Source organism: Coptis chinensis, chromosome 3 (genome assembly GCF_015680905.1).
Source record: "Coptis chinensis isolate HL-2020 chromosome 3, ASM1568090v1, whole genome shotgun sequence".
Classification (NCBI taxonomy): Eukaryota; Viridiplantae; Streptophyta; class Magnoliopsida; order Ranunculales; family Ranunculaceae; genus Coptis; species Coptis chinensis.
In genome coordinates, this window is record NC_141458.1 from 18343067 (window position 1) to 18415155 (window position 72089).

Here is a 72089-nt window from a genome sequence, read left to right on the forward strand (position 1 = left end):
ACACAATAATCCGGAAAGAAAGTTATGGAGCAACCAAGGGATTTGGTTAAACTGCTCACAGATAACAAATTTAAGGCAAGTTTAGGAACGTGCAAAACAGAAGATAAAGATAAAGACGGAGATAAAGGAACACATCCAGAGTTCTAAATAGGAGTACAATAACCATCAGCAAGACGAACAAATGGAGCAATAGATAAACTAGAAGATTTTTTCGGAAAAAAATGTGACTCACCAGTCATGTGTTCTGAGGTACCTGAGTCAATGACCCAAGTGGATGGAGAGGCATGATATGAAGATGGAGTACCTGAATGAGTAGTAGATGTTGAGGCAGTATAAGATCCAAAAGAAGGTGTAGTCCGATTACCCAACATAGCCTCAAGTTGGCCCTGAAGATGTTGCATTTGTCCCGATATATGACTATACGTAGCAGGAGATGGGATAGTTGAAGGAGCCACACTTAGAGAACTCAATGAACTAGAAGGAAGGTCGACAATTGCAGCTATTGGACTCTTCCCATGGCCTCTACCAGAGGATGATAATTGAGATATTTCAAAGAAACCAACTGGATAACCAATGAGCTGATAGCACCTAGACTTCTCATGTCCCGATTGCCCATAAAGTGAGAACAAGTAACAAAGCCGATAACACATCCGGACTTCTCATGTCCAGATTGCCTGTGATGAGAACAAGTAATCGAGAGCTGCGTCCTCGACCTCCCTCGACCCCGACCTCTTCCACGCCTGCCCCCCGACCTCTAAGATAAGAGGAGTCCACAACAAGCTGATTGGTCAATGATACCCCTGAACGTGGCAGGACGGTAACGAAGCCTGACGAATACTTCTTAAAATCGTCATTATCGTCGTCGATAGTCGCAAAGGCATTCATCGAGAGGGAAATGGTCGCGGTGTTAACGATTTGTCCACCAAGGGTCTCAAACTCGGGGACGCAAACCCATTAGAAAAGCAAACACTTTTCGTTTTTGTCAAGACGCCGCAACAAGCATCGCGCGGCTTCTCCAATCAACTCAATAATGACCTCATGATGGTCAATCTCCTCCCAACGAAGTTTGCAATCGTGCAAAATATTCAGCTGCCGATCGATCACCTTGTGAGGTGGAATGGACCTCACGATAGAATTTGAAAACACATGAGAGCCATTACTCTATCGAGTATGTCTCTTTCAAAGAGGACCATAGGTCATAAACAAAATCATGATATAGAAACATCGAACAATTGGTGTATCCATGGAGTTAAACAACCAGCCAATAACCATACTATTATGCTTCTTCCATTGAGTGTATTTCTTTCTCAGAATGTTAGTAGCGGCGGTGGCGTAAGTCCCATCGACTAATCCTTCCACACCCTTACTAGTTAGATAATGGACAACAGATCTAGACCATGTCTTAAAGTTGATCCCATTCAGCCTCTCTGAGGTTATAGACTGAGGTGTGGTAGTAGCTTGAGGACCTTGTACTGAAACATGACTCTCCTCCAATGTATCCATTTCAAATAAATTATCAGAGTCAAAGTGTAAAGGTGGTACCTTTAAAGAAATTAGCTACTTGATCTCATAAAGGCATAACCTTTATGTAGTTCCAAACATTGATCCTTGTAGAAAGAAAGAACCCCCAAAGGGGGAAGATGTTGATGGTTTGATTATTTGGCGGTGGTAAGAGATGGTGGTAGAAGCAAGTTGGTTTTTTTTTTTTTTTTTTTTTTTTTCCTGCTCCGATACCAAGTAGAATAGTGAGAATCTTGGGGAAATCTCTAATGAGATAATTCCCTTTTATATAAATCTAAATACCTAAATTACAAAATTGCCCTTAGAGGTTATTACAATATTACTAAATACATAAACTCCCTATATGAACGAAATCCAATACCTGCTTGATTGGCCCAACATCACTGGTCTCGTTCCCTCCATTGACTTACAACAACGCAGGCTGCCAAAGCTTGTTCACAATCCATATACTATTAACCAATATAGAAACAAATATTCCAATCATTGAGCTACATCAACCATCGCCAGCTTCAACTTTTGAAACATAAATATACATGGAAATAGAAACAAACAATCACACACATCGTTAAGCATAAAGAAATACTGAGATTCAATTTGAACTTAAAACCAGTAGGCTAGTAACTTCAAATTCGTGTGCTATGATTGACTTCATACAAAAAAGGGCATATACGATCGACTTCATACATATATCAACATCGGTATACACAAAATATAATAGGTTTTTCTAACCATTCACATCCTGCCTAAGCACTGATATACAAAAAAACATGAGACTTATACGAGCATCTTCGATTACCTCCATTAATAGTTTAATACCGATGTACAAAAAGAGATATCATGCAAAACATCCACATCCTGCAAAATGAGTATCTTCTGTTAGTTTAACTCTTTTGAGTAGTAGATGCTTCACAAAAAGATTTTACATGTTTAGATAATCATACCCCTAACGATCAAATACAGTTAGAGCTTTGGGCCAATCGATAACTGATCCTATATCCTCCTCCCCAAGAGTTGTGCGGTTTGTACTTTGAGCATGAGGCACAAGCACGCTATCCAGGATAACATCATAACTTTCAATAAGATCTCCACCAGCTTCTTCTCCTATAATAGCCCTTCCATTAGCCACATGTCCACGGCGCATTGAGTATAACTTACAACTCGGTGAGCGTAACTCAGATGGAAATCCCTGGGGTGTTGGTCCTATTCGATTCAACTACAAACAACAAACAAATATAACTTAAATCCTAGGCTGCTATAGGCCATCCCCCATGCTAGTGCAGGCCATCCCCTAGGCCACTGCAAGCCATTAACAGTCCTCTGACATATCGCTAGCAGTAATCAATAAGACTTCTTTGCATATGGAACATTAAAAATCTTCTATCCACATCCAACTACTAAAATCAGGACTACCATCTCCAAATATATCATTTAGTCGTACCTACATAATAATCAATCACTTAAAACCCCCACATACAATAGTCCAAGCATTTATAGATGGTAGAGAAGCCTATATGGCCGAACCATATAACAGCCACAATATTGGCATACAAATACAATTAGAAAGTACCCATTCACTAAAACAAATGGAGGGTATAATGTTTCTAACTAATAAGTTGGAACACTTGTATGCAAGGTGCGCTCGATCATACCTGAGAAGAACTAGAACCAGGGGAGAACGCTGCATTCGAACCTTGACCAGATTTCATCATTGCAACGTCCTTTTGCAGTTCTCCAACTACCAACTTCAAATCATGGACCTCCCCCGTAAGAGCTGATGTTATCTCCTTCTGTATTTTAAGTTGATTTTTTGCTGGAGCTGAAGCCTCAAGTCCTTTTCTACTAACTCCACTACCCAAGCCACGATAACGACCCTTGGTATCACGCCCCATTACTTGTGCAACAGGATCATGATCCATATCCAACATAGTGCTTGAGGGAGTATTAGCTGTAATTTCCTTTATATGTACCTATATAACGAATAAGAATGTGTACATTCAACAACAACATCAAAACGATTATCAAATAAATCGTATCTAGTAAAAGTCTCACCATTTTATCACTATGCTCTTGTGTAGGGCAAGTGCCATTGCTGGTGGTATGTAAAGCCACATATACATGCGTTTTCGTGACAAGGGTGTTAGGGTTCTTTTCTTTCTGAAAAATCATACAAAGATATTCAAAGGGATAAAAATCCTTATGTAATGCCATTAATTTATATTGGTATGCAGTTAAGGTCCTTATGTAGTGATGACATTATAAAACTTCTTGCAGGTCAAGTGATTCACTTAAATGCATGTTTAATCACATCTTTGGATGTTCATAGCTTAATCTAAAATAAAACAAAATAGAAGTAGACATAAATGGCAGGGAACCTAGAGAACAATGCACAGCTAGACATGTTCATGCATAGAATCAACCACCAAAACATGCCAAATGTGCAACCTGAAAATGACACCAAAGAAAAGTGACAACAGTTGCATGATATTACCAATTCATGAGCAATTCTAGCTGAACCTTTTCTTCCAGATCTCTGTTGTGCTACCGCTGCCTCTCTAGAACATTTTCCATTTACTCGTCGAGCTTTTGCTTCTTCAGTGGATTCATTGTCTACAAACTTTTCCCAATCTTCTTTTCTAACAGAATTTGGGCAATGTCTTTTCCTTTCTTCATCTGTTCTATACTTGTCATAAACCTTCCTATGAGTGCTGCTCTTGTACTTCCTCCAATATTCATTTGCTTTAGCCAGGACTTTTTCTTTCGTTGTTCCAGACAGATCATATTCATCCTACAATTACGAAAAGGTGATAAAATATTAGTTAGCATAGTTAAACAATAAAATAGAACCATAATATAATTGTAAAGAAGCTTACTGAGATTCACTTCCATATGAGTTTTTTGTCATCGTTTGACACATCCTTCCATCTGTGATGGGTTATTGAAGCATGTGCCCGACTATATTCACCAAGATGACTAGAATATTCAGCAGCTTTGTCCCCAACTGGTGTCTGCCATCATCATCAAATAGTACAAAGATCTTCTGCCGAGGGGCTAAAATGACCCAAACATTAGTTAGGAATACTTCAGTACATCTCACATAGAAAAATAACTTACTTCAAAAACTAATAATATAACAGTATTCACAGCTTCAGTTTCAGATTGTCCGGATCCATTACCACCCTCAGATTGTCCAGATCCATTGCCACCTTCAGATTGTCGAGATACATTCCCACCCTCAAATTGTCGAGATCCAATCCCACCCTCAAATTGTCTAGATGTCATTGTGCTGAAAACTAATAGTAACATGCAAAACAAGCAAAACAACTTATTTCCATAATAAAACAAGTCATTTTCATATATTTCATCATCCATTACAATTCAATAGCTACCAATTACAAAATGCACACAACCAAAGAAAGCAAATCAATTGCAAAAAAAATTCCCATGTTGAACCAATACATACAAACATTAACAGTTACTAAAAATGAAATATGAAGATATGTTTCCCCAATCGAACTCATATCCCATTTCAAAAGAAAAGAATGTAAATCACAAAAAACCAAAAGAAACATGAAATGTAATAAGAAAATAATGGCATACCCTCTCTACCAACACAAGGAATCTTTTTTTTTTCGATGATATAAACAACACAAGGAATCTTACCCACAACTCTATATGAATAATCCTCAACTGTATAGTTAAGTGTAAGGACTTTAGGATCTAAGACAGAAAGTTCTCTAAATAAATTAAAAAGGGAACTAATAATTTAAATCACTTGTATTTCTAACTCTAGATGTAAACCTAGTACATATTACCATTAAGCAAACCAACATACTAAATAGGCTTCAACAAAGATTCAAACTTGATAGTTATCAACAGAGAAAAACTATCAGCTCACACGCTTGTATCGTCGGTTTCGATATCTAAAGAAAAAAGATATCTTTAACATTCAATTATTATTCTTACAAAACCCATGACGATTTAATTAGGTCCGATAAAATTATTATGTGAACAATCACATCAAAATACTACAACAAAGACACAAGTGTTGGAGTTATCCCTCACATGAGGAGAGAAACTGGAGCTGGACAGAAACGGGCAAATTCAGTCCGCAGAGAGTCGAAGGCCGCCAGCAAGGCGGATGATAGCGCCAGAGCTCCAAGAAGCTCGAAGAATAGAGGCGACCAGCTTCAAAGTGCCAGCGCCAGGCTTCGGCCTCAGTCTTGGTGACTCGGCTCAAAGGGGAGCGCCAGCACTCGAGCATAATTTTTTTGGGGGCCTTGCTACAAGATTACCCGCGAAATTTGGTTTTGGAGATAAAACAAAAATCAAGGTTTTGGAAAACCTAACCTAACAAGTCGGAAGGATTGGAATCCGGACTAAAACAAAAGAGAGAACCTTTACGAGATAACCCAGAAAGAGATAAGAGTGATCTAGTAAGGTGAGAGACTGTAAAGGAGAGATTGTAATCTTCCTTCCCATTTTATTAAGAACTGGCTCTTGTGGAAGTAGGCATCATTGGCCGAACCACGGTAAATCTTTGTGTTGTGGTTTGCTTTTACTGCTTTACATTATTATCTGTTGTTAATAGTTGTTTAGCGAGTTGGGCATGTTAGTATAGGTAGTTTGTGATATTTGAGATTTATCTGGAGTTGAAGTGTGTTCATACAAGTTATCTGTGTAGTGGGGGAACCGATTGGTATTGGTGTAATCCCCAACAAGTGGTATCAGAGCCTTGGTTAGAATAGCCTAGGGTGTTATCCGAATCTTGGTCAGAAGGTGTTTGACGAAATTCCTGAGAGAAGATTTGAGGTTAAATAACTTGTAGAGATGGACCATTCCGTGAACACTCGTATGATGAGTCCGAATAGGAAGAACTACACCATCCGGAAAGCCAAGATGGAAGACTTGCTATCTTGCAAGGACTTGGCACTTCCCATTGAGAATGAGGGAGTAAAACCAAAAAAACCGATGAAATTTGAATGGAAAAAGCTTGACGAGAAAAGCTATTGGGTACATTCGACAATGGATAGCGACGGTGTCTTTCACCATGTGGCCCAAGAGACTACTGACCTTGGTCTCATGGAAGAAACTTCGAAGATCTTTATGAGAGGAAGTCGGGTGGAAACAAAGTGCTAGTCGTTAAGAAGTTTGCAGACACGAAGTACCAAGAAGGTTCTTCAATGTCTGAGCATCTTAATGAAGTACAGAATATCATCAATCAGATGCATTTGATGAAGATCAATTTGGGAGACGGTTGAGGCTTTGTTTCTATTAGGCTCTCTAACCGAAAGTTGGGAGACATTAGCGTTTTTCTACATGGAGCGACCCAAGGATGGAATTGTTACCATGGAGATGGCTACCACGTCTTTGTTGAATGAGGAGACTAGAAGGAGTGCAAGAAGCAGCTCTTCTCACCTCGAGATCCTTTTCACGAGAAGCGGGGAGAGGTCGGCGAGAAAACCATCTCGCTCTAGAGGTGATGACGAAATAAAATCTAGGGGTGAAGCTAGAACTCCTAAAGGCAGAGAGGCAATGTTACTATTGTGCCACCAAAGGCCACTTCGGATATGAGTGCGAACAACTGAAGAGGGATGAGAAGAATAATTGTGTACATGAAGACATGGTGCGGAGGAACGGAAACACGAAGCAGAGATACTACCGCACTAGTCGGCGACCCAGTGGGGAATTGTGTCGATTGTGGTGTGTCCGCCTTAGTACCTCATGTCGATATAGAGTGGGTGATAGATACTGGGGGAGCATCCTATCACGTCCAACCGCACGGGGATTCTTCACTACCTACGGTTGTGGTGAATATGGTGAAGTAAGGATGGGTAATGGTGGAGTCTCAAGATTATAGGCATTGGAGATGTTCATGTACAAACCAATGTCGGCTACACCTTGACACTCAAGGATGTAAGACATGTCCCCGACATACGGTTAAGCCTAATTTAATATTTGGGAAATTAGATGATGATGGCTTTGTAAACTCGTTTGGTAACGGGTATGGAAACCGACCGAGAGGTTCCATTGTAGCAGCCGAGGAAAGAAAAACTTGCTCTCTTTACAAAACAGGCTAGTTTGTGTAAAGCGAATTTAACGCGCGAAGAAGAAGCTTCATTTGAGCGTGGCACAAGAAGCGTGGTCACATGGGCATAAAAGGGATGGAAGTTCTTGCTAAGCAAAGCAAAAGCGTGCGAGACATTAGAGGTACACATTTAGATACATGTACTCATTGTTTGGTAGGAAAGCAACACAGGGTGTCTTTCCAAAGATTCCCGTCTCACAGAAAGGACACTGTCCTTGAACTAGTGCACACAGACTTATGTGGTCCTATGAGAGTGAAGTCCCACCAGGGAGCTTCGTACTTCTTGACATTCATTGATGATCGCCAAGAAAGATATGGGCCTATAGTCGAAGACCAAGGATGAAGTACTTGGCGTGTTTGAGAAATTCCACAAAGATGGTGGAAAGAGAGACTGGGAAGTTGTTGAAGTGTATTTCGCCGGATAATGGGGGTGAGTACATTGGGCCATTTGAAGAGTATTGCCAGAGTCATGGGATTCGTCATGAGCAGACCGTTCCCAAGACACCGCAACAGAATGGAATAGCAGAGAGAATGAACCGTACCATTGTAGAGAGGATAAGATGCATGCTATCTCACTCTAAGCTACCTAGAAGCTCTTTGGGTAGAAGCAATCGTCGGCCGTGCATGTGATCAACTGTCACTGAAAAGAAAGCCCTCCGAATAGTGATTATCGAGAGAGAGTATGGTCGCGAGAGATGTTGATTATGGATACTTGAGGGTATTTGGGTGCGGGGCATTTGTACATATTCGAAGGATGAGAGATCCAAGCTTGATGACAAAGCCAAGCAATTGCATTTTTCCGGGTTATGGAGATGAAAAGTTTGGTTACAAACTCTATGATCCGATTAACAAGAAGGTAATCCGAAGTCGAGATGTTGTGTTCTTAGAAGACCAAACCATAGCAGACTTTGAGGAGGTGAGAAGCTTCTGATCTTTCACAAATGATCTTGTTGATTCGTAACCGAAGTTCCCCTACCGTGGAACGTCGTAAGAAGGCATTGAGAATGTAGAGAACCATGAGTTTGAAACTCATGATGAGAATCCTATTGCTCATGATGGGATAGAACCTATTGGTATAGAAGATGCAGATGAGATGCATGAACCACCACGAGCAAAGCGAAGTGCATCCTCCCGAGGCACCCCGCCAGATGGGGCAAGGAGGTCCGACAGAGGAGAATAGCTTCAACCAGGTATCCACCACATACGTACGTGCTACTATCGGATGGTGGAGAACCTATGTACTATCAAGAGGCACTTGAAGGTACAGACAAAGAAAAGTGGTTGAAGGCCATGCATGACGAGATGGATTCTTTGCATAAGAATCACACTTATGAGTTAGTTGAGAAACCCACAGGGAGAAAAGTTCTCAAGAATAAGTGGATATACAAAGTCAAGCATGAGGAGAACAATCCTCACCCAAGGCACAAAGCTCGCCTTGTTGTGAAGGGATTCGGTCAAAGGAAAGGGATTGACTTTGATGAGATCTTCTCTCCTGTAGTGAAAATGACTTCTATCCGGGTGGTATTGGGTATGGCCGCAAGTATGAACCTAGAGGTTGAGCAGCTAGATGTTAAGACAGCTTTTCTTCATGGAGACCTTGAAGAAGATGTCTACATGGACCACCCGTAGAGGGTTTGAGGTCAAAGGCAAGGAGCACCTAGTATGCAAGCCGATAAAGAGCTTGTATGGGTTGAAGCAAGCACCGACAATTGGTACATAAAGTTTGATTCCTTTATGGCGAAGCAAGGATACAAGAAGTCCGCTTCCGATCATTGTGTGTTTGTTCGAGATTTCGGATGGGGATTTCATTGTCTTTATTCTTTGTATGTGGATGATATGTTGATAGTTGGCCCAAACATCAACAAGATATCCAAGCTGAAGAAAGACTTGAGTAAGTCCTTTGAGATGAAGGATTTGGGTCAAGCAAAGCAGATACTTGGGATGCGGATCACTCGTGACAAAAAGAGTGGGAAGTTGTGGCTTTCTCAAGAAAGCTACATTGAGAAGGTGTTGAAGAGATTCAACATGGATCAAGCGAAGCCAGTCAGTTGTCCGCTTGGTGGCGGTTCCGATGATGACCAAAGAGATGTGTCCTAAGGGTGAGCATGAGCAGAAGTCGGATGGAAAAGATTCCTTATGCATCCGATGGGCGCTTTGATGTATGCCATGGTGTGTACTAGACCGGATATTGCTTTCGCCGTTGGGGTTGTAAGCAGATTTCTGTCAAATCCGGGTAAAGAACATTGGGAAGGTGTTAAGTGGATATTGAGATATCTCAAAGGCACTTCCAAATCATGTTTGTGCTTTGGTGGAAGTAAGCCCCTACTTGAAGGCTACAATCGATGCGAGACATGGCGGTGATGTTGACTTCGATGAAATCCACCTCCGGTTATCCGGTTACTTTTGCAGGGGAGCGGTTTCTTGGCAATCTAAGTTGCAAAAGTGTGTTGCCCTCTCCACTACTGGAAGCCGAAGTATATTGCAGCCACCGAAGTGTTGCAAAGAGTTGCTATGGATGAAGAGGTTCTTCGACTAACTAGGGCTAAAGCGAAAACAGGTTTGTAGTTCTATGTGACGGTCAGGCGCCATCCACTTGAGCAAGAATCCGAAGTTTTCATTCTAGATCCAAGCACATACAAATGCGTTATCATTGGATTAGAGAAGTACTTTCGAAGACAAGCATTTGTGTATCGAGAAGATCCATACCGACAAGAACGGGTCGGATATGATGACCAAAGTCTTACCGAAAGGTAAGTTTGATGTTTGTTGTGCTATTGCGGAATGGCGACACTCCTCTGTTGATTTGGCAATTGTATGGAGGTAGCCCCCACCGCTGTTCGGGGGGAGATTGTGGAGTTATCCCTCACATGAGGAGAGAAACCGGATCGGATAGCAAACGGGCAAATTCAAGTCGCCGCAGGTCGGAGTCGAGGCGGCCGGATGAGATGCCGGTAACATAGAGCTCCAAGAAACATAGGGCGACCAGCGCTCGGCCTCCAGTCTTCAAGTAGCGACTTCGCTCAAAGGGAGCGCCAGCCAGCATAATTTTTTGTGGGCCTTGCTACAAGAAGCGAAATTTGGTTTTGGAGATAAAACCAAAAATCAAGGTTTTGGAAAACCTAACCTAACAAGTCGGAAGGATTGGAATCCGGACTAAAACAAAAGAGAGAACCTTTACTGAGAGATAACCCTCAGAAAGAGATAAGAGTGATCTAGTAAGGTGAGAGACCTGTAAGGAGAGATTGTAATCTTCCTTCCCATTTTATTAAGAACTGGCTCTTGTGGAAGTAGGCATCATTGGCCGAACCACGGTAAATCTTTGTGTTGTGGTTTGCTTTTACTGCTTTACATTATTATCTGTTGTTAATAGTTGTTTAGCGAGTTGGGCATGTTAGTATAGGTAGTTTGTGATATTTGAGATTTATCTGGAGTTGAAGTGTGTTCATACAAGTTATCTGTGTAGTGGGGGAACCGATTGGTATTGGTGTAATCCCCAACAACAAGCTGTATACAAATTGCTTTAAAATTCTCAAACAAAAAAACACAAATAGTAGAACATACCAATTTAATTGACACCTCCTCTCCACTTTGTATGCTTACAATAATGCACAACCCTAGAAATTGGGGTTCATAAATGATTATCGAAACAAAAAAATAAATGAGGTTTAGAAATTGAGGTACTAAACAAAACTGAAAATTGATGAAAGAGAGAGAGAGGGATACAAAAAGATGAGAGAGAGATGAGGGGGTTACCAAACTTGAGAGAGAGATACAGCTCTTGCCGATTTTGAGAGAGATGCAGCTCTCAACGTCAAATCATTCCCACCAAAGCCTCACTTTATTTTTTTTTTTTTTTTTTTGATAGGAAAAGCTTCACTTTCCTTTTACAAGAGGGTTACTGAAAGAAAGAAATATTGGGCGCGTGAGCAATACCTTCTTTATGAAAAATCATTTACGACGGTCACCAAACCCACGAAATACAACTTGTCTCGTCTCATATTTGGGACAAAAACTAATGTCCTAGAGTCAACCTTAGTCAACCTAAAAAACAACTACGACGGGGTCAAGACAATTTAAGACGGCAATTATCGTTCTTAAATTAAGACGGGGTATATAGTCCTAAGAATGTGTCCTATTTCTTGAATTCTGGTGTAGTGAGTATATGAAGAACTTACTAGTTAACCATAAAGTCAAAATTGAGCACATTACCTTTTGGCAGGTGCTTGAGAAGCATCTCCATTTCTTTACAATTTATTCCACCTTCCACCTTCCACAAACAAGTCCGCCAGAAGAGAAGTAGTTTTTGCATGTGGTGAGAAACCCTTGTCAAGCATGGTATTGAGAAGTTGCACTGCCTTGTGGGTATCATTTTTTTGGTCTAGGAATCCTTGGACCAGGATATTGAATGTTAAATCATCTGCAGCAATACCCTTCTCTTGCATCTCACAATACAAATCCTAGGCTTCTTTCAATTTTCCTTCTTTAAAAAAATCCATTAATCATTATGTTGTGTGTTCTAGTGTCAGGTTGCAACTCCTTAGTTGAGAGACTATAAAAGATTTCCTTTGCCTCAACTAATTTTCCTTCTTTGCACATGCCATCGATAATGTTGTTGTAAATCGGTACCTTAACTTTCGTTCCATTATGTTCCATCACACGGAACAATTCCATTGCTTCAGCAGAACAACCATTTTTGAAGAGGCCATCCATTAATGAACTATATGTGATCTGGTTTGGTTTTTCCCCACAAGCTATCATGTCTTTCAGAAGCTCTTTTGCAACCGAAACTTCTCCACTCTTGCAAAATCCACCTATCAGGGTATTATAGGTTATAGTGTTGGGTTTGAATCCCTTAAGTTGCATCTCCTTGAAAACTTGAACTGCCTCGTCCATCCTCTTAGCCTTGCAATAGCCATTGATCAAAATGCTATAGCTAACTACATCAGGACCATGGCCTATAGCAACCATCAAATCGAAAACAGATTTTGCCTCCTTCATCCGCCCTTGCAAACAGTTTCCATCCATCAAACTACTGGATGTGACTGCGTGAGCCTCCTCGCCTCTTTCAATCATTGTTTGGAACAGTTCAAATGCTTCTTCGACCATCCCATCTTTGCAGCCAGCGTCAATTATAATACCATATGTGTGTCTATTTGGTAAGATTCCCCTACTTGTCATTTGATTCAACAATCCTATTGCATCTTTCCCCTTCCCTGAAGTGAATAAACCATCAATCAAAGCATTGTATGTGACAACATTAGGAATTATTCCTCTTTGAGACATCACTTGTAACAAATCAAAAGCATCCTCTGTCCTACCTTGTTTACAAAGAGCATCCACCAAAATGCTAAAAGTTACGACATTCGGTGTGATATTCTGTGCCAACATTTTGTCCAATAAATGTATGGATTCTTTCCAACGACCAGATCCGCATAGCCCGTGAATCAAAGAGGTGTAGGTGATAACATCAGGTGTAAGGTTTCTGGAGGTCATTTCCTGAAATAGATTCAATGTCTCGTTCACCAAATTTTCCTTACAACGGGTGTCGATAAGCATAGTGTATATATGAACATCAGGAGTAAACTCTTTGTTTTCCATTGCCCTCTTGAATTGAAGAGCAGCAGTAGAATTCACAGACTTGCAAATCCCATTCATTACTGTCCCATAACTGACTTCATCACATGGATACCCATTTTCCAGCATTCGGGTAAAAAGATCCAAGGAGTGGGCAACTTTACCGCCTACGCACAGCCCCTTAAGTAGGGTGTTCAAAGTAACAGCATCAGGTTCAAATCCGCGTTTCAGAATACTAGCGAGAATAGCAAAACCGAAACCCACTCGACCCATATTGGAGTAACAATTGATTAGTGTAGAAAGTGTAACGATATCAGGTTGGAGATAGATAAAGCGACAGAAAAGTATTCCATCTTGACAAATGCTCCTAGTAATTGGGTAAAAGGGAAAATACAAGGCAAGGGTCTTATCTGAATTAAACTATTAAACAGACCCAAAGCCTCGTCAAGCCCAAGTGCTCCTGATTTACACCTATCTCGTACAAAATACAAGAAAGAGTTGGCATTCATCCACACAGGTCGGTGAATAAAAATTCGCACATCCAAGTACGTAATTCCTAGAACAAAATAAGTTTTGAGTCACCGTGGAAATTCTAAGTTTCCAAAATGTTTTGCAGTTGTGTGGAAACTACAGTAAAATCTAATGAAACTTTTGCATAACAGGCTCTACAGAGGACCACTACTCTATTCAAACCTATGCATAATATGAATCGCTGCCTAGTGCCTTGTCTAGCATGTACAACATTCACATCCCTTAGTAGTCAGTATTCTAGAGAGAAGTGACACGAACAATCCACTATTTCCTATAATAAATGTGTTCCATTATATATATTTAATAAGGCGAATCACTGTTACAATCGAGGGGGGAAACATGGTACAGTAGATAGGTGTCTTTGTTGCATACAAATTCTAAGATGATCCCTTGGAAAATAACAGAAGTTATGAAAGTATTGAAAGAAAAGGGTATGTGATACATGTGAGTATGTCGTCCTCACTGACTCCTAAAATTCACAGTTCACATCCTGCATCAGCTCTCCAGAGAAAGCTCTTCTTTGTCCTCAAGGGATTTTAATGACGTTGATGTGATCCTTCTCTCAAAATTCAGCTTTGACTTGCCTAACAAAAATCAAAGATGATTGAAAGATCATAGTAAAAAATAGATGAACAAAAAATCTAGATTTTAAAATGAAGTGCCGAGCCCATGACTAAATCAATACATCTCAACATCTGTATGCCAAAGTCTGCTAATATATTATAGCCAACCACACGCAGCAACCCATAAAAATATGCCTGAATGCAATTGAAGATGCAGCACTACCTAACAAGCCAATATAACAGTAATGAAAGAAAATCTATCTCAAATTTCTTCTGTAGTGTTAACTAAATGATGAGTTCCCATAAAATATGTACATCACTAGCCCAATACACTCACACTGCTATCCAGTAACTTAAACATCCATTTATGTACCAGATCGAATATGCAGCACACTAAATAAAATGTTATGAAATAAGTCAAATAATCAAAATTTCCAACTTCACGTTTTAGTTTCATTTTGTGTGTGGGCCTCTGTATGTGTGTGTGTTAAGGGAGGAAATAGCAGCTACTACAATAATTTATAGTTTTACGTTGATATACTAACAAAGTAACAGACCAAAGAAACAGAAATACAAAGAAGAATATGCGCGGCAGACTTATTACTGGATGAACACCCAAAAAAAAAAAAGGAACTGTTGAAAACCAACTCGTAACCACAGTATTTCAAGATATAACTAGTTAACCACAGAGTCAAATTGAGCACATTACCTTTAACATAGCCTTTTAGCAGGTGCTTGAGAAGCATTACCATTTCTTTACAATTTGGTCCACCTTCCGCAAACAAGTCCACTAGAATAGAAGTAGTTTTTGCATCTGGTGAGAAACCCTTGTCAAGCATGGTATTGAGAAGTTGCATTGCCTTGTGGGTATCCTTTTTTTGTTCTAGCAATCCTTGGACCATGATATGGAACGTGAAATCATTTGCAGCAAAACCCTTCTCTTGCATCTCATAAAACAAATCCTGGGCTTCTTCCAATTTCCCTTCTTTAAAAAATCCATTAATCATCACGTTGTATGTGCTAGTGTCAGGCTTCAGCTCCCTAGTTGAGAGACTATAAAAGATTTCCTTTGCCTCAACTAATTTTCCTTCTTTGCACATGCCATCAATAATGCTGTTGTAAATCGGTACATTAGCTTTCGCTCCATTATGTTCCATCACACGGAACAGTTCCATTGCTTCAGCAGAACAACAATTTTTGAAGAGGCCATCCATTAATGAACTATATGTGATCTGGTTTGGTTTTTTCCCACAAGTTATCATGTCTTTCAGAAGCTCTTTTGCAACCGAAACTTCTCCACTCTTGCAAAATTCACCTATCAGGTTATTATAGGTTATAGTGTTGGGTTTGAATCCCTTAAGTTGCATCTCCTTGAAAACTTGAACTGCCTCGTCCATCCTCTTAGCCTTGCAATAGCCATTGATCAAAATGCTATAGCTAACTACATTAGGTTTAAACCCTTTTTGAGACATCACTTGTAACAAATCAACAGCATCCTCTGTCCTACCTTGTTTAAAAAGAGCATCCACCAAAATGTTAAAAGTTATTACATCCGGTGTGACATTCTGTGCCAACATTTTGTCGAAAAAATGCATGGATTCTATCCATCGACCAGATCCGCATAGCCCGCAAATCAAAGAGCTGTAGGTGATAACATTAGGTGTAAGGTTTGTGGAGGTCATTTCCTGAAATAGATTCAATGCCTCGTTCACCAAATTCTCCTTACAAAGGGTGTCGATAAGCATAGAATATATATAAACAGTCGGAGGAAACTGTTTCTTTTCCATTGCCCTCATGAATTGAAGAGCAGCAGTAGAATTCACATACTTGCAAATCCCGTTCATTACAATCCCATAACTGACTTCATTGCATGGATATCCGTTTTCCAGCATTCGGGTAAAAAGATCCATTGCGTCGGCCACTTTACCCCCTAAACAGACTCCCTTAAGCAGAGTGTTGAGAGTAACAACATTAGGTGTAAGGTTTGTGGAGGTCATCTCCTGAAATAGATTCAATGCCTCGTTCACCAAATTCTCCTTACAAAGGGTGTCGATAAGCATAGTGTATATATGAGCATTCGGAGGAAACTGTTTCTTTTCCATTGCCCTCATGAATTGAAGAGCAGCAGTAGAATTCAGAGACTTGCAAATCCCGTTCATTACAGTCCCATAACTGATTTCATTGCATGGATATCCGTTTTCCAGCATTCGGGTAAAAAGATCCATTGCGTCAGCCACTTTACCCCCTAAACAGACCCCCTTAAGCAGAGTGTTGAGAGTAATAACATTAGGTGTAAGGTTTGTGGAGGTCATCTCCTGAAATAGATTCAATGCCTCGTTCACCAAATTCTCCTTACAAAGGGTGTCGATAAGCATAGCGTATATATGAGCATTCGGAGGAAGCTGTTTCTTTTCCATTGCCCTCATGAATTGAAGAGCAGCAGTAGTATTAAGAGACTTGCAAATCCCATTCATTACAGTCCCATAACTGAGTTCATTGCATGGATATCCATTTTCCAGCATTCGGGTAAAAAGATCCATAGCATCGGCAACTTTACCCCCTTTACACAGCCCCTTAAGTAGGGTGGTGAGAGTAACAACATCAGGCTCAAATCCGCGTTTCAGAATACTCCCTAAAACAGCAAAACCGAAATCCACTGGACCCGTATTGGAGTAACAATTGATTAGTGTATTAAGTGTAAAAACATCAGGTTGAATAGCAGCGGCATCCATCCTTTTGGAGATAGATAAAGCGACAGAAAAGTGGCTCATCTTGACCAGTGCTCCTAGTAAATGGTTAAAAGGGGAAATGGAAGGCGAGTGTTTCATCTGAATCAAGTTATCGAACAGACCCAAAGCCTCATCGAGTCCAAGTGTCCCTGATTTACATCTGTCCCGCACAAAACACGAGAAAGAGGAAGTAGTAGAACTAGTGTTGGAATGGAAAAGAGAGAGAAGAATTGTTACCCTCGATAATCGAACAGCAGATGCTTGTCTTCTCCACAATGCCATTTCTAGCAGAAGCAAATCAGTAATGGTGTGAGTTTGAGTGTGAACTGGCGATGTTCGAAGAGGACAAGTTTGGTAACATTTTTCTTTTTTGCTGGAATAATCCGATCCAATTATTTTTCGGAATTTTCGGAATCGGCAAAATTCGAAGTAAATCAGAAATTTAACAGTGTGGGCGTGAGTGAGCGTAGCATTTCGTTAAGCATGTTCACAATGCAAATATATTAGAAGCTCCAAATCTTACTTTCATTGGTATAATGTTATCGGGGTTTTAAACAATGGAAAAGTTTTATCGGAATGTAAGATGCAAAGTGCAGAGAAAAAGGAGTTTTTTTCTCTCTTTGGCGAACAGGTTGTTAAGCGCACGCGCAAAAAAAGTGCAGTGGAGAGTGAGCGGAACTGCGGGGGAGAGAGATGGGTGAAAGAGAAAGGCATTTGGGCGGAAAAAAAATGGTCCTGTTACTGCCAGACTCCAATTTATGTTGGGCAGACTCCTGTTAGGCACAATTTGGACTCGTACACCCCCCCAACCAAATATCCAAGAAACCGGAAAACCGGATCCTTCAAACCCACGATCTCGATCAAGCTCGATCTCACCAAAATCAAACCCACGATCTCGATCTCGATCTTTTTTTGGTATTATCAATACTCATTTCATTTGCTTTTTCAATTACTAATTTCATTTGCTTCTAACATTAGTTTTTTCATAAAACTAGGTTCAAAACCCTGATTTCGGTCTTTATTAGCCTAAAACCCATTGACTTTTTGAATTATGTCTAAAGCCCACCCGGTTTGTAAAAGTGCAAAATAAAAGTTTCTTTTTCAGTGAGTTTGCGAGAAAAAACCAACTGAACCTTTATTGTTTTTTCAAAATACCTTACATACCCTTTTATATGAAAGTTGTTACTTAATTTCTTTTTTCCTCAATTGGCAATGGTGATTTCTCATATCGTGATTTTGGACTGAAATTGAGACCGTCTTTTCTCTTTTCTTCTTTGTTCTCCTTTTGCTGGACTTTCTAGAACCGTCACCACTAAGGTACATTTATTTACACCTACACTTCTATTATTATGTTATTTAAGGCAAGCAAAAGATAGAAATTGATTGCTGATAATTTAACTTATCGTCATCTATGTATTTGATCATTTTTTTCATCGAATAATATAACCTGCACTCTTTTGAGATAATGGAATTGTTGTAATTTTTAGTTTCATTTCAATTTTGTGTTGTAGGATGGATTTTATTGTTCTTGGAGTTATATCCTACAAAAATTTGACTCTCACGAGTCGTATTGGTCCGTCTTCTTTAATTATCGATGTCAAAAATGAGATTTCGACGAATTGGCCCGAGTTAAATCAATCATGCTTTGATATTTCTTTCACTCGCGATGTTATTCATTCAATTGATTTGATGAATAGAACATGTACTTGTAACTATTGGCGTATCGATAATTTCCTTTGCATACATGCTATCGCCTGTATTGGTAGTAAAGGGTGATTCCTTTTATGGCTACATTGATGAAGGATATACGGGTGATCGCGTTAGGCAATGCTACTCACATTCTATCAAGCCGGTTCGAATGGTTCTATGCTAAGACGATGCCTTATTCTCTGCGGTTTATCCGTGTAGTCCAAAGATTGGTCTGGTAGACCCGAAGAAGAAAGAATTGAAAGCATTGATGTGATTCGTTAGTCTATGATTAGTTTTGATGTTCTCGGCAAACCATATGTTTTTAGTTGCCTTAATTGGGATTTTTAAGTTTGGTCTTTTGACATTTATTAATGAGAAATTGATATTCATTGTATACTTTTATGGAATGTTGATACTCATTTGAGATTATTCGCTAGTCGGTTTGTTTTATTTTTCATTTGTTATAATGAAATTTATAGTCTGTAAAATTATTCATGTTGCAGGCGTAATTGACAAGGCAACATTCATGTTGCGATGCATTGCGTCAGATTGAGAGTGCAACATTCATGTTTGCGAACATAATTGGCGGTCACGGCATTCATGTTGCGATCACATTGCGATCGTAGATTGAGAATGCAACATTCATGTTGCAGTTGTAATTGATAGTGCAACATTCATGTTGCAGTCTGTTGCAGTCGTAATTGAGAGTGAAACATTCATGTTGCAGTTGTAATTGAGAGTGCAACATTTATGTTGCAGTCTGTTGTAATCGTAATTAAGAGTGCAACATTCATATTGCAGTTGTAATTGAGAGTGAAACATTCATATTGCATGCAGTCGTAATGCGTGAGACTTACTGAACCTATCTCTTTTAAAGGAGACTTCTCCATTTTACAGGTGTCATGCTATATGTACTACAACTACATAGTTTGATGTTTCCTTTTAAACTTGGTGTTTTTGTCTTTGGAATCATGTACTCATAATATAGACAAAGCTAAACCCATTTATTAGAAACTTGGAATTTAGGAAGCAATTGGCTAATGAGGTATTCAACGTCTACTGATACAAATTGCAGGGATTGTAGGTCATCCTATATAGGGTCCGAACTTTACTACATATTCATAATAACAATCACAATTCACAAGAATGAACCTAAGCACAAAATGGGATTTATGAAGTACCAAATTCTCAAGAAATGACGAAACAGAAGCCTCAGTACCACAACCTTTCATCTCTAAGAATTGAATGAACCCTAAACATTGGCCCAAACTGAATTCCAGAAAATTTAGGCATAAAAAAGTAACCAAACTTTACAATTATGCTAACATTTTCTTAACTGCCATCATTCCAATTCAAGATCCACAACCATCATCATTTATAATTATCTCATATTTGAACTAGGTAAAACGAACGAAGAAATCAACCAAAATAGAGAACACCAGAAACCCTAATTTCATCCACAAAAGATCTAACTCTGATTCATAGGTTCCAAATCAACTATATATTACATCGACACCACTAACATTGAAACATTTTAATACTAAATACTAAAGACAGAAACATTGAAACATTGAAACAAACCCTAAACAAATATCTTCAAGAACTAGTAAATTTGGTAACCGCCTTGGTGCCTTTAGAAACGACATGCTTAGCCAATTCACCAAGAAGAACAAGACGAGCGGCCGAAACGAATCTCGAGAATTTTTCATAAAATGTGTAGACAGAGGACACGCCATTTTAACGACCGAATAACTACGATGCTAGCTAGCTAACAACAAGACCAAAATAACTACGAGTTAACAGTGCAACATTCATGTTGTATTAAGGTTTCAGCACCCAACAATATATTTTCTTTGCCTTTCGTTTTTGGGTTTTTGCTCGTTGAGGCGGTAGTTGCATCTTTAGTTTGTTTCGGAAGGTTCAGTTTAGATTTAGCGGCCTTCCCTTGTTGCGTAACCTGAAAGAAAACTAATGAATTAGTAGCTTGTTTCAACCAATTACGACTGCAACATTGCAACATGGATGTTTTAGTGAAAAACATGCCTCAAAATTCAAACAAACATCACCAATTTAAACCTCAAACAACACTCATGTTGCATTCGACCCAAAATACTCATGTTAAAGTGGGATTCGACAATGCAACATCCATGTTGCATTGGGATTTGATAGTGCAACATCCATATTGCAGTGGTCAGTGACAGTGCAAATGAAAATCCAAGTATATTCGATGCAACACTCATGTTGTAGTAAATACATTCAGCACACTTTAACCAATTTTTCATAAAATGAAAATCCTAATATATCAAAATTGTGAAACTATCAATGAAATTTGGTATCTAACCTTTTTGCCCTCTTGTTCTATTTTTTTTTTTTTGTAGTAGATCTTGTGTTTGCTTGCACATTATCGTTTGAATATTTTCTTTTTTCTTCATTAGGGTTATTCATTTCGAAATTTGGGTTTAATTTGGGGAACTAGGGTTTTGAAATTTGGGTTTAATTTGGAGAACTAGGGTTTCAAAATTTGGGTTTAATTTGGGGAACTAGGGTTAGGGTTTCGAAATTTGGGTTTAATTTGGAGAACTAGGGTTTCAAAATTTGCATATGTTGTTAACTGCAACATGAATGTTGCATAATTGTCTAGTTTTGATTTCTGTTTAAGGGACAATTGTGTAATATTGCCAACAAATGGACGGATGGGCTTTTGATATAATTAGAAAAAAGTTGTGTCTTTTTACGTAATTAAATTGGAACACCTGGGCTTCAAGCCCATTCTCTCAGTAGTTTTTTTATTTTTATTTCTTCTAATAAGGTTTTTCGGATTACGGCGGGTCGCGAATCGATAAAGCCACTCAATTACCACTTTCATGAGAGAAATTAAAATGTTGTTTGCATAGCCATGTTCATTATTTGATTATTTAAGAGACCATAAGAATGGTGTGCGTATGTTGACATTATAATGTTACGTATTTGTATTTGACATGGATGCTTTCTAGTTTATACATGTAACAAGTAGTATATTTACCTAGGCGTACAGTTTTGGTGACATTATTATCATAGTATATATATGAGAATATCAGGTGCAATATGAAGAATCATTTTCATGCATTCACTACTTTTTGGCTTCTATATTTTTTCTTCTTTTACGTTCACTATCACTTTATCTCTTCTGTATTTCATTATATTTAGTTAATTAAGAAAATATTTCATTATCTTTCAATTACTATTGGTAAGCTCGATCTTTTTTTCAACTAGCTCGATCTTCAACTAGCTCGATCTTTTTATTGGTATCCTTCAAACCCACCAATTAGGTCGATCTTTTTATTGGTAAGCTGATCAAACCCCACGAATTAGGTATCTTTCAATTACTACTCGATTTCGATCACTGCTCGATCTCGATCAATTGGTGGTTTTAATTACTGCTCGATCTCGATCAATTAGTGGTTTCAAATCAATTGGTGGTTTCAATTACTGCTCGATCTCGATCTCGATCCCAAGCTCTTCTATCAATACCAATTTCAAAGTGAGTTTTTTGCTTTCAAAGTGAGTTTTTTCATACATTGTAGTTTGTTCATACATTGTAGTTTGAGTGTTCAAGGTGTTTGTTTATACATTGTACATTGTATTTGGTTGGTTCATACAAGTCAAAAAACAATGCCGTAGTTCATACCTATTAGATATATTTTTGCAAGAACCGTTACTGGAAGACTATAGTTGGTGAGACTATTGATGAGTCTGGAGGGTCGTCTGTTAGTTCTGATAATCCGAGCTAGATTGAACCTTGTTCGGAATCTACTAGGTTTATAGATGATGATGATGATGATAAGAGAGTTGAGTTGAGAAGGAAGGTTTCTACTGAGTTTTGGTCTGATTCCAGTAGCGATGAGTCAACTGTTATCATGTCTTTTAATAATCTGTAACTTGGCAGCTACTTGTTTGAAAACTGCTCTTAAGTTTCACATGTTTGGATATGTTCAATTTGTTCGGTAATTTTTGGTTATATCGTGCTTTCGTTTGTTTGTGTTTTCCCTCTTGGTAGGACTTATAAGATATTAAGATAGTAGACTATGCTAAGAAGAGCTATGCTTCTTGGAGGAACTTTAGTTGTAGGTTATAACTTAATATCAGTGAGGTTCTTAGAGTGTTTTACTACCTTGCTTGATTGAACCACCGATGCGGATGATTGTTGAGTACAGTTATATGCTGTTACGTGGACCATTTGGCTCGAAACTGGAAAAAAAAAAAAAGTAGCGATTTAGATTTTTAGAGCATATTATCTCGTAGTTGAAAATGTAGACTATGGGGTTCGTCTCTCACCTTCCTACTATTAGAAAACTGAGATTTTATTCTATTGTAACTTAATGGGAAGTTCTTTGTACAATAACTTCCTCGGTTTGTGGTAGGTTTGTTATACTATCTTTGACTTCCTAAGCGGAGAAGATAGTTGAGGCTTTGTTGTTGACTTTAAATTTGATTATGTTCACTCATTTATATGATTGTTATTATTGTTTCTCATGATTTTGTCAAACACAAAACTTTATAGAGCTTGTTCTTCTAGTCCATAAGTTAGAATGTATATATGTCCAATTTTGATTTTGACTCCTGTAAGTTTTACCTTTCACAAAATATTTTTGTTTAATAGTGGCGTTGTAAACTTGATATTAGCTTTCGTTCATACCTCCTTTTTCTAACCATTCCATTCGACATCTCCTATCTTCTCTTGTTCCTTGTTAACTAAGCAATTTACTGATAAACACTTACAAGTCTATCACTTCCTTGGCCACTATGGGTTCCTCTACTTTCTTGATCACTGCCATGGGTTCCTTCACTTCCTTGGCTACTATGGGATCCTTCACTTCCTTGGCTACCATAGCTTCCTTTACTTCCTCGGCTACCATAGCTTCCTTTACTTCCTCGGCTACCTTGACATTGTCAATTATCTTGGGTGGTAACTTACTTTCGAGTTGTATCTTGACTTGGGGTTGTCGAATGCTGAAAATGGATAAGTCCGGTAAAGACCGGCCAATCCCTTGAAATCAATCCTTCCATCGACAGGATTGTCGATAGACATTTCATTCAAACTAACCCAGATTAACATCTCCTTTATTTTGACACCAGTCAATTTCCTGATCTTATACTTATCAACATAGGCAGTGATCTCTGTACCATATATGGCCTGTCTTCCAATCTTCTCAAACTTGTGTTCTATTTTATTCTTTTGCTTTAGCCATACAAAGCCAGTATCTTCCATGTAACCATATTCTAGTATGTCTCTCAATGGAAGGAGGCCAGTGGGCAGTCCTACTTCCTTGAGCAAGAACTTGCTTCTCTCTTTTCCTTCCTCATCTCCAAAGCAAAGGTCAGCCTTGGCTCTCATTTCTTCTGTGATCACAACCATTTTCTCTCTCTTTTCTCTGCTGAGTGTGTTTAGAATGAAAAGGAGATGTTGTTTGTGGGGCACCAAGGGGGTGTTAATATAGTGGAGAAGTTGCAAGTTTGGACTACTTTCTCAAAAGAACTACCAGTCTACCACAACAAACTTTCTTTGTTAATTGTTGGTGATGAAGCAAACAAGTAAAATTAAAAGAGAAGGCTTCAGTATTTGTAGACTATGTTTGGCCATAGAATTAGAGGAAGCTATGGATATGCATGTTTTAGACTTTAGTTAGTGAACTCCAAAGTTAATAAACACTTACAAGTTGAATGTCTTAGTATTAGAAGTTGTGCATTTGCTTGTTAGTATTAGAAGTTGTGAATTTGCTTGTTAATAAACAATTTGAATTAGTTGAATGTCTTATTTTTAACTCCTATTTATTTTGTAGCAATGCCTCGAACAAAGAATGTGAATGTGAAGAATGTAGCAAAAAAGTGTTTTCACGGGTGCTAAGAAGTTGTTAGGTGGGGGAGTAGTAGTTCGGGTCATGAGGGAGCCCGAGAAAAAAGAGAGAGGGCAACAACTACCTCGGCATCAGTCCGTAGAGGGATCGGAAAAGCGGATGACCCCATGATAATGTAGTAAGTGGTGTAGAGTTAGGAAATCAAAAAGAAGAAGAAAGGCGATTCGAAAGTGATGTAGATGTAGATTTAGATTTAGATAAAGATGAAGATGTAGATGTAGATGTAGATGATGTAAATATGGATCGTGGGAAGAGTGTAGCTGTAGGTGATAGTGAAGAAGATGATAGTGAAGAAGATGACGAAGAGGGTGTTGATGATGCAGAAGAGGAGGACGCGGAGGATGAGGAGGAGGAGGATGATGATGACGAGGAAGTCCCTGAAGTCCCTGTACCTGTACCTCCAGTGAATATTGTGAGAAAGTCCAAAAATGATTTGGAGTTCCAGAGAGGTGTTTATGGAGGTGGCCCTCGTGTGTCACATCTGTTATATGACTACGCGGACACGTGGCTCGCGATATTTGGGAGGGGCAGGTAATATTATTATATATTGTCTATTAGTATTTAAATTTTGTATTACGAAACCTTGTGCATACATTAATACTAAGTTTTTGTTGTTTTAGGCAGAGCGAGGGGTGTTGAAGTGTCATGGGCACCTGAACAAGTTGGTACAATGGGATATCGTCGGAGAGTGTTCAGACTGTTCTAATTTTCATGTGGAGCTTCAAAGGACCGGCTTATGTGCTCTGGTCTTAGGTGTATATAGGCATTAGGATCCTGTGTTGGTCTCTGCGTTTGTGGAGAGGTGGCATCCAGAGACCAACACGTTTCATATGCCGTGGGGTGAGATGACAATCACGTTGGACGATGTTTCCCAACTCTTAGGAGTTCCGATCAGAGGCAAAGCGTGGATCGGGGACACCGATTTGACCACTCGAAATGAACAAAAGACTCCTCCACCAAGGTCTTAGCATACCCATGGACAAGATAGATGCGAAGATGAAATCCAATAAGTTCACTTCCAAAGTTAGGATGGATTTCTTGATGAAGCGATTTCTTTGGGAAGGTGACGGATGAAGATTTACGGGATGAAAATGGGGTTGTTGTGAAGAAGGCGTCAACCCAAAAAGAGTTGCGGTTTGCTGTGAGAGCTTATTTGTTGTTTTTCTTTGGATGTACCGCCTTTACCGACACGTCTGGAACTGCAGTTCCGTTTGTTATCTGAGACTGCTTATGAAATTTGCCGAGATCAGAGACTACGCGTGTTGTATAGGGGTCTTGGGACGACTGCCACAAGTGCCAAGGTGAAGGGTGTTTCAGGCTATTTCACTCTCCTACAGGTATTAGTTTTTTTGTTTTTTTCTTTTCAATGTCAATTTTATCTATCTATTACAATATTAACTGGGTGTCTATATTAATCTAGGCATGGATTTATGAGTATTTCCTGGTGTTCAGGCCATTCCCAAACGATGACTATCAGTTGAGCATGTCGCGTACTCATAAATACTCAGTTACTCAGTCTTTTTATGCTAGCACAACAGCTGCATTGAAGCATACCCGAGCGATGATTGATAATATGACTTGTACTTGATGTAAGCATTTTTTGTATATAAATAGTTTTATTTATTAATTGATATTATTAGTATGTGGTTAATGATTAATTTCCTCGATCATATGCTATTTGATAGGTTGAATGGTATCCCTATGCTGAAGTCCGAGCTATACGGCCGGTGGATGAAATAGCATTTTTCGAGGGATTTATATGTTTTCTTGATAATGTCGAAGAAATTACAATGTTTCGAGGGTTGTCGTCGGTTGGGTCATATGCAGTTTGTACCTTGGATCCCCAAGACCAAAGAGACCTCGATAAAAACTACTGACGGGCCGGGTACAATGTGAAATTTAATGTTGTGTCTTCCTATTGGAGTAAATGGCAGAATCACTTGATACAACTTGAACATCGAGGACCCATTCCGTCTTATCCATGGGAGTGTGTTAATAGATACATGAGTTGGTACGAAAACAATAGTCATATTCGAATGATAAACCCTGATCATCTTAATCTCTACTCCCTACAGAGTCTTCCATATCATAATCTGGTGAGTTAATACTTTACAATGTTAGTTTTTTTGTTTTTTATTTTGTTTTGTTTTGTTTTGGTATTTTATAAATATAAATGTATATACTAATGTAGTTTTTCGTTTTAATTTTGACAGCACCCCGTCGTTGATGAAATTTCTCGTTTGCTCAATCAAGGCCTGCAATTGGGTGGGACTGCGATTCCAGACGATACACGGAACGAGTTCATGGAGGCATACAATTTGACCCGGTGCAAGTTCATTGGCGGACGATATCGTTAAGGAGCATTGGATTTAGCAATGTTGAATTTAGTTAGTTTAGGGTTTACTGTGTTGAGCATTGGCAGTTTTGTTGGAAGTCTTGTTGGAAATGTGTTATAGAGCATTGGCAGTCTTGTGTTGGAAGATAACTTACTCCAGAGGAAGAGGAGTAAGGTTCTAATTTTTGAGTCTGGGGTTGGTTAAGAGATTGAGTGTCTTTCTTGACACCATTTTCTGAAGTTTTAATTCTGTTATTGTTATGTTTACTTATGCTTTTGTAACAAAGATGGTTATAGAAAAATCAAGTGATAACATTTTATTGTTCTTTGAAACTTCGAGAGATTTTTGTGGGATATGTGGAATACTTGTTGAATCTAAGTTTTGTAACTTAGAACTGCAGTACTATTTCTAATAAGATTTTGTTCATTAAATGCTTCTTTTACTCACATTCTAAGGATTTTACTGACTTCTGTGCATCTTCCTGACGTTGTATGTGAGAAGTTCAAATCAATTCTGTTCTTCTATGCTTTCATTGTTTGATTATACGACAATCACTATGGAGTTACATTGCCAACCAAATAGAAGTTATTTTTTTCATATTCGACTTCGCAGGTTTTGTTAGTCCGTTTACAGAGATTACCAGATATGACATTTCTTGTGTTGAGTCCTCCGTCTTTGTTATTGTCAAATTTTTGGAATATCTTCTTCACTTTCTCCACTCTCATTTCTCTTATGCTATGTATAAAACATTGATCAATTGCCAAAACACGAAACATCTATTTTTTTGCCAAAACACGAAACAACACGCAACATCTAAACTTTTGCCAAAAAATGACTTTGCTGTTTTTTTGCCTCTTGGACGGTGTGGGCACACCGTCCAAGAGGCAAAAAAACAAAATCATTAACAAAAGTTTAGATGTTATGCGGTTGTTTTTGTTTTGGCAAAAAGGGCACACCGTCCAAGAGGCAAAAAAACAACAAAGTCATTTTTTTTTTCCAAGTTTTCGTCTCAAACGACATGGCCACACCGTCCAAATGCCAAAAAAACAGAGAAATCTTTTGGCCAAGTTCAAATCTCAAACGACATGGCCACACCGTTTGGGAACTAGTCCAAACGGTGTGGCCATGTCGTTTCAGACTAATTACAAACGACATGGCCACACCGTTTGGGACCTAGTTCAAACGGTGTGGCCACACCGTTCAATAGGCAAAAAAACAGCAAAGTCATTTTTTTTTCCAAGTTTTAGTCTCAAACGACATGGCCACACCGTTTGAGACTAAGTCCGAACGGTGTGGCCACACCGTTCAAGTGCCAAAAAAACAGAGAATTTTTTTTGCCAAAAGTCATTTTTTCCAAAATCAAACAAACATACATACATCCATACAATTAATTCGACAAAAAAATACCATCAAATTTAAGAAAATTGTATCAAAAACCAAATTACAATTCCAACCACATGAACATTAATTACATAGACTTATTCCTAGTCAACATCTATTATTGGTATTTCGGACCCATCATTAGTGTGCTCGTCTTCCAATACTAAATTGGGAATGTTCAATGCTGTAAATTGCGCTTGTCTTGCTTGTAATGCAGTATCCCAACTATCTGCAATTAAGTGTCGAGCTCTACGCCATCTTCGCATCGGTTTTGGAACCGGACAATCATCAACAAGTTCAACATGGACAAAATGACATCCCTGTACGTAAGCGGTACCCAACACTTTCTTTACTCTCTCAGGATTTGCTTGGGTTCTCAGTGGCAAAATAAGATGGCGGTACATACTTCCTAAATGTACGAGGACGACATTAAATCTCGAAGCAAATAGATATCCAGCAAAGGGCATGCTCATCCACTTACGAGGGGGTGCCCAACCGCATTCATGGGAAATTGTAGGTTTCACGTACCTAATCTCACTGTGAGTGTACAATGTACAGTATAGGGGGAGGTTGTCATTAAGTTCTTGTAACAACTCATTTCTCATCCACGACCACTCTTCCTGACTTCTTCCTAATACAATGCACATTGCTTTATACCCGCAATTGCCATCACCCACAGGGTCATCCACTTTAACAATATATTTGTACAGTTCTTTTGGAATGTCCAAACCGTAATGTCTCGGCTCCCTCAGGATGCCAATGTCTAACTTTTGAGGTGATTTTTGAGAAGAGTTATTCCGTGGTGTGGTTGTTTTAGGTGGTAAAGGTGACTTTTGAGAAGAGTTATTCCGTGGTGTGGTTTTTTTTGGTGGCAAAGGTGGTTTCGGAGAAGACTTCTCTGCAGGTGGGTTTGGAGTAGCTTGGAATTTATGAGAAGGCTTGGAATTTGGCGTACATTCCGATTGTTGCAACGAGACCCACTCTTCATGCTCACGTTGGGAATGTTCAAAACCAGATGAATCTCGCTTTGAAGAGTTCTCATCCTCAGTTGGAAGCTTTCTCTTGCAGCTACCCTTAGGCCGACCTTTGGTTTTTGCCTCCTCATGAGGTGGTTCTAGCCATGTAGTTTCTGGCACAGCAATCTCCATAATTTTTCTAACCATAACCCTCTGCTCTTCTTCAAAAGCCATTTATACCTTTTCATAAACATATCCATCGAAGGTCTATAATCGGGACCAACACCCACCGACACACTTGGAAAAGCGGTGAGTTTTTCCAAAGGGATCGATAGCACTCAAAGATATGGAACGTTCTTGCTTTTGAAGTTCAATGATTTATTGAGCACATGACAATCCATGGTAGTGCGCAAAAATAACACCCACAAATGAACTTCGAGTCTTTAGCAAAGACGGCTTTACGGTATCTAGTTCTTCATAAAGCAAGTCCAAACATTTTCTTGAGACCGGGTTTCGAAGTTCACGAAATAAAGGAATCCGGTGGTGGTGCTGGGTTACAATTAGACTCTTCTCGAACGTACCTCTAATCTCAGACAGCTGGATCTCTAAAATCGGGTGGATCAAGTATAACATACTTAGAAAATCATGTCTGTTTGTGTTTCCTAGAACACGTTTCACCTGAGCATGAGACCCTTCGACTCTATTGGTCGTTGTACTCCCAAAGTGAATGTGTTGATCTGTCCAACAACATACGAATCGATCCTTGTAAGGCAACCAAGTCTCTCGCAGATAACTAACAAAATTGGAGTACTCAACCCTATAGTGTTTTTCCAAAGCAGCAATTCTAAAGTTGAAGATATCCTCAGTCCTCGATTTCACTACAGTGTTCCACGAGAGCTGGCCTTTATCTACTAGTTCTGTGGTGGGAAAAAAATTATTGCATTTCTGAAGGACGCACATAGAGATATGCCATCTATAGAGATGCTTGTGCGCGTCAGGAAACACAATATCAGCAGCACTCATCAAGGCCAAGTCCCTGTCAGACACGATCACAGATGGCCTTTCTTCACCCAGCAAACCGTTAAACTGATGCAAAGCCCACTCATAGTCTATCGCTGTTTCGGACTGGAGCAACACTTGACAAACCGTGAAAGACTTCCAGGTTGAAGTCACCCCCACAAACTGTACAAAAGGCCACCGATACTTATTGGTTTTGTAAGTCGCGACTATGATGAAAACTTTTGGAAAAGTCCGAGCCATTTTAACACCGTCCGGATGGGCCCATAACAATCCCGTTATCTCATCCGTATTCATATCCTCTCTCACCTCCTCGAAATAATGGTTTTCTGCTAACAACTCACGCAATCTCTGCATTTGCGAGCGACCATTCATATCCAATGTCCTCACCTTGTGCCTGGCATTGTAGACTTGATATATACTAGATAGGTTATCAGGAAACCTATGTTTGATGGACTTCAAAACTTCTTTAGGCTTAACTCCATTTTGAGTCATCTCTGACAAGAACTCGAATTGTGGAACAGTCAGTCGAGTAGCAAATGCATGTCCTTCAAGGGTGTTCGCTAATGGATGGTTGTGAACACCATTAAGAACGACAATTTTCCAATTATCGACAGTGCCGCGTTGGAAAATACATCTTAACTTAAATGGACATCCACGTTTCATGGTTCCCGTATTTGTCTTATTAACTTTCTCTGCTTTTTTGTGTGAACGATACACGCCCGAACTCTCGCAATCTAAATCCAGCCTTGGTACTTTCGGTTCCGTTAGCATTGCGACTTCCCAATTACCACAACCACATTACATTGTTTCCCCCGCAGCGGTTGCCCAACCAATTCGTCACTACGTGTATGAAATACCTAAAGATATGAAAGAAAACAACAATCAATAAACTAATATAATTTCATTTAGAAAATAAAAACAAGTGAAAACAATGCCTACTATGTACCTCTTCCGTAGTAAATATTTCTGTTGTATCCATTGAAAGCGGTTGAATATCATCCACGTCATTCGAGTTTCCAAAGTTCTCGAAACGCACCGAAGGATCCTAAATAAAGAACAGTTGTTAATTGATGTTTGGCTTAAGTACCAAATGCCACAAACGACATGTCCACACCGTTTGGACTAGGTCCCAAACGGTGTGGCCATGTCGTTTGAGATTTGAACTTGGAAAAAAGACTTGTCTGTTGTTTTGCCACTTGAACGGTGTGGCCACACCGTTTGGACTTAGTCTCAAACGACATGGCCACACCATTCAAGACTAAGTCCGAACGGTGTGGCCATGTCGTTTGAGACTAAGTCCAAGCGGTGTGGCCACATCGTTCAAGTGGCAAAAACGCGGACAAGTCTATTTTCAAGTTCAAATCTCAACGATATGGCACACCGTTTGGGACCTAGTCCAAACGGTGTGGCCATGTCGTTTTAGACTAACTTCAAATGGTGTGGCCACACCATTCAAGTTGCAAAAAAACAGACAAATCGTTTTTTCCAAATTCAAATCCCAAACGACATGGCCACATCGTTTTGGACACAATCCAGACGGTGTGACGAGACCGTTTGGTGTGAAATACAAACGACCTAGCCGCGTCGTTTAATTACTACATGCATAATTATTACATGTATAATCACTGTACACATCAATAATTCCTACATGCAAAATTATTACATGCATAATTACTACATGCATAATTACTACATGCATAATTATTACATGTATAATCACTGTACACATCAATAATTCCTACATGCATAATTATTACATGCATAATTACTACATTCATAATTACGTTTAATTTAGATTTACCTTATTCTTATTAAATGCATCATCATCCATTCCTCTATTTTCTTCACTTTGAACTTGTTCTACATTTTCTTCTTGAATGGGGTTACTTGGAACTTGTTCTATATTTTCTTCTTGAATGGGGTCATGATGCATTACATTTTCTTCGTCGTCTTTATGTTCTAAAATGGGGTTTGGCTCTTCCATTAGTGTTTAGTGTTAGGGTTTAAGGGTTTAAGGGTTTATGGTTTTTTATGGTGGAAGAGAAGAGAATAGAATAGAAGGGCTGAAAAGGTTGCAACAAGTCAAATTCACTTTGGTTTGGGGTCTGCCCAACACAAAACAACTTTTGGGACCAATGACACATTTGTAATAAGTGTTTTAGTTTTTGGGGTCTGCCCAACACAATATGGGGTCCGGCAGTAACAAGTACCAAAAAAAATGAGAGAGAAGATGAGGATGATTTAAACCAACCAAGTTGGTTTTGTCCCAAGATAGCCCCTCTTCTCCCAAAATCGTTAAGCTCCGCTTCGCTCGATAAAAGTGGCGTCCGCTCCCCTCGGTGATCTTTTTCGGTCCAGTATAAAAAAAAATAAGTTTTTCTAATTGGAAAACTTAATCTAACCAATATTAGAACAAAGACAGAGATTGTAAAAGTGCATTCTAAGTGACTGTGTGAGTGTTTATTCTTTGTGAGTGAATTGAGAGCTCTTGTAATCTGTTATTTTGTGCATCTAGTAAAGCTTGAAACTCGCCATGTGGAGGTAGGCAAATTGTCGAATCACGTTATATCCGTGTCTTATGGTTTGTTCTCTTTTACATTAATCTCTTTATTTTATATGTTTGTTATTTGATATTGAAAAGTGTTAGGATAGTCCTTGGAGGGTGTTGAAGTCTTGTCTTGTAAGAAGGATCAATCCTTATGCAGAGTGCCCCTCACTGTCTAGTGTCTGGCAATTCTTTGTTGCGCACAAAACTCTTGGAAAGGCTCATAGGTATACTCAGTATCATTGTCAGACCGTAGAGTCTTCACCTTCCTATTTGTGCGATTCTCAACTCTTGCCTTCCACTTTTTAAATGTCTCGAAAATTTCATCCTTGGACTTCAAGATATATACCCACACATAGCGTGTATAATCATCGATAAAAGAGACATAATACCGGTTACCTCCCTTATAAGCCACTCTAGAAGGTCTCCACACATCCGATTGCACATAATCCAAGATGCCTCTCGTCTTGTGTTTGCTTGTACCGAACTTGACTTTGCACTACTTGCCATAGACACAATGCTCACAGAATTCCATACTTGGTTTCTCTAAATCTTTCAATAGCCCTCGCTTGCACAACTCAGATAATCCCTTTTGGCTTATATGCCCAAGGCGCATATGCCATAATTTTGTGCACTCAGAATAATCACCACATGTACCCACTGCTACATTGCATATCACTATACTACCCAACAAAGTATACAAGTTGTCATGTCTTTGGCCCTTCATAATGACTAAAGAGCCACTAAGGATCTTTAGGACTCCACCATTTCCCACAAACTTATGGCATTTGGAATCCAAGGTACCAAGAGAAATGAGGTTCTTCTTTAATTCAGGAACATACCTCACATCGGTTAAAGTCCTCACCACACCATCATGCATCTTGACCCGTATAGTTTCAATTCCTACCATCTTACAAGCAACATCATTACCCATCAAAACGGAACCTCCACTCAAGTTCTCATAGGTAGCAAACCACTTCCTGTTTGAACACATGTGGTAGGAACACCTGGAATCAAGAATCCACTTATCGGTCATGTGGTCGTCTTGTGTAGACACCGAAAGACTTACATCATCCTCATCAAATCCGGAAGCAAGACTTGCTTCACTAACATCCTCATTCTCAAACTTACCACTAATTTTGTTACTCTTTTTCGGGATAGGACAATCACTGCACACAGATAATGCCCATTTTCCTTGCAATTGTAGCACTGTACATGTTTTAAAAGCTTCTTCGAACTACCTTTCCACTTATTTGTGAAAGTCATCTCATTCGACACCACCCTCGTCATCTTTTCTTTTGCTTCTTTATCAAACTTCTCTACTTCAAATCTAGCATTTGACATCTTGGGAGTTTTTTTTTCGAGTCACACACAATAACCCAAAAATATATCTCACTCAGAAATTTTATCGAACACCTTGTCTACGCAAATTTTGAGCACTATGGTCCTTCACCAAAACTCAAAATCCTATGTTGTAAACCTGGCTATGATACCAATTGATGTGAATAAACAACTGCTGAAACAACGCTATCCACTACAAATAGATCAACCATATACAAGGATTGATCTTTCTCACTAGACAAGACTTCAACACCCTCCAAGTAATATCCCAACACTTCTCATTAACAATTTAGCAATCATATAAAGTAAAGATAATAATGCAAAAGAAAACCAACCACAAGATAAGGATATATCATGGTTTGGCAATTTGCCTATGTCCACACTGGCGAGTTCCAAGCTTTACTAGATGTCCAGAGTAACATATTACAAGAGCTCTCAATTCACTCACAAAGAATAAACACTCAACTCATTAAGAATTTCTCTCTTACAATCTCTCTCTTTATTTCTTTTGGTTAGGTTAAGTTTTTACAGAAAAAACTTATATTTATACTGTTTCTGAAAACTTCCGAAAACAGTCGAATTCGTCTTTGAAAAGCGGTAGAAGCAAAAGCGGCGCTTTTGGCTAGGCAAAGTTTGGCGTATCGCTTTAACGCATCTTGTTTGTTTGCTAAGAGAGGGAGCTGGGCCTTTGTGCATACCATACAGCGCCTTATACGAGAGAAAAAAAAACTCCTTTTTTTCTCTACAAAAAGAAAAAAAACACATTTGTACGATATAATGAGCAGTCTCATTAGTCATTAGTTCATTACTCATAAAACGTTTAAAACATGAATTAATGTGCACCTTATACACCTTAGGGTTGGTTTAAAGTGATAAAATGAAGTGTTTGGCTCGTTATGATTGAGGCCCCATGCCTCAGTATGGGTTTGAAGACAGTTCATGAGCTGAAACTTGGAAGGGAATAATGCCACTGATTGAAAATGATATTAGTTTGGCAAAGAGAACATATCGATTGGTAAAGTTATAAACCTATAAAGCACGAGCGACTAAGTAATATGAGGACAGTTTCAGTGATGAAAATCATGAGAGTGCCTCTTAAATATTTTTAATGTGATTGGCCTCATTACAATGTGTGTGTGCGCTTTTTAGGCCACAACTTGTGTTGCATTGGCAATGGATACTAAAGTTATAATGATCTACCCTCTCAAACTATGGTTTGTTTTGTTGTCTCTCTCTTTCATTTTATATCTTTGATCCAAAGTATGTTTGCATTTATGTTTTTCAATTGAGTTAATAACTACATGCATTCTATTAGGTTTTTCATTGCTTCTATTTGGAGGCAAATATTCCTTACTGTTATGTATAAATTCACTACACATAGCACTAATTTCAGACAAGAAATTTGAGTTTGATACGAAGACTAAATATGTAACATGTGATGTTGCTTCTGCACTTAATTATCTTCACCGCCGCTGCTAACCGGCGATTGTCCATTGCACTATAGAGCCAAGTAATATTCTTCTGGATGATGACATAACTGCTCATGTATCTGATTTTGGAATAGCAAAGATGTGTTCAACCACTTCACATATTCTTCTCAAAGCCAATTCAGCTCAATAGCAATCAATTCAAAGGATCAATTGGTTATATGTTGCTCCAGGTAATCAAGGATTCTTTATTTATGCATAATTGTGTATACGCATAATTTACTTTATGGCGAAGATATGTAATTTCATATTTAACTTCTCCTGCAGCATAAGGAAATCATATAAGCCCTTGTTCATAGCACATCATATTTCTCTGTATTATAGCAATTGATAATTGAAAATACAGGTACGTAATGTGTAGTGAGGTGCCGATGCAAGGAGATGTGTACATTTACGGCATGATGTTTACAAGGAGGCAACGTAACCAACAGAGAACAGGTTTCTGGATGGACTTGGCCTGCACAACTACGTTGAAATTGGCTTTGCCTAACCAGATTATGGAAAGTGTACACCCACTAGTGCTTTTACAAAAAAATGATGAAGTACTTAACATTGCGGACGAGAGAAATAATGTTTGGTTTCCACTTTAATTCTCGGCGTCGTATGTTCCACTCAATCACCTGTAGAACGCTTGACGATATAATAAATGAAGCCATCACTCAATTGCATCGAATTAGGGAGCATCATGAACTCATGAGGCCTTTGGAGTTTTGAGTTACATGTTGGCCTCAGTAAAGCCTAGGTGAGTGTGAGTCTTTATGGAGTCTTCTTTGGTTTTATATCTTATTTCAATGTCTTTCTGTCAACTAAGAGCATTTATAGGTGGTGGTAGTATATTCTTCAAATTTGAATAAATTTTTTAGAGAATCTGGTCGCAAATTTCGACCAACTCTAGGTGGTCACAAATATTGACCGCAAAATTGATTATAGACCCCACCACGCGCGCCATTAGTAATGTCGTGCGCCAGTACCACTGTCGCGCGCCATTGGTACTGTCGCGCGCAGTACTAATGTCCCGTGCTATCGAGCAGAAAATTGGAAATTTCACAAATTGCTTCATTCTCACCCAACACTCCAAAACTATCTCTACAACCATGGCTTCTTCTTCATCATTGCAAAAAAACTAGTTAACATACCGACGTTGGCAAATCAACTCAACAATCATGTTATTTTAATATACTCGATCAAGAGAGGTGCCAAATTTGCACCTCAAGAAAACACATTGCGTTATCATACAAGTATCTGAACAAAAGGTGTCATAAAGCACCACATTGTCAAGGTTATATGCTCATACATAGAAATTATAACGAAGATAGTGAAGAAGTAAGATTTTTGAAATGCATGTATGATATATGTCCTGGTATAGAATATATATATAGAGACAGTTTGTTGATATGCACGTGTTGTGGCGAGGATGATCATTGGTATAGGTATTGCCTTTATGCACAGATATCATGCCCAAATGGTTGTGATGGTATTAGAGAGCTGAAAAAGTTTGCGAACCTTGAAGGAAAAGGCTTTGATCTATTGAGGTGTTTAGTGTGTGGAAAATGTGAGTGGTTAGGTACTGTAAGAGTGGTTAATAATTTTATTTTCTATGACTATGTAATTTAATATGTTTTTTTAATATGAATAAAATTTTATTTTATATAAATATATGTTAGTTTAAATTAATATATATATGATTAACATTGTTTATTGATGATTAAGAATAAATATGCATCTACGAAATTAAATTAAATTACAACAATCAACGTCGGTCCCCCCTAATACTCCATAGATACTCGACAATGTCGTTTTTAAGTCTATCATGCATAGTCTTTGATTGAATTCGTATAGTCCCATCAATGTAGTGTTCCCGAGTAGGTGGGATCTGTGGTTGTCTTTCTGGATCAGGAATGTACCACCTCATTTCATAATTTTTATTCTTAGTTCCGATTATCATATTGTGCAATATGATACATGCTCTCGTAACAGTACTCATTGTCTCCACATGCCATAATTTGCAAGGTTTTACCAAAATCCCAAATCAAAACCCCAGAAGCTCTTTCAATATCTTTTCTCGCAACTTCTTACATTGTTGCGTACCACTTCGTCTTTAGAGCATTAGGGTTTGAAATTGTTTGTATAAATGTCACATAGTCAGAATATATATCATCAACTAAATAATAACCCATATTATAACTATGTTGATTTACATCAAAATAAACAGGTGGAGAAGTACTATTGATCACATGCTCAAATACCAGCGAGTTTTCCAACACGTTGATGTCATTGTGTGACCCTGACATCCCAATGAAAGAATGTCATATTCACAGGTCTTCGGTTGCAACAACTTCGAGAATAACATATGGTTTTCCAGAACGACCACTGTAAGCACCTTGTCATCCAGTTGGACAATTATGTCACTCCCAATGCATACAATCAATGCTTCCCAATATACTCGACCATCCACGTATGGCAGAATGTGCAAGCAAACGTTCTATATCTGCAATATTTGGCCTTCGCAAGTAGACTGAACCATACAAATTGATAATTACATCACAGAAATGCCTCAACGCCTAGTTTCCACTTTGCTCAGAAATGTATAATTGATCGTCAATTTGATCAGCCACCGTACCATAACCAAGAATACGCAAAGCTGCAGCTACTTTGATCAGAAGATCTATACCAGGTTTACCAGCATTATTAAATTTAGGCTGAAAGTACTTAAAATAAGTCTGAATATCGTTGAAGATGTGAAGAAATAAAGATTTTTTCATACGATAGCGCCGTTTGAAATCTTTTTTCGGAAAAACAAGACGATCGACACAGTAGTTGGCCTTCAAGATTTCCAAAGTCAAAGCATAGTTTCTACGTTTCACTTTTCGACCCTTCTTTGAACCACCATGTGGTGCCTTCGGAGCATGTACTTGTGCTTGTACAAGTACAGCCAAATGGCGCTTCATAAGGGGAATGGCGTTAATAAATTCTTCATCAAGACTGTCTACCGAGTCTTCCACTGGAGAAGATGAAGAAGAAAATGAAGAAGAAGACGATGATGAAGATGAAGATGAAGATTGAAGATTGAAGATTGAAGATTGAAGATTGAAGGGGAAAAATCTCACACTTCATGATCTATTTTTTTGCAATGTGTGTGTGTTGTTTGTTAATGATTGATGTGAAATGGTTGAGTTGTTTGATAAAAATATTTGAGTTGAGTGTATATAAAATGAAGAAAGAAATGAGTATAGATATATGGATGTAGAATTCCAGCCGTTTTTTGTTCATTTTTTTTTCCATTGGAGCACGGGACATTATTAATAGCGCGCGACAGTACCATTGGCACGTGGTACTGGTCAAAGTAAAAAAAAAAAAAAAAAAAAAAAAATTGGGGCGACATTACCAATGTCGCTCCGCATCCGCATCCGCATCCAAATTGCCAAATTTACAAACAAAAATGCGAACAAGCAGGTGATGCGACCTAATTTGAGGCCACTTAGAGATGGAAATTCCGAGAAATTTCAAAGTTTTTCTTCAAAGTTGAAGAATTTGACATGTTATACTACCACTTAGAGATGCTCTAAATAAGTTTTTGTGTATCTTGCTTTCGCCTGACCATTAGCAGCACTAGTAGAAACAGGGCAACATGTCGGAAATGAAAACTGCTTATCATTGTACAGTTGTACCTAGCTCTGGGTATAATATTATGATATACAGATGTGTCCAGAATGTCGAAACATATGAATACTGATTATCCTTTGGAAGATACAAAAGGATGAAGCTATATAAAGAAGCACATGGACCAAAATATCGCCGATATATCCGATATATCGCCGATATATATCGGTATTTTGGTACACTGACATCGATATTTCCGACATATATCCACCGAATATAGAACTATTTTTTTCCGATATATATCGAAATTTCCGATATGAAACTTTATATCGCCGATATAATCGATATTTCCTATATAATCGATATATATCGGTTGACTTTTTGACCATTTTAAAATATAAATCCGATATTTCCAATATATTTCCGATATTTCCGATATTTTAAATAGTTTGGACTGGTTACCAAAAAAATAGATATATCCGATATATCCAATATATATCGGTTTTTGGGTACACCGATATATTGATCGATATCGATATTTTGGGCCTTGAAGAAGCATGGTTAGCACTGATATGGAGTTTACAAATTCACCAGACAGCAACTGTACGTGCAGAGAATACGACGGCCCAGGATATTGCAGTGATGAAGTATGTTTATGCGAGAGATAATGTTAGATTTCTTTACATGTTACAACTTCTTAAGATTACACAGGATGATGTAATGGGGAGGAGGCCTTCCCCCCGTCTTGTGAGCAACCCAGTGCTTTGTTCTGCTCTGCTACTAAATCCAACATTTACAAACAAAGCTCTAGTGCATCACTATGACAAACAACAAATGAAAACCCACTAAAGTAAGAAATGAAAACCCACTAGGTAGTAACCAGTAGCAATAGAAGAAATAGAGAAGCCAGCAACAAATTTGAGGATTCTCATTTTACCAAAATACCGAGTCAAAAATGTATTTGTACAACAATAATAAGAGGTTCAAGATCAACCAGAACCAAGTTTAATTCAATAAAGTCTTATAAATCCAAAAGACTTGGACAAATTAATTAGCTTCTTTATGAACTTCTGGGAAAGAAATTTTTTTATACTTTGTACCCCGCATCACAGAAAAAAAAAACTGAGCAGGGAGGTTAAATGAGTTAAGATTGACTTATTGGTGTTGGACATCGCAAGACGGAGAATCTTTGGCCGTCTTCAACTGCTATAAGATATACGCATTTTGACACCTATGCACTGTAGCTTCTTAAATGAGCATCTTGGGGTCGAGCTCTTCTGATCTCCAAGTATGTTCCTCAGAGCAGCATATCATGATTCTGCAGCAAAAAGCTTGCACTGCTATAAGATGTAGGCTTTTAACGCCTATGCATTGTAGTTTCTTAAATGAGCATCTTGGGGCAAGCTCCTTCTGGTCTCCAAGAATCTTCTGTCAGAGCGGCTTATATCATGATTCTGCAGCAAAAATGCCTGCAGGTAGCAATCTTTGCATGGGGATCAAGTGATCAACACAAACATGATAACCATGATTATGATAGTGATCCCTCTCCAATTAGGACACCCAATGGAGGGTCAATCAACTGGCAAGTAACCTCCTCTCAGCATTTATAACTCGTCCAAGTAAGAGATTCTCATCAGCAACATCCAGGAGTTGGGACGAACGGGTCATGACGTGGAGACTGCTGGGGGCAACTCAAATCCTCGCTTGCCTTGTAGCACGGTGTCTTCTGCACATAGTACAACAAGTAGCCTTGTGAAGCTCTCACCACACCATCACTAACTTGGGTAATCCATGCATCATCGCATTTGTACCATTGGTTCCTTAGGCGCAGATATGTAACATAGTGACCAGATTCCAAATTCCCAGAATGGGTAACGACTGCAAACACCTCAAATTCCGTGGAGATATCTGATTCATCACCCTCAAAAGCAAATATCCTATTTCCAAACCTGTTCCTCACAATAGAGGAAGATAAGTAAGGAGTCATGTCTAGTGAGAAAGGAAACTGCAAGTATCTGTCGATCTTTCTAGACTTTTTTCTAATCAAGGAATGCTCGAATCGTTTCATATGGAAACATAAGACAGAAGGGAGTCGTCTGATAGACATCTGCTTCAATGAGTCCCTTCTTACTTGACAATGCTGACAGTATAACTTCTGATCTGATCCCAACTTCTCCGGCCTTGTGAAGAGGTCCAGGCATCCCAAGAGGGTAGATATACTCGTGTCTTGGCTTGTCTTGCCTGATTTTTCAGATACTCCCTTCGAAAAGATATTTGCTGTTTCCAAGTTTAGAGATATGTCCAAGCAAGGATCATAAGTTGTGGAAGTGAAACCACAGGTCGTGCAGGTGACGTCTGATCTCAATACCCCAGAGAACACTCTATGAGCAATGCACTGACAATCTCCGCTATCTAAAACAAAACCGGGACGCAAAAGGCATGTGAGGGTTAAAATTGATTAACTTTTGGATAGGATCTTGTAAATGTTAGAATGGTATAATTTTGCAAATTAATATAAATATATTTAAATGCAAATGAGAGTCAAACTAGGAATAAGGAACATCTTTTGATATATGTGTGCAACTGAGAAACACATCACTGATTCAATAGCACAGATGGAAAACCATGTATTTTGATAATTTTATTACAATTTATAAGTACCTTTACTTTTAGGTTTGGTTCTCTCCTCTCTTTCATGAATCCTGTCAAGTACTGAAATGAAGAACTCATGAGCATCCTGCTGCTCGTAACTGGCAAGATTTGCCGAATGCTGCCACCAACTGCAAGGACAACAAATGAAATTCTTGAGATAGATCCAAAGCTTCATAACTATCCGTGACCTGTAGAGGTTCCCCCTCCACCCTTGACATCTTGTAAGACCAACTGAAGATAAAAGTCTCAGATTTTTTCCAGCACATCAGAACGATTTTAACAACCTAAACGCATAACAGCAACTCAATCATTATAAAAGTTTTTCTTCAGCATTCAGTTTCAACTACATTGCAAGTAACAAGCATGAAATTCAATATGGCAAAGCCCATTAAGATGACAAACATTTTCGATCTTCTTATAAACATCTCTTTAAAGCTCCTCATCAAGTGTCTCATTTCGAATCAAAGGGCAACGCATTCAGATCACCAACATTTTCTACCAACAACAGTGAATGGGGAGCTGTCATATTCCTTGTGATAAATTAAGATTTGGGTCTACCGGTGATTAAACGATTTGTTCAGTGACCCAAGCAAAGCTTGAACAACCAATATTGCATAGATATACGGATGTCATTCGTACATAACATTAAAACAAAATCAATCCCAAGATTAACCTACTAAAATCACATAACAGATCAATGTCTAACCTGTAAAGAAACTGGGCAGGACTATATGGCTTTCGATCACCAGAAAACACAGCAGTAAATATAGCATTGATATCGCAATGCAAACACAACCGATCCGTCGGGGTCTTCATACAAGTTTCATGATTATGCCTACCACTAAGGAAGTAATTCCTCAATGGGGGTGTATGAAGCAATGCTTGTAACACAGAATTCATAAAACAAGTATTACCCAAGTTACTCAATCCCCTCAAACCCCAAGGAAACATTGAACTAGATCCTCTTCTTATCTTCAATACCAACTTTATCGGATTTTTAGTACTACCAGACTCCAATGACCCCAACTTCCTCTTCTTCAACAACACATTATTATTATTATTCTCTTTCAAAACAACAACATCAACACCATTACTGTTTCTAGGCAACTCCATAATCTGTTTACACATAACAGCCTTATCAAAATCAGGATCATACACCTGATCACAACAAACAAAACAAAAAAGTTCTGCTCTTTCCATATCTATACCAATCTCATGACCATGACCATTCTCACTAGCATGGTTTGAACAAGAAACAGAATAACAAACCAAACAGTAATACATTCTACCATTTTGACACACATCACAAAAACTACATTTATTTTTCTCTCTATTATACATACTAGCTCTGCCATTTGGGCTAGTTTTAAGACTAGTTTGAAGAAATTTATATCCAGTAAAACCATTTTTTTGCTTATAAGTAATAAGATGTGAACATGGTAATGGGTTGGTGTATGTGGGGTTTCTGTTAGACATGTTATGAAAAGGACTTATAAACAAAAAAAAAAGATTGGATTTTGAGATTGGGTTTGTGGAGATTGAGGTGGTGTTGGATGGATTGGGATGAAGGAAGGAAGAATAGATCAAAGATGGGATCTTTTTTCTGTCTACTAAGCTTTCTCTCTCTTGGTTTTTATTTTCTCTCTCTTGGTTTGCAGGTTTTCTGTTTTGGGACTTGGATTTTTTGGAGGGTACGTAGACTCGTAGACCGACTAGAAAGACTTTTGTTTCTTAAATTCTCGAAATATCCACTATTTCTCGATTCTTCATATTTCAACGATTATATCGACAGTCTGTGAAGTGTGAACAACTGTGAACTCTTGATTTTGCTTCTCAGCATCTTTTTTCTTAACTATTAAACAACATAAACTCAGCTTACCAGTTGGTTAAGAAAGAATTGGTTGAATAATGACAAACCAAATGACAGCTTGAGCGCTTGACCAATAAATGGAAGCATTTTGTAGACAATTAATGGTCATTAGGGCAACAAACTGTATAGAATGTAAAGTTTATACTCCAAATGTCAAAAAACTCTTTTCAATGGGAGTAGTATACGGTAGGTAATAGACTATTTAGTTGATAGAGGAGGTGGGGAATTCCCCATCTCGCTATCAATTGATGAATAGCTCAGGCGACACTTTAACCAACGTCCAAAAAAAAAAAAAAATTGGAAATCACTTTAAGTCACGTCCCTTTTTAGTTATAAAGTTCTAATTTGTAATTTTTTTAACTCGGACGTCACTTTAGACGTCATTTAAAATCCAATTTTTTTTACACATCTTCATTGGAGAGTATAGAGTGTGGATATTTATAGGTTATACAATAGTATGCAGTTAGAGTTGTAAAATCCTAATGGCACCTACGTGGAACCTACGTGGAGGTGTAATTTAACACCCCCCATTGGAGATGCTTTAGTAGCAAGCAGAACCATCTAGATAAGGCCTTACCACATTGTTATGACCTAAAATCTATGTCTCTTTTGGATCCTCACTCCCCCCCTCTATTTCCTTTCCTCCTTTTTATCATGCGGCCTCCTCCTTATCTTCATCCATCCATCCATCCTTCTTGTCATTCCACCCTTGGATTTTCTCCATGTGGTCTTTTTTCCATCCAATGTCTTGTCTCCTTATTTATCGGGCCCTATTTTAGACTCATTAATCAAGGACTCGGGTCACCTTGGAGGCCTAATACCCCAGTCATCTACCTCAAACTATGGGCCTCATGGGGCTAAATAAAGTTGTAACAAATATCATCTTTAAGAAACTCAAATTAACAAAGACCCCTTAGGCTGAGTCCAATGGCTCCCTATCCCTTTAAAAGTAGTGTTAAAGTCAATAAAGTAGAGCTAAAGTCAACAAAATAGAGCTAAAGCTAAAGTCAACATATTTTACTCTCTATCATTATTTTTCTATATATATATATATACAAAAGATTTTTTTTATCTACATTTTCTTTTTCTATTTTTACTCTCTATATAGAGAAAAAAAATAGAATAGAAAAAAAATTTTTTAATATATATAAAGAGAAAATTAATGATAGAGAGTAAAATCTGTTGACTTTAGCTCTACTTTTAAAGGGATAGGGAGCCATTGGACTCAGCCTTAGAGCATTTCTAAGTGGTGGTAGTATCACCTCCAAATTTGAAGGCGAAATTTGAAGAAATTAAACACAAATTTTGACCAACTCTAGGTGGTCGCAAATTTAAAGTAGGGTCTACCGTGCGACATTGATATTGTAGCGCGACATTACCATTATTAAGCCCCAAAAAAAAAAAAAAAAAAAAAAAAAAAAAACCATGTGACATTTTCACTGTTGTACCAAAAAAAAAAAAAAAAAAAAAATTACTTACGCAACATTGGCAATGGTGCGGTGTGCTGGTCAAAGTCAAAAAACAATTTGGAGCGACATTTGCAATGGCGTGCGACAGTCGCATCTACATCCAAAATCCCAAATTTGCTTCCACAGATGCGGTTAGACAGGTGATACGACCGAATTTGTTTCAACCTAGAGTTGGATTTCTGTGAAATTCCGAGTTTTGGAAGCAAATTTAGATAAATTGGGAGGTGATACTACCACCTAGAGATGCTATTAACTACTTATTCAGAAACTTTATCAAACTTTAAAAGAAAGAGCATACTTTTTTTTATAATTTTTTTTTTTTTTTTTTTTCTGGAAGAAAAGAGCATACTTAGGTTCGAAGCAAATTAAAAAGTGGCAATGACTTTTATCAAATGAGTGCACTATGTGTCTCACATTTTCTTGAATATGATTTGAAATTTTGAACGACAACAATAAAAATTAATGATTATTGAGATAAGCTTATGCATGCAACATCTCTTGATTAACCATGATAAGAAACATACTTATAAATGCTTACCAACACTACTACGTATCAACCGTGATAGAACAACATTATTATGTTTCAGTGTCCTGCTGTATAAACTGTGCTGTGCTGTGCCTGTGCTCTGTGTTTCTGTGTGTGTCATTCTCTTCTGATTCGCTTTGGTAACAGGTTTTGAACCCACGGCAGGGTAGCAGCTCCAACAAGCATGATCAGGTAATTAAGGTAGTTCATATCTCGCCAAATCGCCACCCTACAGGCAATCTCAATTGTTTCAACTGAAATATATATGTATCCTCTTGAATGGCAATATCTAGAATGTAAAGCAATTCTTTTCTTCAGTTGACCATATATTGAGGTGAGTGTGGCAGAGTTGACCTCTGAAGCCACATCATCAATGGTTATACTACCTTTAATTGAAATGGTAATAATCCATTGAAAAGCAATATCTAGGCAGATCGACCTATCGAGGCAACTCTTCCATTGAGAGTTTCAAAACATCTTCCTCACCTCGCTGTTTATTAATCGATTTCAAGTATGTGAGAAACGCCGCCCTTTGAGCTAACTAAAGACTGCATTTCCGGATACTTAACAAGTAAAGCCGCCAACAGTTTAGAAATTCATCAGAGTCTCATATATATATATATATATATATATATATATATATATATATATAGCTAGTATATGCCGTTTTAAAATGTACTGAAACTTTAATTATATTACTTCTTCTGAGAGCATCAGGAATAAAGCCAGCACTGAAACTATGGTACTTACTGTGATGGACTAATATACACAACCAATGTATATTATACATGTGTCCAACACAACTCACCAGGTCGATTATATCAAGACCTTTGTCAAGTCGTTGTAATGTTGTAGGCAACTGGTCAACAAACGTGCCCATCACCAAAGACAATAAGCTCGTACTAAACGAACTAGAGTCACCATCTCCAACACGCTAGAACGAGCGACTAGAGCCATAGATGATAAGATCATTATGTTATACTTAGTTCATGGTCAACCAGGCAACCCAAGAGACAAGTCGCCTTCGGTTACACATGAGCACTAAATATAATCATGAATGGAGCACCAAAGGTGGATCTCATTAATTAGGCAATTAATGGAGCACCAAAGATCGGAAGATATAAAGACAAGGTAGTGACCAAACAAAATGGGAGAGGGGAGAGCTCCATGCTCACATTCTCTCAATCTCTAATTCAATCACTCAATTACAATATGAACTACATCTGACTTGATTCCAATTCATTGGAGAACTAGATACATAGGCAGTTCGATCATTCGAACTCAGTCATAATATCATCTTCCCCAACTATATAGATTCGTAAGGTCGTGACAAGAACACACCTTTACATTGACACCGTTTGTGGGGATCGAATGTCTTGAAAATTCAACTTCTCTTTCGTTAATTCAAAGTTCTTTCAAGACCACGAAGCGTGGCAATTATCAAAATTTTCCAACGTTCTAAAAAGTTGTGCGAAAATAGTAGATTTCATAATGTATTCTTTCACCAACTAGATAAGTTTGCTTTCTTAGTTTTGTTAATTTTGAAAAGTTGCAAGGCTCACGGATCATAAAAAAGCATTCCAGACATCATTCGATCGACCTCGACAAGTGTTCATCAACCCTTGATCATTTTTCATTTGGTCATGTTCGATTTGATTTCTTCTCAACAGCCCCTACACTCTGCAGATTGTTAAGAAGAAAATCACATCACAAGAAGAATTTAAATATGGCTGCAGATCACTGCCTTTACAAAAATTCTATCCTATTACTACGAGTCTACGACTTGCCAATTCTCTATTTGCATAGCATATTATTAATTTGTCTCATTAACTTACCATTTCAATTACAAAACTAAGCGTACTCAACTCCTTTAATATGCCAATTCATTTGATTGGCTTAACAGAGTTCTATTTGGTGGGACGACTTAAGAATGGTGACCTGACACTCCCTATTGTGACTTAAAGTTCCTTCCTGGGCAGTTCGCCCGTACTACGAATTGGTCCTACCATAATATTACAGCGCGCAGATATACTTCAGTATAACAACGCAAGTTTCAAACTTCTAAATCAACACTACGTAGACATTGCGAATTGCTAAATAAAGAGGCTACAAAATTCTAAACAGATAAGTAAAATTTTCCCTTTTCCTTGTACTGTGGCTTATTGTTGTGGGGCATACTACCATACTCAGGAACCTTGGACATTCCAAGAGTTTACATGTGGCCTTGAAGTTTATAGTCGCATGTCTTATTGTCTTGGTACATAATGACAATAAGTACCTGATGATGTTGGACTCAATTATAAATTGAATATTATCACCTAGGTCGCAACATGCATGAATTGCTTGTTTGGAGCAAGCTTTGACGGCATTGTCAGTTCTAGGGAAACAATACAAATCCGAACACTATTATAGTCTTGACTTTCATTTTCTATGTCACTACAATAGTATGGAATTTACTAAACAACAAAATGGATACAGATCCATACACTTGCATTCTTGAAAGTGTATCACCACAGACCAATATGCTGGAGGTCGATCAAATTCTCAATCCATTGCAACTCGCTTGGATTGAAAAGCAGAGGCTCATTCTAGCTTTCTAGCAAATTTTTTATTACACAATAATATAGCTCCCAACAGGTCATCGTGAGTCAACTCGAGCTCAAACGACATGACTTCAGGATAAACTTGTCACACCCCGAATTTCGACAAAATCGGAAAAAACAATATTTGTTCCCGACTCTTCGATTTTCGAGGTGTGATGCACTCTCAACTTCCAAACCCATTATCCGTTTATTTATTCCAATAATTTGAAACCAATAAAAAATTTTAAATAAACAAAAGTCATCTACATTACAAAAATTTACAAATATGATTAAGTTACAATTTTCCTTTCAACAACGCTTTAATTATAATTACAACTGAAAATACAAAATATTGTCTCAACAAAAAATATATTGCACCTTAAGGGAAAACAAAACATATTATGTATGAGATGCTAACGCAAACCACAAGCCGCAATCAACCTTCTTCATCACTAATCCTGTCAAGACTTATCGACTATGTTCATTTTATGAACACACTCGATAAACAAACATGCAAATCGGGTCAGCATTATAAACAATGTTGGTATAAGTAGTCATAAAATACAAATCATACTTATACATATATATACACAATCAATAAGGCAGTTAGTTCATCCACCGAAGCGCCTTAACTTCCAACGAATAATACAACATTCTTAAATACAATAATTAAGGCAGATGGTTCCTCCACTGAGGCGCCTTAGCTTCCAATTCAATAATAATAAAGCATTTAGCTCATCCACCAAGACGCCTTAGCTTCAAACCGTACTAGATCAACTACATCTAATAATAAAATAACAAAACTAAAACTTACTCCATACTTAAACTGGTGTAGGCCTGATCACAGAGTGGGTCACACCTGCATAAATAATCAATTCAACCCACCCTTCTGCAAAACCATTGTGAATGCAAAATAAATTATAATAAAACAAACAAACATATCATATACATAATTCCAATCATCTCATTGAACCAACAAGAACAATCTCAATGACCAATTTCACAACCACAATAAATCATTTATTATAGATTTAACGTACACTTTGATATATCATCACAATTATTGTTTAGAGTTCCTTCAAGTGTCTCTAGAATCACGTCATCTCTATGTTTTACCTAGTTTCCTGTCTACCACAATCGCTTTCCTCAATCGAGTCGAACATGCACATATGTATGTCTCTCTCATATAATGGAACCACTCCGTGTGTAGTTATCCTAAGTGGGATGTCGCATACCAGGTAACCCCCACACGAACACCAAAACTATATGAGTAAGCCTTTACTAGGCATAACATATCGCGCGTCTCGTTCTGAATTGGCAACGAGATAATCAAAGTGATCATTTGGCTACAAGGGCTTCAAGTTCCCTTAAATTCACATTATCTTAAAAAGACAACTTTCATATTTATCACAAGAGTTGTGGTAGCTAGGGGCTAGGATTTTGCGTTACGTAACTTATTCAAATGTCATTCATTTGTATCTCATAACCATTTTACTCTATCACGTGCATGCCAAATAAATTATTGCATTAAGCCTCAATATTCATAAATATCTCAATACATCTCATAACAATTTTCATTCTTTCACGTGCTAAATAAATCATTGCACTAAACCACAATATTTAGAAACATTATTATATTAATACATCTCATAACAATTTTCATTATTTCACGTGCTAAATAAATAATTACACTAAACCACAAATCCTTCAGAAATATTGCAAATCTCCATAACCGCTACATAACTTTTAGTAACATTTCAAAAATATAACCGATCATTTATTTAATTATATCATTATCAAACAACAATATAATAGAGAATACTATTTAGTACATAAATTCCAACTTACAATGAAATGTCATAATCACTCCATAAAATATTGCACAATAATTTTATAACATTTCAACAAGGTCATAATATTACACAAAAAATATACGTACATTTTGATTCATGGCTAAATAATTTCTAATCCATTCTAAACATTTTTTAAATACCAAATACATGTCATAACACTTAATACATTTCTCATTACACAACATTTCTGCACATATCATGGGCTAACAAAATAAATATCATTTCCCATACGAAAACAACACCTAATGCATATATTGTAATAAATCCGAAAATCTATCATTTATTCATTTCATCGTTAAAACAAATCAGTTAACTACTGCATACACATTTTTCTTCTCTTATCCTCTATTTTATATTATACAACGGTAGTAAGGACTATGGACTATTAATTAACTTAATGCAATTAAATGTAAAACGGGATTGATCTCCACCATTTCATATTTCATGACAACTACAACTACACACAAACTAATATTTAGCATTCCACATACCAATATAAAATTAAACCGTGCATATTTGTTTCTCAATTTAATTAAATTGAGAATCAACAACCAAATAAATAAATAAATAACTAATTAGTGAGGTCTACTCACTAATACAATTTAATCATTTCCTTGTATCTATTTTACGTTATTCAACATTAATAAGTACTTTGTAATATTAAATTTAATTTATGCAAATAAAATATGAACCCTTATAATTACAACAACTGTTTCAAGACTATTAATTATACACTAATATTTAACATTTCAAGATACGCAACATATATTTCTTTGTTTTCTAATTAATTGAATGTAATATATAGGAATCAACAACTAAATGATTGAAATGACTAATTAGTGAGGTCTACTCACATTTTTGTTGTTGCCATCGAAAGAACAATCATAGAAAAGAATCAACGCCACGTAAAATCCATATCACCAAGTAATATAAATACTCCCTTTATTCATTATTTTTTTTTCCTTCTCCCTTATTCTTTGTAATCTTCTTTTGATTTCTTTTTTCTCTTTTATATATTTTTTCTTTCTTTTTGTTTTGTTCTAAGTGAAACCATATTCTTTAGATACAAAGAAATAAACTAAGACAATTCCATAATTTTAAATTATCTACACATTAGTTTCCTTTACAACTAAAAACTTTCCATTACTTTCCTTTGAATAAAAGTTAATTTTCCATAACAATAGAATTATTACCATATTATCTCACCTTAATAAAGAAAATTTTCTTTTTACCAAATATCTCTACTCATAAATATAGAATATTATTCTCTATTAAAAGTATTCTATTTATTATATACCTTACATTAACATCTCTTTTGAAAACTTTTCAAATATTAAAAATCTCTACAAAAACTTAAAATTCAAAACACTAAATTTTTTTAATACAAATTTCAAAAATATTCACTTGTTTTCCCTTATTTCTCTTTCTCTATAATAAAAGTCAAACCAAAATTTCTAGCATATTGACCATGTATTAAATATCTAATCCAAAAATACTAAATAGTGTAAAATAATAATGTACAAAAAAAATAGGGGTTTTACAAAACTCCTAGCAGGTCATGCACACAGCTCGCCCAATGTCAGTCCAAGGCTAACAACAAATATCACCGAACTGGGATTAGCTATAGCCATCTGCCAACATATTCATTATGAACTGACTCAATCATATAACTGCTTACATTTTCAGTAGCTTATATTACCATATGGCATTTGACATTTGCCATTTTTAGTGCCCCTTTGTAGGTCATCCACATATTGGCCCCCTCCCCAATATCTCACAATTTTTACATATCAATCAAGTTCTAATGCAAATTGGGGGCTAGTCACAACCATCTCCGGATTGGGGCTTATTATTGTCATCTAAACATGTTCAATTCTGTTATTATGCTCCTGTTAGTTCGTACTAATTCTTTGGTGCTAGCCCGCATTTTTTACAGGTCAATCAAGCTCCAAAACTGGGGCTAGCTACAATCACACCAATTCAAGGCTAACTATCAACCATAATAATGCCCCCAAAAGGCTAGCTATCCACCAATCAACTTGATGCCATGCTAATAAGGATCAAGTTCGATTCAACTATAGTCACGCCAATTCAAGGCTAGCTATCAACTGCATCTCTAAATCAAAACGCTAACTCAGGCTCAAAGGCTGCATAGCCCACCATTTCTCGCTAATTGAGAACATACACTTCTAGGATTAATTCAGTGCAGAACGCTCTCTAAGAGCAAAATGCTCACTCGAGCTCAAAGGCTACATAACCCACCACTTCTCACTACTAAAATCAACTCAGTGCAGAACGCTCACTAGAGCATCTGACTCACTCGAGCTCCAAGGCTCTCTCGAGCTATAACTTTCTCACTAAGTTGAGGACCTACACTTCTAGGATCAACAACAAGCAGAACGCTCACTCGAGCTCTAGTGCTCACTTGAGCTCCAAGGCTATCTCAAGCTCCAACTTTCTCAATAAGTTGAGGACCTACACTTCTAGCTAGGATCAACAACGTGCAGAATACGCTCACTCAAGCAACATGCTCACTTGAGCTCCAAGGCTCCCTCAAGCTACAACTTTCTCACTAGGTTAAGGACCTACACTTCTATGATCAATTCAGTAGTTGTCAAAGCAGCATCACTTGCATCTTCAATCATTACCCCGTCTGCTTCCCACGTGTAGAATTAATCTCTCATTAGATTGTCATACAAAATAAGAAAAACCTAATGAGAAGGGGCTATGTGAGGGACTAATATACACAACCAATATATATTATACACGTGCCCAGCATAACTCACCAGGTCGATTATACCAAGACCTTTGCCATGTCACTGTAATGTTATAGGCCACTGGTCAACAGACGTGCCCATCACCAAAGACAATTAGCTTGTACTAAACGAACTAGAGTCACCATCTCCAACACACTAGAATGAGCGACCAGAGCCATAGCTAATAAGATCGTTATGTTACACTTAGTTCGTGGTCAACCAGGCAACCCAAGAGACAAGTCGCGCGCCTTCGGTTACACATGAGCACTAAAGATCATCATGAATTAATGGAGCACCAAAGGTGGATCTCATTCATTAGGCAATTAATGGAGGACCAAAGATGGAAGATATAAAGACAAGGTGGTGACCAAACAAAAAGGGGGGGGGGGGGGGGGAGACCTCCATGCTCACATTCTCTCAATCCCTAATTCAATCACTCAATTACAATATGAACTATGTCTGACTTGATTCTAGTTCACCAGAGAACTGGATACGTAGGCAATTCGATCATTCAAACTCAGTTATAACATCATCTTCCCCAACCATCTAGATTCATAAGGTCGTGACTAGAACACACCTTTACACTTCCTAACCAATCTCAATTAGCTATCCTGGCTTTAATTTGGATATCTAAAACTTCATGAATCCCCCACATTAACTTATCAAAAAAGGTCGAACAGCCTAAAATATTGGCCTATCTTTCATTTCACGACCCTAAAACCAAGTATAAACCAATAGATAATGTGTTTGTGATCAAGATTTTTTACTATGCATTTGTTACCAAAACGGATAAATATACTTCCTTGGTGCAATACCAAGGCCAGTTCATGGCGACACTCAAGAGTGCATCATGGATTCTCGACGACTCTAGGACGGGTCTAGAGACATATCACATTGGAGCATGCATACGTGGTACCTTTGGGAAAAGAGGTTGTCAAATACCACATCCTAGCGCTTCGCGCTACGTTATGCTGATTAGTCATGGGAACATCTAGATACTTATCTTAATGGTCTATTCAGCTATCCAGTCTCAAAGATATGGGACAGGTGTGCTTAGTCTCCTCTCAGACATATCTGAGGATTCGACTGTGGGCAAAATGGGATAACCCTTAGTCTTGACTATTCGTGAGTAACTCGAACACCGTACCAAATGCTTATCAGGCTTATGCATGGTTGAGTTGCACAATCATATGCATATGCCGCACGGACCCCTCTCAGGACATGATTCGGGACGTGTCCGTGACATATATATATATATATATATATATATATATATATATATATATATATATATATAAGCTACACAATGCTAAAAGTTTGGATTATAATTTGAAAGATTCTCATATTTCATATAAAGACTGCAATTGCAAGTGGTATATGCTCGTAATGATCAAGTTTCATACTGCGTCAGGCTTTGCTCATTCAGCTCTTTCTTAATTATAATTTGTGATCAACTAAATTTTGACGAACAAAAAGAATGGGACCAAGAAACTAAATTTCAGAAATTTTCACAAAATTTTCACAAAATTTTTCGTTTTTGGTGGGCATAGAAACATTTCGAATCTTACATTTTTATCTGTTTGCAAGTTTTCGAAGTAATTTCACAAAAATTTCAACCATTTTTTCGATTTTATTCATTTTGTACATTAAGAGCATCTCTAGGTGGTGGTAATATCACCTACATGTTTGAGGCCGAAATTTGAGATAAGTATCTACAAAATTTGACCAGTCTAATATGAGAGTATATGGGAGTTAGCCTTTTCTCTCTCCTATGTGGCAATATAATATGAAAGATAGTCTTTTCTAATAGCCTACAATCCCACATGGAACCTCTTTGGAAAGTTTGAGTATATTTCTAATTCTTATATTTGGAGAGTTTGAGTGTATTTCTAATTCTTATATATTTGATCAAATAAAAAAAATTGCTAAAAAGTAGGTGATTTTTAAAAGGTAATTTCCTATTACGAATCAAACACTTTTAGTATTCCAATTCTTATATATTTGATCAAATAAAAAAATTGATAAAAAAATAGGTGATTTGTAGAGTACCGACTTATTTCGAATATATCATTAATGCAACCTCAAAAACACTACATATTCTGTAGTTAATAACTTATTATAGGGTGTAAAATCAGCTTTCGACGGTTCCCTACATTATCTAAAGATTATGTGAGATATACCGAATTAGAACACTCAAAATGTTATTTGCATAACCCTTTCATATACCTGAAATTGCATTTGTTGTTAGTTATTAACTTCTTAAGAAGTAGACCAATATACTTCCCGAGTAAGTGCCCGAATGCCCATCACGCACTCTCACATTTTTAATATATGCATTTTTCTTCCTTTTCATTTTTGTTTCTTGGATCTCATTCTGATTTTCAAACACATGCAGGCTACAATATGATAATACATATTGAAAGTCTAAACCTATAAAAAGAACACCGGCTTATTATGAAGGGGTGTTTTTATTTGCACATTTGATTTATGCTTCTTTGTATGACATTGTTTCTTTAGACAATCTAATGATATATCTAATAATCATCCAAACACGCACAACCTCTCACATACATACACTCGAACACTTGATTCAGAAAATGCCAAAGTTAACACGAGATCAAATGCCAAGGTGCAAACTCTCCCAAGTTCTTTCTCATTAATGTATAGAACTGTGCTTCTATCTATTTAAGAACATTATGAAAGGATCGAACGATCACCGATAGTCATATTTAGAAGACAGGTAGATGTAATGCATGGTTATGCATGTGATGTTGTTTTTCTATTTAATGTATATAGAGCAATAGAGTACGTTTACATGTGAATCCATAAAGCTTTTTCTATCACAATAAGAGCTGATTATAACAATCTAGATTTTGTATTCAGATATCATTGGAAAACACAAATGAACTAAAAAACAAAATTGTATTTGGCATTTGGGACAGTTTTCTTTAGGGCCCAAATGGTAAGCAATACCTTAAGTATATGTACTTAACTAATTTCATTTATAAACAATACATTAGCTTTCTTTGAACTGAATATATATATACAACATTCTTACATTTCATTTCAGCTCTTGGAACAGAAATTGGAATTGACTATTATAACAAATACAAGATACGGTGAGTGAAATCACTTCATTCAGGAGCGAGGATTAAATTAACTGATCGAGGTGGTTGTCATTAGTTTCCTAAGTTTTGTTCTTTTTTTCTCGAGTACATGAAGATGGGATAGTGCTAAAAATAAATTTTCAAAATTTGTGCTCATTCTGAGTGCACGAAAATGTGATAGTGCTAAAAGATATGGGTCGGGATGCTTATAGAATGTCCATATCATGGAGTAGGATCCTGCCAAGTATGTTTCACCTCTCTAACTTCATAAATGAGTGTGGATACTTATAGAATGTCCCTTGCCAAGTTATATAATAATATGATGTCCTATACAAGCTACTCTTGGTATTGCATAAGAAAGCTATTATTGAATTTGCATTGTGATGAGCATGTTAAAGCGATGGAATTACAATTGAACTTGCAATAGATCAACAACCTTTATTCGATACGCAACAAACTTTGGTTGCAAAGAGAGCCACCTAAATATTTTTTGGCTGTAGGAATTTTAATAATTTTGGAGTAAAATATATTGAAGCTTAAAAATTCTTACGAGTAGTCTACTGATAATAGATGGATGATAATTCTTTAATTGATCCAAAAGAGTGAAGAGTGTTTGTGTGAATTATTGTTAAGCTTATTTTTGTTGCACTTTATTGATACCATCAAATTTAACCCTTTCAACATTAGTGCAATATTGGAAGAACTTTGTGGTATTATTTCTTCATCTGAACTTTGTTTTGGAATGTACTTGCAGAAACATTGAGAATAGACAAATCTACTATAAGAAATTAGGAAAAAGGTGAAATAAGATGGAATATTTGAGCATTTTATTGTAAGTTTGTTCAATTAAGGTGTGTGTTAGAAGCTTCAAGTTTGGAAAGGGAATGTTATTTGAAAGGCGCACTCTTCTTTTTCTTCCATCCATTTGATTATTAGATTGTTCAAATCTAAAAATTAATGGTCACTACTCATTTTACTCACCCAATCTTACGTTACCACTTTGACATGTTCACATTGACAAAAGACATAGAACGACATGATCTTCTCTGTTATTCATGTTGGAATTGAATAAGTATATTTTGTATATATACAAACAATCACCTAGTATAAGAGAAAATACTTGAAGGAGTATTCTAAGTAGGTGAACGCATTTTTTTGAAAGAGAATATTTTTTGTATTCATCAATTCATCGTAGAACACGTTCATGTGATAAATCTTTTCAAGTGAGAGTAATGTATTCTTTGAGGATATGGAAATAATCAATCTGTTTTAGTGATTTGATAGATATTTTAGTGATATGTACACATTAGTATGTAAGCCGGGCGGTGATGATTTACCGCTAAATCACCATAAATCTAAGAAAACTATTATACAAGCTAGATCGAGTTTAAGATAATTTTATTTGAAAATTACAGATTAATATCCCAAACCACAAAGTGTTATCTCAATTTGATCCTTTAGTTTCCAAATACTTATGCGCCATAATCACTGCTCATTAACGTATTTCGGTTTATTTTCAATAAAAATATATTCTGATTCAAAAATTTGTGTGAGACATTTTGTAAAGCCTTTTCAGCACACAAAATATTTAATAGATCCCCGGGCGTATGCCTGAGTCCAAAATCTAGTATATGTCTATTTGAGAGGATTGTTAATTTTGAGAAAGTGAGTTGATTATTTTGGTCATTTTTGGTGTATAGTCATTTAAATTTGAAATAATAGTTGCTATTTTTTTTAATTAATGAATTTGCATATTTTCTCTTACTTTTCGCGAAAATTTTTCAAAAATTTCAAACAATAACTGAAAACGTAATTTAATTCCTTGAATGGGACATAGGTTAACGGAGAAGGTACGTAGAACTTAGAAGTTCTTGTTGAGCACATTAGTTAAGTATACTAGCAAAAATACACGTGCTCGCACGTGAATAACACAAAACAAAGTATATATGATTGTAACACAAAATAAAATACACGTGTAATCTAATACACGTATATATATTAGATTACACGTGTATTTTTGCTAGTATACTTAACTAATGTGCTCAACAAGAACTTCTAAGTTCTACGTACCTTCTCCGTTAACCTATGTCCCATTCAAGGAATTAAATTACGTTTTCAGTTATTGTTTGAAATTTTTGAAAAAATTTCGCGAAAAGTAAGAGAAAATATGCAAATACATTAATTAAAAAAAAATAGCAACTATTATTTCAAATTTAAATGACTATACACCAAAAATGACCAAAATAATCAACTCACTTTCTCAAAATTAACAATCCTCTCAAATATACATATACTAGATTTTGGACTCAGGCATACGCCCGGGGATCTATTAAATATTTTATATATGGATGTACACAAAACAAAGTGATAACAAAACACATACAAAATTTATTAGATACAGAAAGTTATGGTGCGCTATTTAAACGTTGTCAAATCTCAATGAAGAAAATTAGATTACAAAACTGGCTAAAATTAACGCAGACTATTCACAAAATAATAGACAAAAAACTCAAATCCTCTAAATGCAACTACCAAACAAACGACTCGGTCTATTCACGAAATTATCAACAAATCCTTTTACAAAATGTCGCTAATCAGCTCCGCCTTTCGTCCAATTCAGAATCAAATTTGAAACTGCATGTTGTAAACAAAAATAAATAAAATCTAAAAACAATATATAACTTAAAATCTAAAATAAGTAATAAACAAATCATTTGATTCTATTAAATCTTAAACTCTTGGTTACATCTGTTTGCACAAATAACCAGCATTTAAGTCCAAGTGAAAACAAAATTCATAGATAAATTAAACTCATTGGTAGAACTTGAAATGGACATTCCCTTGAAAAGCATAGATGGCTTGTTGTAAATTTTTGTTGACGGTATGACATGTTATGGTAAGAGTACATAGTTCATATTCTATAGATTCTAAGCTTTCATTGACATAATCTGAAAAACAATAGAAGAACAATAGAGAGCAAAGGATGTCGAGCTACAACATGTATTTCTATTGAGCAAGGGTTGTTTGGGTTTATGGGGTGCCAAGTTTTAGCTAGAGCTTTTATCATAACTGACATCCATATATGGTCAGTTACCAATGGCCATAATATAGATACCTGGTTGTGAGCCCATATTCACGATGACAAAAACTTTGTTAACATGAGAATAGGTAATCGATCTAAATTACCAATTGATAGAAGATGACGGAAGAGAAATACCTTTAAGATTGTACAAACATTCAAACATTACTTAGATATCACTTTCCAAACTATATCACTAGATCAGCCACCTACAAAAACACCATATAGTTCTCAAACTCCAAGTTCAAAAATCATGTCTATAAAACACAAGCACACACTGATATATAGTTGAGTCTCACCTTCCACTTCAGAATAGAGCTCCCTAAGGTCTTTCATTATACAATCCAAATAGAATTCCCCAATACCCAAAATAGCGTGGTCCTCTGACTCTCCAACTTGGTTATTGCCAAAGGGTAACTTTTACTGATCTTCTAGAAAGCCTCAACCATTTTCAGTAACTTGGTCGGGTTCAAAAGCTTTGTTGCCATCTTGACAACCCGAAGAGTATTGAAAAGCAAAGGCCTCAATATGTAAACCTCTTCGTCATACTTAACATTGCAAGCTAGGTGTAGTAGTTTTCATTATTGAAGCCTCAACCCCTTCAATCAGTACCCATGAACCAGCAAGAGCTTTGGCTACAAGCAACGCGGTAATAGGCTTTGTTACTTATTCTACAGTCATGTCTTCTTGGTCTTCATGTGAATAACCTTAACCCAATACATGCATAGTTGGTCCAGTCTGAATCTCACCTCTATAAACTCTACCGAAAGCTTCAAATCGCTACACTTAGACTTGGGATGAAGTTTGGTTATATTAACCATGCGACGACCAAAATTATCACAATCCATTCTTTAAAAACTGAAGAGTCTTGTTGAGGTCCTATGTATATATACTCAACCTTTTGAGGCGCAGCTTCCTTGGCAGAAAGGATATGTTGAACCAGCATATCAGTGAAGCCTGTGGCAGAACCAAAAAGAGAGCTGCAAGCCAACCCTAACCGAGGCTGGACATTCAACCTATATGCTGCATTACTAAGAGTGACACCAAGTTCTGCAAGAGTTGCCTCCACACTCTTATGCTCTCCAAATACTTGGTTATAGAGGTTCAAAGACAAACTGTACAAATGATATTTCCCCTCCATTCATGCTAACTTTTAGCTATTACACTCAAAAATGTATTCCACAGTTCCTGAACAATATTACCCTGTTTTTTTTTTTTTTTTACATCTTATTTTTTACATTTTTGGTCTTTCTGAATTAAGTCGGACTAAACAAAATTAGATGGTTATCTAGGAAAAAAAAACATTATGGTTCAAATTAACCAGACATAAACAAACAAAATTATCAATATTCCCAAAAGTTGTTCCACAACCCAAGATGAATGTAAGTTCATCAGTTCAACCACTAAAAAGAAAAGTTTTCTAAGTGTAGCTTAATTAGCAAAATTTACAACCAAAAGAAAACAATAACAAAATATATAGACTCATATCCCACTCTAACGTGAATATGAAATGCACATTATAGTCATTTAAGATGGTATAACAGAAACCAGGAGTTGCAGGTATAATAAAGAAGTTGTATGACATTTTATCAGAGAGGATATGCGAGAATTATCACTTCGAGGCCACCAGCCTAAACGTGTGAGCAACTGTCTATCTTCTTTTTTTGCTTGGTAATCTATTCTAAATAGAATGGCAAAAACTGGTGATGTGAAGGAACTACTCCTGCACTATCCACACTTGAACTCCCCAATAAAGCAAAGCGTACATAGAAATCTATTAGCTACTAACAAATAACCAAATGAATATATAAACTACACTAAAGTTGTTAACTTGCAGTGACTAAGTCACTACTTAACAGTATAGTTTCCAGCTTGTTACAATGATTAGATATCACTTTCTAATAGAAGAGGACCCTGCACTCACACTGTCTGGAATAGATCAACAGTAAGGAAAGAAAGTGTTCCTTCAACATCCTGATGCCCACGACATTTAGGTTAATACTTTTTTTTTCCATTCAAGCTTTCCATGGTTTCCACATGCATAACCAAAAATAACTCAATAACCTTCAAATTGCAGGTGGTTTATTTGGTAAACAATCAGCTCCTTTGGGCTTGCTTATGTAATATAAAAGATTTAAAAAGCATGCTAAAAATACTAATATTAATACACCTCATTTACATACCTTCCTTCTGGATTCTGATGTCAAACAATGCTCATTGCCGATGAAAGATGATTGGGGGTTGTTGTTATCCAAAAGTCTACCCTATAAGCTTGAGTCATAGCCCAAAGCAGAAGTAGCTTGATTCTGACTTGAAAGAAGTGTCCTTCCCCGCCCTGGGAACCTGCTATCTTGTGTTGACTGCAAGTTTTAATAGCAAAGCTATCAGCTCAACAAAACAAATAAATAATTAAGCTATGCATTAACCTAAAAGAACCTCGGAACATGGAGCAACAATTGGCTTGCTTATAAATAAACATAAAACTTGGAAGAGCTATGTCGTTATTGTATAGAAAATATCTACAACCAAATATCTTTAAATTTGTAATTAGCTTATGAATATTGATTTGTAGGTCATAGATGCACTACCTGAGCAACCGTTGCTTCTCTTTGTGGCATCAAGGAGGAAAGGTTTCTCCATATATTGCTGGAAATTAAACTATTGCATGATAAAGATTAAAAAATAGGTAACTACATAAAGCTCAACAGCAAATACACATGGCTTAGTCAGCATAAGTAAAAAAACATTGTTGGGTAAGATTTCAATTTTCAAATACTTTGAAACCAAATTCATCTTATTATATTTATGTGTTTAATTAAGACGCTCATCAAGTGTGCATGAGGCTAGTGACATTAATCCCTCCTTCCATCCATGTCGTTTGTATTTTCTCTTTTTTTTCCAAACTCTTTAACGACGTCCAAGTTATCCAGAACATGGATGGACACATCACTTCTGTAGCGAACTAAGAACTGATAAACTGTAGCTTCTTTTGCTTTTATCTCGGCAAATAACCTTTAAAAGAGCAGCTATACCTAATACTGCATTGACAATGAAGTGTTGAATTTGTGCATATCTGTGCTCAAAGATGCCATGCATTCCCTGCCACTGATTGGGAAGGGAAAAACACTCTCAAAATATTTAAAGCGAGTTTCTGACCCAACATCTGGGGTAGAGTGCACATGACAGTTGAGTCCATACTTTTACCTGGAAGCAATCAGTTTCTTACCAAAATTAAGTTCTGGCTTGAGTAGACACCAAAATCTTATCATATACAATCTCCAACAATACTAATAAATATGAATTGTCCACACTACAAACAAAAAATTAAGCTTACTCACATAGAGTGGTCATTGAATTCTTGTCCAAGAGTTAAGGGTGTTGCATCTTGAGTGTGCATACGACCAATGTTAACGATATCCTTGAACTCAAGAACCCTGAAAAACATAGAAGTGAATCCTCAATTTTTGTTAGCTAAATTCCATCTTAAATTTGTATGATAGTGTGCATGGTAGGGATGTATAACAGTGAGCTAAATTCCATCTTAAAGTTGTATGGTAGGGATGTAGTAGGAATACCAGTACAATGTTTTGAACATCATACTGAAAGATCAGCTATCGACTATATCACTTAACCTCACAAACAACTACCTCGACATGATTGCAACTCCTCAATATTGATGTAAAGTGAGGCTTTAGAGAATCCAACCTTGTTACCTACAAAGAGCAAATATTGGATAACGTAGCCTGGGAATAGTGGGACACAGTAGGGAAGACGCATCGGGAGAGATTAATTTTTCATGAAAGATCATTGTCAAATCATTTTAACCTAAACAATGTAAAAGCTACTTGATAACAATTTTGATCAAATACTATTTTTTTCCTTATTGCACTTATTTTTCATTAATCAAATACTTGAATGTCATAACCATAGACAAACTTCAGTCATTCATTGTGACAGATCAATGACTTAACAAAGAGCTAATTGTAACCTCAACAACCCCCCCCCCCACCCCTAACAACGAAAACCATACATACTCAATAAGTGGAAGATTGCACTAAGAATACAGAAAAAGAAAACAAACACGGTCACTCCTTTTAGGAACATGGCTCGTTCAGTCACTTGAGCCCTCAGAAATCCAGTTAATGAAACAAACTTCTAATTGGGATTTGTGAAGCATATTTATCAATCAATAGAAAACCTCAACCATATCCTAAAAATTTCAAAGCTCCACGAAACATAAGCATGCAACATCACTAATATTTAAGGTAATCAATTTACACTTGAAAAATGATTCTTAAAATGAAAATGATCTTAATTTACTATAATGCATCAGCGTACAGATAAATCAAATGTATTGGGATGCATACGGATCAAAAACTCTAAAAATTACCAATACCTTGCTGAAATGGAGATGAACCAAATGGAGTTGATTTTCAATGTTTGTGATTCTCCCCGGCCGCCTTGAATATATACAACCAAATCAAACACTAAAATGAAAACCCAAAACCAAGATAGGATTAAACTTACCATATATTTGTACTATAACAACTTTGTTCAAGAGAGGAATAAACTCACCACCCCCATCGTTCAATATATAGTTGAAGAAGTAAACTTGAGAAATAGAAAACAACTCCAAATTCTTAAACAATGGTTCTGAGTTAAGAGTATTTATTTGCAATTGTCTCTAACGTAATCAAAGCTTAATAATTTGCTTTTTTGTACATTAGGCATGAATAAAATGTGAACTTCAAAGCTTCATCTATTGATATGATTATTTTTTTTTAATAATGATAAACAATTGATTATGTCTAAATGAAAAGGAGCTAGATCTTACTAAAAAAAAGGCTAGTGAAATCACGTTTAAGGTGCTGCAATGCAAATTGTAATCTACAACCATCTGATTAGCTGTGATTTACCTTTATCCAACCTAGAAAGAGATGAACTTAACAAAGTAGATTCCATAATCCAACCAATGATCGAAATTCCCAGGACTGACATCATGGATACAAATCAACAATTGAATGAGGCTTCTATAGAAAACTATAATATGTTTCGTTTAGTACCCAATCGCCTCTCTAAAGCATCGGGAATTGGGTAAAAGGGCGCCAGCGTGAATAAGTGAAAACCAAACTGGTTCCCTAATTAAAAGAATAAAAATACGACTATTAATACAATTGAAAATAGTAATCTAGCCTCTTCTGTATGGAGAAGAATTTTTTTAGACAAAAAAGAGATATCGCATGAATTGAGAAGGAGAATATGGGGAGAGACTAGAGCGAAAGTGGCCATGTACTATGCAGTATATAGAGCGTACTTCAATATTGTTATTCGGAACATTATGACCAACTCAAGTTTGAGTGGAGTTCCTGCAAAAATGCGTTAAGAACGAAACAGAGATCGATGATCCCATGTACATGAAACTATGAAAACATAGATTAAAAGAAGAGAGGGTTTAAAGCTAGAGGAAAAAAATGTTGACTTCAATTCAAATTACAGTTCTAAGCACACCTCATCGACATTTAAGAAAGTAAGTCGACTTCCATTCAAAGATTGGATTGACATACATTTTCTACCACAACCTACCAGCTTGTTCGATATGAATGGAGGGTGGGATTTACTATAGGAGTGTTTCACCCTTGCAATTCCTAAATACTCAGTAAACCCACTAAATCAGCACTCCACAAATAAAAATCAATTGCACTTTGCAGTCAGAGTAACAATTAAGATGCGTTCGAAAAGGATTAGCCATCATTGCACTTGGTGAGGTCTCGACTAGCACTATCAAAGAAGACAACAATACCAAGCGCAAAAACAGTAAAAGTGTAAAACCCGTGCCTTCATTCGAAGGCCTAAACTAATTTACAATAAATTATGGCAGAAACATGCTTTTGGACGTACCACAATTTATTTTAGACGATTAATCATAATCTCTTAGATAGTTTAGATCAATCGATGAGAACTTAACTAAGTACCGGACAATACTATACTAAAAACAAACAATGTATATTTTTTCATTAGAGCAAACAATTCAGAACCTAACAATGCAAAGATTTAAGTTTTATAACAATACTACAACTACTTGATCAAGTATTCAAGAAGAATATGGGCCTTAAAATCAGATGTTTATCTTTTAATGTTCCCACAAAAGATAATTTTGTTTTTAAGTTCTTGTCAATGGCGTTGAAAACATGATGTAGGTTCTTGACAATGGTTCTCATACAACCAAATGGATAATAGTATAAAAATTACAAAATCCTAAAATTACAAAATATTTAAATTCTAACCAAAGTCAAGTTTATGAAAATGTTGAAATTAAGAGCCAAAATATTAAGGAACAAAACCAAAAATAAATCGCCAAAGGCCACGTCACATGAAATTGGGAAGACAGAGGTAATGCATGGTAAAGTTTAATGCCAACATTACCTACTACTATTAACGTATATTATATGCGAATTCATACCTCGTTATATACATTGTAGCCTTGTAGGCCTTCGTCTTCATATATTGAAAAGAGATGAACAAATGCAAAACTTGTTCAAATAGTAAAAAGTCTATTTCTTGATGTTCAAATAGTACAAACTGAGAGCGCACACACACACATAAAAAGAAAAAGAATAAGAAGTAAAAGAGCCATAGTGTAGTCAAAACATTTCAAGAAATGGCTTTTATAATGGGTGAAACGTTTATGTTTCAATAACCATGAAGCAAAAGGAAAGAAAGAAAAGAAAAAAGATTATAACACAATGTACATAGGCCTCACCTTTAATGTCACGTTTGAATTTCCATCTTTGTCGCCTCCCATCGTAGACCCAACCTAATGGTGTGCAAGTGAATGGAAGTGGACTTCCAATATGCTACATAACCAAACACAATCAGATCCAAGAGTATAGGAGGACACATTAGCTTTAAAGAATAATGAGAGGACATCATGTCATATATATGATAAAACATAAAATTGATAGTTTACCTACGAAATGAACAATGGAACTCAAAACGTAAGTAAACTAAAACTTATTTACGTGTCTATATTTATCAAAGTTTCTACTCTCAATTCTATCGAAATAGAGTTGAGTAACAAATTCGTTCCACTCCTAGTTCTCTAGCATGGAATGTTTTCTAATCTAATTAATCGGGTTTAAGTCTAATGAGAGCTTTACGAAGGGTGTTCTACTGCGATACAATATGAAATTGATTATGTTGAATTTAACTACGAATGCTATGGAAATATGATTGTTTTTTAATCTAGATAAAGGATTAGAGGGGAATTGAATCCACCTCAAATCCAACTTAATAACCTAGCATAGCTTCTTGTATCTCGATTCTTACGTTCTTATGGCAAGAAATTCGAGTTCTAATCCCTAGTGTTCATGGAATTTCTACCGAATACTAACTAGCATGTGAGGTTGTCCACCCATTCTCATGGCGAATCACGACCTTCTAGAGTGGAATAGATTCTACAATACTTCTACACTATACCACTAAGTTTTCATCAAAGCTTCATCAACTCCTCTAATGGAGGTTTTAGCCTTGAGTCATCAACCCATCATTTCCCATTAAATTATAACTATACATCATATTAAAATTCTAACTTAACTAATTTAACTAACAATATTTCAATCTACTTCAACTACGAAATGATAATCAACAAGAATTAAAATTAGATCTATAAATTGAAATGCCAAAAATCGAAATTGATAAAAATAACTATTTTATTTATCTAATCAATCAAGAACAATGATTCAAGGACTTAATCTAAAACAAGAATTGAAAATGGAACTTAAACTTAATTACTCTACTGAAAACTAGATCTAGAATTCTATATAGTTTTAGGTCTAATTAGCTACCATTAACAAAGAGTTAAGCTTTGGTTTTTATACTTTCATATCCAAAAATCGTGCATGGGCTTGGAGCCATGTTTTGGGCCAGAGAATGGGGCCCAAAACCCAAGTCTTCGATCCAAAAGGCCTCTTCAGCTGTAGTTGGCTTCAACACACTTTTCGTCCACTTCTTCTCCTTTGATTGGATCTAGGCTTAAACCATTGGAAAGCTCTTTCCGAGCCGGTCGTTTTGACATAAGGTAGGACCCATTCCGAGGTCTGAGTCCAAAGATCTGACGCCGGAAAGTTCTGGCGACTTGTGTGTTGTTTACGCCAAGATCGACTTTTCAGCTTTTGACCGGGCTTTAGAAAGGCTTTGTCTTCTTGAATCTTGGCCTTTAATCATGGAACTCCTTAGTAACTGACCTTTGCTCCTTTATCTCGCTAAAGTGGCACATTTTGCACATAATGGACTTTGAAACCTGAAATGCATAAAAACACGTGTCGGTGTTAACTCTTAATTATTACTCACATAATTGGTCTAAAAGTATGATATTCTGGGGTTAAAACTACAGTTTTGGGCTCTTATCAAACCACCCCAAACCAGATTTTGCTTGTCCTCAAGCAAAGATGAGAAATTTGAATAAATGACCAAAAAATGGAGTTCTAACTACTCTCGTTTCGCTGAGTGCGATTGCATTGACCATATGCAACAAGGCCTTAAACCACTAGGAATTCCCTAGTGGACGAGTTATAGCCTCGTGAGAGTTTTCCAGTGAAGGTACTCACAAACTTCAACTATACTCCAACGACTAAGAAATAAAATTATTGTTTCCTCATTCATGTCCCAACTATTTATACATCTCACTAGCAAATGAATAAGAATAACCAAGTCAAAAACCTAAGCTAATATATGCATAATAATCAATCATCTATGATACAAATATAAATACTATGAGTAATACTATGAAATTCCTAGCAGGTTCGTTTCTGAAAACTCGGAATAGCGTCCTCAAGTAGGTCCTCATATAAATGTCAAATCTAAAACCACTCGATTTTTTTCAGCTCAAGTTTAAGCTACTCCGATTAATGCGGTGGGCACACTTTACCTTACAATCTCAATGACAACAAGGAAGCCGGAGTCGATCAAACACATCTGCCACTTACTATCACACTAACCTATTCCTAATTGAGCTAGAGGTCTTTATTAGGTGTTGCGGGGATTAGGAGATGGTTTAAGAAGGAAGGAAATGGATATTCAAAAGGACAAGTCTGAGATAATAGAGTCTTCATATTATGTAACTTAGAGAAAACCTTGTTATTTACTTTTGCTTCTACACTTTGTTTCCATCCTTAGCCATATTTTTTTCTTCTTTTTCTTTGGCTTTTAACTCCTTTTATTCTATTTTTTTCGGAATTTTTATTTTATTTCTATTTTTATTTTTCTTTTCTTTGGATGTAAACTTCTTTTCTTTATTTTCTGAAGCAATTAACTAACTTTTGTTTACACCGGTTTTTCTCTTCTTCTTTCTTCCTCATTATATTCTCAGACTTATTCTAGATTGGGTAGGTTGATTTTATTTTTATTTTATTTTTATTTTGTTTTGTTTTTGTAACAGGGTAAAGGATTTGTGGGTTATGAAAGGCTAAGGAAAGGCTCAGAGGGGCGACTAGCAGAAAATAATTCATAGGTTTGAATTTCTGGCTATATCGATCCAAAGAGGGCCTAAATTCTCGCTTAGGATATGGCATAGTGATCAAGCAAGTGGACGTGTGATTTCTCTAGTCGGAATATACTTCTCCCTTGTGTCATTTCTCAAATGTTTCGCTCATATAAGGCTTTAGGCTATATTCTCACAAGATTTGTAGAATAAGTACTCTATCCTAGATTTCAGAAACTTACTGCTAACAATCATAGATACTCATGTAATATATTTATAGATAGATGCAAAGATTATTACCTACATATTAACCTAAGTTTCTAACAATTATTTTGATGCAAAAGCTACGTGAGACTTCTAGATTGTTAAGAGCATAGAGAAAGAAAACAATACCAATATTCCTAAGTGTATAGCATAAACTTATTTATTTATATTTTTGAAATTTTTAACTTGAAAACAAATGCATATTATACATATTTATATCCTAACAGATGCCTTAATTACACGTGTTTCTATGCCCCCCAAACAAGAAGCATGCTTTGTCCTCAAAGCATTTAAATAAAGAGGGTAGAAAAATACCATGGAAACGCGTGAAATTCTTGGACATCTGCAAAACAAGGTTAAAACATACTAATATAGGGAAAATAAAAATACTGACGCAACTCTATAAGAGTTCCACCCATTATGGGGCTAACAGAATTAATTTGCTTGGGACATAAGCAGACAATAACAAAACTAAAAACTTACCTTATCTCCCACTTAAACATCCTCCTCCTCAGTAAAGAGATGAGGTTCTTTCGCATCCTACCAGTCCATTATAACTTGCCAAGCTTGCCGCCATTTATCATCTACTAATGCTAACATGTTAAGTGTTATTATGTCTGATGGGATGTACGGGGCGACCAAATGAGGTCGCACTGCCATCCCGGCCAAGTCATTATTCGCGAATGAGGCGAATCACCCATGGTGGGTGTCATGACTTCAACCCTTTTCCAATCGTGAATTGTTCACGGAATATCACGTAAACAACTACACATGATGCGGCTTACCAAAGCGGGCATAAGAAGATACTTACGCCTCATGCTTTGGGCTCTCTTAAGACTAGCGACTAAAACTTCGGGGAATGTCATATCGGCGACGTCGTCCGCCTAAAGCGAGGAAAATGTCACCCGCGATCGTTTTGCAGAAATGAACGCCATTCCCCAAAATATTCATTAGGATGAATAACATGGTGGTGCCTACGTTTGGGGAAAGGCTACCAAGGGCAATGCTATATAAGCCCACGGTCCATTACTCGAAATACCCTTCCCCCATAATACTCATGGAAATATGTATAATCATAAAGATATGCATTATCATTCATATATGCCCATGTGTGAATAGGATCAGGTATTGGTAATCCTGAAACTAAAACGACCACATTTTTATTGAATTTATGTGTCGTGTCATCAACTACGACGGAGAATTCTTGTTCTCCATCCTGATTACAATAGAATTTTGTGGTCGTAGAAATAAGCAGTAAGCTGTGGTGAATATGAATCGTCATCACTTACCAGTAGATGACGCCATCCTAACTGCAGGATCCTGTGTCGGAACCAATGTCCATACGTCTTGGTTCCCAACATGTCTTCGAAAGACTGTTTAGGTATGACTATAGGAGATGTCATCTCAACGACTCCTTGAACAGTTCCAAAAATCCTAGAATGACCCTCAAAAATGGAATTTTTCCGGTTCACAGATGGCGGATGGCTTGGCTTGCGCGGTTGCTTTGAAGGCGCTGGGTTTTAGAATTATAGAGTTTGGGCGGTGGTTGCTCAAGTAAGGCGAGGTCGGTCGCTCGAGTTTAAATTATAGAGTTTGAAAGTGGTGCGTGCTCAAAGGAGGAGCCAGACGTCAGCTCGACTAAACTTTGTGAAAGTGTACAGCGCCAGAGCTCGGCGAAGCCTTGGTGGCGTCGTAAATCTTTGAAAACAGGAGTTTTAGAAAAAAAGAAGGAAAAACTTGGAGTGAAAGGTAAGGGATGATGGTAGGGTATAGCGTGGGTTGTTAGTGTAGAATGAAGGGGGTTTAAATAGGTTTTGTGCTTCCAAAACGAATCGGCAAGTTGCCAAATTGTTTAAAGGCAATTTCCGGAAATAGAAAGATTCCAAACCCGAAAACGGAAACAAACCATCTTCTTGATTTTCTAAAAATCCTGGTATCTTTTATACTGGATTTAGAATAGTAACTTCTAAACTCTCCTACATTTCATGCTACCACCACACAATTCATAGATATGCCAATATCGGCCAAATTCTCAACCTTTCCTCCAAGACAAATTTACAGCAGATGATCATATAACGAATTATATTAAAACTTAAATTTAAAACCACACAACATAAAACATACACCTTAATATTTAAATTTAACAACTGAATTAAAATCCAACTAATAAAACAAAATCATGAAATAACAGCGAACACAAACTGATGGTGAACACCTAGTTATGTGATGAAGATGGACCCTGAGATGGAGATTGGCCCTGGGATGGAGAATGGCTTGAACCATCTGTCCTTCGGCGACGACGATCATGCCTGTCGGACTCGGCTGAAGCAGAGTCCTCCACGGGTGGCATGCGTCGTAGCATCTCTATTCGGAACAAGCATTGTGCTTCCCTCTCAGTCCTGAGTAATGCATACTGGGCTTGTTGATGCTGGTGGATAGTCTCCATGTTAGACAAGATATCGTCCTGAACCTTTTCGAGCATTTCAAGTCTCGTCTGAAGGTTCGTTTGCTTTTTTAGAACTACAATCTGTCTATCTCGGATATCTTCACAAATACCATAAACGCAACGCAAGCCAGTTTGCAACACTTGCATGCGTTCTAAATTAGAACTACAAGTATTTAATGCATCGTCATCCAGACATGTCATATCCTCCCTTTCATCCTCCGACTCAACAACCTTTCCTTCAAACAATGGCCACGTCTCTTGGATGCAATCCGTATAGATACTTGCATTAGAATGCAATTTGATCTTAATAGGAGCAGATTTTGCGCCAGCTCTAAAGGAGGCGTGATCTTAGTGATCAATACGGGAAGAGGCGCCAGTCTTTCCCTCCTCTAATCACATTAAACATTAAGTCGAGGATGCAGAAATTATACTTATTTGTTTGCAAAATCCGAGAACGCGTCGCGGACATTGCGGGCCGATATCAGCGACTTTGTCTTTTCCGAGGGGCGTTCCTACAAATCCACCGAGCTTCTGGCCGGTTGATTGGTTTCGTGGTTGGATTGGCGGACGAATGAGATGTCGGATTGTATTCACCCTCCACGACGGTATCTTTCATCAAAGCGGGAACTCCAAAGATATCGAGATTCCTGAATTGTCGATACGTGGTTGCTTTCAAGCGTAATTCCTAACAGTTCAACAACCTGTCTCGTTACTTCCCTCCTCGTTCCTGCTACCTTTATAAAAATCCTATCCCCC

General features: G+C 37.1%; 6 protein-coding genes and 2 long non-coding RNA genes across 10 annotated transcripts; 1 reads left to right on the top strand and 7 right to left on the bottom strand.

The window, feature by feature from the left end:
* Nucleotides 1-2114: 2114 nt before the first annotated feature.
* On the bottom strand, nt 2115-5474 carry LOC147508404 (uncharacterized). 2 transcript variants are annotated; one of them, XM_086600942.1, is made up of 6 exons: nt 4392-5474; nt 4010-4306; nt 3571-3675; nt 3171-3488; nt 2463-2734; nt 2115-2376 (listed from the first exon to the last, which is right to left on the bottom strand). In XM_086600942.1, exons 3-5 carry the CDS (start codon nt 3571-3573, stop codon nt 2465-2467), a joined length of 591 nt encoding a protein of 196 aa, XP_086457068.1. In that variant the 5' UTR covers nt 3574-3675; nt 4010-4306; nt 4392-5474; the 3' UTR covers nt 2115-2376; nt 2463-2464. The 2 variants fall into 2 exon arrangements, with proteins under 2 accessions (XP_086457068.1, XP_086457067.1); XM_086600941.1 differs by having other exon boundaries at nt 3571-4306.
* A 6066-nt stretch (nt 5475-11540) lies between these two features.
* Nucleotides 11541-13509, bottom strand: LOC147508405 (uncharacterized). The gene has a single exon (XM_086599135.1). The coding sequence runs from the start codon at nt 13451-13453 to the stop codon at nt 12089-12091; it is 1365 nt and encodes a 454-aa protein (XP_086455261.1). The 5' UTR covers nt 13454-13509; the 3' UTR covers nt 11541-12088.
* Nucleotides 13510-13978: 469 nt separating this feature from the next.
* On the bottom strand, nt 13979-17475 carry LOC147508406 (uncharacterized). The gene is made up of 2 exons (XM_086600943.1): nt 14984-17475; nt 13979-14295 (listed from the first exon to the last, which is right to left on the bottom strand). The coding sequence occupies exons 1-2, from the start codon at nt 17283-17285 to the stop codon at nt 14207-14209; spliced, it is 2391 nt and encodes a 796-aa protein (XP_086457069.1). The 5' UTR covers nt 17286-17475; the 3' UTR covers nt 13979-14206.
* Nucleotides 17476-23625: 6150 nt separating this feature from the next.
* LOC147508407 (uncharacterized) lies at nt 23626-24087 on the bottom strand. Its single transcript, XM_086597090.1, has one exon. It carries the CDS (start codon nt 24085-24087, stop codon nt 23626-23628), a length of 462 nt encoding a protein of 153 aa, XP_086453216.1.
* An 11181-nt stretch (nt 24088-35268) lies between these two features.
* LOC147508408 (uncharacterized) lies at nt 35269-36457 on the top strand. Of its 2 annotated transcripts, none has more exons than XR_015216361.1 (3): nt 35269-35378; nt 35669-35824; nt 35998-36457. It is a non-coding gene; the product is annotated as an uncharacterized LOC147508408 (long non-coding RNA). The 2 variants fall into 2 exon arrangements; XR_015216362.1 differs by having other exon boundaries at nt 35292-35378; nt 35729-35824.
* Nucleotides 36458-38056: 1599 nt separating this feature from the next.
* Nucleotides 38057-38599, bottom strand: LOC147508409 (uncharacterized). Its single transcript, XM_086597091.1, has 2 exons — nt 38272-38599; nt 38057-38166 (listed from the first exon to the last, which is right to left on the bottom strand). Exons 1-2 carry the CDS (start codon nt 38597-38599, stop codon nt 38057-38059), a joined length of 438 nt encoding a protein of 145 aa, XP_086453217.1.
* Nucleotides 38600-40155: 1556 nt separating this feature from the next.
* Nucleotides 40156-43590, bottom strand: UBP22 (ubiquitin-specific protease 22). Its single transcript, XM_086600945.1, has 3 exons — nt 42610-43590; nt 41913-42031; nt 40156-41663 (listed from the first exon to the last, which is right to left on the bottom strand). Exons 1-3 carry the CDS (start codon nt 43377-43379, stop codon nt 40885-40887), a joined length of 1668 nt encoding a protein of 555 aa, XP_086457071.1. The 5' UTR covers nt 43380-43590; the 3' UTR covers nt 40156-40884.
* An 18687-nt stretch (nt 43591-62277) lies between these two features.
* On the bottom strand, nt 62278-63634 carry LOC147508411 (uncharacterized). The gene is made up of 3 exons (XR_015217475.1): nt 63542-63634; nt 62484-62579; nt 62278-62349 (listed from the first exon to the last, which is right to left on the bottom strand). It is a non-coding gene; the product is annotated as an uncharacterized LOC147508411 (long non-coding RNA).
* Nucleotides 63635-72089: the final 8455 nt, after the last annotated feature.

Bases quoted from the DNA above. Each gene is read 5' to 3' on its own strand.
- LOC147508404 (XM_086600941.1), bottom strand. From the start codon at position 3,729: ATGGCATTACATAAGGATTTTTATCCCTTTGAATATCTTTGTATGATT. The intron at 3,489-3,570 runs GTGAGACTTTTA...TTCGTTATATAG, and splicing joins AAGAGCATAGTGATAAAATG to GTACATATAAAGGAAATTAC. The intron at 2,735-3,170 runs GTATGATCGAGC...TGTTGTTTGTAG, and splicing joins CTGGTTCTAGTTCTTCTCAG to TTGAATCGAATAGGACCAAC.
- LOC147508405 (XM_086599135.1), bottom strand. From the start codon at position 13,453: ATGGGTCGAGTGGGTTTCGGTTTTGCTATTCTCGCTAGTATTCTGAAA.
- LOC147508406 (XM_086600943.1), bottom strand. From the start codon at position 17,285: ATGGCATTGTGGAGAAGACAAGCATCTGCTGTTCGATTATCGAGGGTA. The intron at 14,296-14,983 runs GTAATGTGCTCA...GATTTTTGTTAG, and splicing joins GCTAAAAGGCTATGTTAAAG to GCAAGTCAAAGCTGAATTTT.
- LOC147508407 (XM_086597090.1), bottom strand. From the start codon at position 24,087: ATGGTTGTGATCACAGAAGAAATGAGAGCCAAGGCTGACCTTTGCTTT.
- LOC147508409 (XM_086597091.1), bottom strand. From the start codon at position 38,599: ATGAAGCGCCATTTGGCTGTACTTGTACAAGCACAAGTACATGCTCCG. The intron at 38,167-38,271 runs GTACGGTGGCTG...TGTATGGTTCAG, and splicing joins TTTGCGTATTCTTGGTTATG to TCTACTTGCGAAGGCCAAAT.
- UBP22 (XM_086600945.1), bottom strand. From the start codon at position 43,379: ATGTCTAACAGAAACCCCACATACACCAACCCATTACCATGTTCACAT. The intron at 42,032-42,609 runs GTTAGACATTGA...TTGTCCTTGCAG, and splicing joins CCTGCCCAGTTTCTTTACAG to TTGGTGGCAGCATTCGGCAA. The intron at 41,664-41,912 runs GTACTTATAAAT...GTTTTGTTTTAG, and splicing joins AACCAAACCTAAAAGTAAAG to ATAGCGGAGATTGTCAGTGC.